At 34.6% G+C, this 72089-nt stretch overlaps 2 protein-coding genes across 6 annotated transcripts in view; one reads left to right on the plus strand and one right to left on the minus strand.

Annotated features, from left to right (window-relative positions):
- LOC108460322 (uncharacterized) overlaps positions 1 to 5709 on the minus strand; it is a 6074-nt gene extending 365 nt beyond the window's left edge. Inside the window, exons 1-5 of one of the 5 annotated variants that reach the window (XM_053027010.1) lie at positions 5691 to 5709; positions 5425 to 5524; positions 4712 to 4949; positions 1508 to 4605; positions 1 to 1399 (exon numbers count right to left, since the gene is read on the minus strand). The exon at positions 1 to 1399 is cut by the window's left edge and continues 365 nt beyond it. In XM_053027010.1, the coding sequence (XP_052882970.1) occupies positions 31 to 1399; positions 1508 to 4605; positions 4712 to 4735 (4491 nt within the window). In that variant the 5' untranslated portion in view covers positions 4736 to 4949; positions 5425 to 5524; positions 5691 to 5709 and the 3' untranslated portion in view covers positions 1 to 30. Of the gene's footprint in view, positions 1400 to 1507; positions 4606 to 4711; positions 4950 to 5424; positions 5577 to 5690 lie in introns of those variants that run through there. The other 4 variants (XM_053027011.1, XM_053027012.1, XM_017759768.2 and 1 more) reach the window with 4 other exon arrangements.
- A 14215-nt stretch (positions 5710 to 19924) lies between these two features.
- Positions 19925 to 44068, plus strand: LOC108460172 (ribulose-1,5 bisphosphate carboxylase/oxygenase large subunit N-methyltransferase, chloroplastic). Its single transcript, XM_053027013.1, is given in 15 exon segments — positions 19925 to 20215; positions 21133 to 21242; positions 23306 to 23369; positions 23467 to 23577; positions 23967 to 24026; positions 24347 to 24454; positions 25150 to 25216; positions 25546 to 25586; positions 25694 to 25774; positions 25968 to 26003; positions 40846 to 40929; positions 41660 to 41790; positions 42200 to 42288; positions 42413 to 42561; positions 43507 to 44068. Coding segments are annotated over 15 exon segments (1428 nt in total). The 5' UTR covers positions 19925 to 20098; the 3' UTR covers positions 43687 to 44068.
- The last annotated feature ends 28021 nt before the right edge of the window (positions 44069 to 72089 follow it).

Raw genomic sequence — 72089 nt, forward strand, 5'->3', positions numbered from 1 at the left:
ACAGTAGACTAATGGCATAAATAAACCTACTCAAAATCGTTTTCGCTTCGCTTGTGACATATCATCAAACCCATCATCATGCCAAACCTGACCACCGTGCCTGAAATTTCCTTCCTGCTCCTCCAAGTTTCTTGTCCTCCTAGGGGCATTCCCTGGCCGATTTTTGATCCGTCTATCAAACTCTCTTTCCCTCATATTCCCTCTTTCATGCAACTCTGGATCATCTTCAGGACAGAACCTGAAGGATCTAGGGCCACCCTCAGCATTAAGATGAAAATTTTCACTATCAGCAACACCGTAAGGAGACCTAAAAGAACGTACAGGTCCACGTCTATCGCCATACCTCCTCCTCTCATCAGGATTCCCATCAGTTCCAAGATCATGAAACCTGCCAGAGGGCATAGGCCCACCAAAGTAATCGTCACCTTCATTCCTTTCTCGAGGATCTACAAGATCCAACCTTCTACTGTTTCTAAGTAAAATTCGACCAGATGGGCTCCTATTAGAGATGCCAGATCTTGGATGACCATGATCTCGACTGGGATCCAGGTCTCTCAAATCATTAGAGGGTCGAGGCAAATATGGTGGAGATCCATGCCTTCTAACACCCATTTCTCCAGCAAAACAAGGACGATCAGGTGACCTTATTCTCTCCATCCTGTAAAGTGGTGGTGATCTTCGATGAGGTAATTCCAAAGGGCCTCCAAATCCATCAGGTGATCTTCTCCTAAGAGAAGACCATGGACCAGGAGAACGAGTTCGTTGTCTGGTAGGAGATTTTGAACGTGTTCGCGGGATACCCCTTCTCTGAACAGATGTAAATTCCCTGTTCCCCCTCACAAAAGGACCATCTAATCCCTCAAATGAAGGTTGGCAGCGTGCAAACATTGGGTCTGTATGGTCATCAGCAAAACCTCTCATATGCCTCAACCCAACTAATTCAGATCCATCTTCAGCAATGCATCGACTTGGACTAAGATTTCTTGGAACTCTGCGAACCATTGGAAGCCCACGTCCAGCAGGTCCATCTCTTCCACCAGGAGACCGCCTCCTTGGGGGTAACTGGGAGAAAATTGGTGGATCATCATTCAAGATCTTCCTCCCACCTCTTCCAGTACCAAAATAAGCACCATCTTGCCCATTATTATAGCTACTAAAGTTAGGATCTGCATCAGAAACAGCAGATGCATTTTTATGTCTCACAACACGAAATTCTGTAGGACCATTATAAAACTCTGAAGCAAAGTTACATTCTGAATCCTGATCACCACGTAGGGTGTCTATCCGACTGGAAATCCTACCTCTTCCACGCATAAAACTTATTCTATTATTCCTGGATGGCTGAACATGATGCCTCTCTCTGGGGAATCTATGTAAACTGTCAGCATAAGCTTCATCTCTGTGGGTAAACATTGTCAGGAAAAAAAGTTATTACAGACATATACTACTCATCGAATGTAATAAACAAACTGAAAAGAGGCAGGCAATGATAAATAACAATAATCACCTCCCTCGATGATGGAACTTATCTCCTTCCAGGGCAACATCAGGCAGTCTCTCTCTTCCTATTTGTGACTGCAATGTCCTGCCTGAAATAGATCTTGTTCTACCAGGAGATGATAGATTAGAAGCTCGAGATAAGTTTATTATTCGACTCCTATTACCTCCATTGTCAACATCCTTACCCGCATCATCACCACTTGAAAATGCTTCTCCCTTTGGTAAAACAGAATTGCCTTTTCCTTCTGAATCAGTTTTTTTAGCGTCATCTGTACCTTGAGAAATGGTCACTGAAGTTCCCTGGCTTGTATCCGAGAATTGGATAGATGCCTGCTCTCCCTCTTGCCCTTTAACAGTATCCTTCTTTTCTGATGCATCGAGCGATTTTCTTGGTATGGCTTTAATGTGTCTCTTTCCATCCATTTGACTAGAAGGCATCTCAACAGCTGAAGATTCTTGCAAACAGGCCTCTTTATTAGCTTCAGTAGCAGAATCCTTATTGACAGATGTGTCGATGCATTCATTAGTATTAATGTCGTTACTCGTTATTCCGGGGTCTTTGATTACAGTTTCTTTTTCTCTGAAAGAGGATGACGATGGATTGTTATCACCATCATTTCCATTTCCTGCCTCTTGCATCTCACATATCGGAACCTCTATCTCAGTGTTCACCACAGGTTCCCTGACCTCACCATCTTCAAAGTCCTCTTCTGCTCTACGATCATGTTCTATATCCATAGCTGTAGCTAGCTCTCTCTTGTCATCTGACTCGTAATCAGAACCATACGAATCTTCCTCTAAAACATCAGCTGATAAATTTATTTTTTCCTCGTCACTTGCAGAACCCTCAACTGATCCCCTAGAATCAGGAAGTTGTACATCCATGAATTTCAGCTTGCAATGATCAGAATCTTCAACCATTTTACTTTGGGAAGTAGAGTTATCTAGTTTACCAGCAATGTTTGATTCATTAACATCATGGTCTGCAGAAGAAATCATTTCAGAAGCAACCAGGCCCTCACCACTGGGCTCAGTTTCTTTAGCTTGCATAAAATGCTCGGCATGAGTTGTAACATCTGCAGAAGAAATCATTTGAGAAGCAACCTGGCCCTCACCACTGGGCTCAGTTTCTTTAGCTTGCATAAAATGTTCAGCATTAGTTGTAACACCCGCAGAAGAAATCATTTTAGAAGCAACCTGGGCCTCAACACTGGCCTCAGTTTCTTTAGCTTGCATAAAATGTTCTGCGTGAGTTGCAACACCACCATGTAATGACGAATCAGTAGAAGTAGGTACTGCTAGCATTTGTTCATCCGATTGATTCATTGGTCCCTCCATTCTCTCCGGCATTTCCTTGTTACTCTCACACGCTGGTTCAGGTTTTATGGATCTAGCATCAACTGATTTTAAAGTACTAATAGTTGAAGATTTTAATCTTTCCAAACTGCACTTTTCAATTATTTCAGACTTCACCCGTGTGATATTTAACGAGCCTGTAGGTTTTGCTTTAGTTACACCAGAATCACTTCTGACACTCTCATCAAGTGGTTCTGATTTTACAGGCTTATAGTTGAGCATGGTCGGCTTGCTGGCAGGTACTGGTTCCCCAGGTGAACTGACATTTGCAACAACATTGCCTGAATCAATTTTACCTGAAGAACCTGTCGGTTTTTCATTGGGGTTCAAATGTAGATAAGGTGTAGTGAGACCCAAACGAAGTGAATCCTCAGCGCTATACTGCTGGCTAGAAACTATAGATGACATTTTAATTTTGGCTCTGTTCTCAATTTCTTCAGGTATTTGCAGCTGTGTAGATATACTTGCAACAGTCATCCCAGCTGAGCAAATTACCGGCTTTATATCATACATTTGAGTAGCCATTTTACTTGCACCATCATCACTGGCAGGACCTTCCCAATAATCCATTGTCGTATTCAAATCCCAGTTCGTTCTGTCAGCTAGCATATTAGAACCCTTAGTATTAGGCTGGACGGCAGTACTTCTCAGTTGAGTAGTGCCTTCTCCTTTGCTTAAAGATAGATTCAAGGAAACATGTTCCGTCTTTTCCTGATTCCGAAAACCTTGCTCATTATTTCTGCTAGCCATAACTGAAGGATATTCCCTTAAACCTAGGGATAATCCAGGGCTCCCAGAAACTAAAGGTAACTTTGATCCAAACTTTCCATCTACACTTTTCTGGCTATATACATCTTTCCCTACACTAAAGGTGAGAGAATCATTGCCTACCAAGTCCAATTCAGATTTTGCCAACTTCCTCATGATATTGTCTGATGTCCCAGTTGCCACAAGCTTCCCTTTGCAGCTGATATCAGCCAAAGACCTAGACTGAACTGCAAAGCTTTGTTCTTCAAGTTTTACCCTAAGGAGATTAGTATTACCCTGCACCATGCTAACATTTGTATCATCTGAACTTCTCTTCTCTTTCTCATGTGCTGATATCTCACTTGCATCAGGAAAGCTCAAACCACTTCCTCCAACACTACTAGCATTAGGATTTTCCACAGCCCTACTAGCAATCGAACCAACTGCAACACTAACAGCACTGGAACTCATCACAACACCAGAAGGATAAGAACTTTCAGCAACACTACCAGCATTCAAACTACCCGCAAGACTAACAGAAGTAGAACTCATTGCAGCACTGGAAGCTTTAGAACTTGAGGCAATGCTACCAGCATTAAAACAAGCTGCAGCACTACCAGCAGTAGAACTCATTGCAACACCCAAAGCATTAGAACTTGAAGCAAAACTTCCAGCATTTAAACTAGCTGTAACACTATCAGCATTGATAACACTGGTTTTTGAACTCCCTAAAATTCCACTGTTGTTCAAACTCGCTACGACACCACTGGTGTTCGAACTGGCTAAAGCATCACTGGCATTTGAACTCACTAAAACACCACTGGGTGTTGAACGCACTGCAACAATACCATCATTCGAAACAGTTGAACCTTGAACTGGACTAGGAAATACTTTCTGCTCCAATTCGTTTTCAGTTGACAAAATAAAAGGAAACCTCCTTTTCTTTATGGGAATACCTGCAGTGTATTCACTAAACTGCCCAACACTGGGTTTAACCCCCATCTAACAACAAAACATAAATTAATCAATATTCAACACACAAAAAATGCCACACTTTAACTAAGCTTAGGTTCTAGTAATTGAAAAAAAAATGAACTTTAAAAATCACCTCTTCTTTTCCCGATACCGGCATGATCCCCAAATATTTGGCTTGGTGAACTGACCCTTCTTTCTTCTTTAATAGCTTTTAGATGAAAATTAACTTCCAAATTCCAATAAAACAATTCTTTTTAATCAGACCCTGAAATCACTCCCTATTCAAAATGTAAAATCCCCAATCAAAATCGGTAGATTTTGATCAACTCCCTAAAAAGCCTACAAGAAAATCAGTAAAAAATTGCCTGCAACTGCATCCAAAAATTGGTTTCAGATTGATTAAATAATTTATGAACTCTAAAACTAAATAAACTAACAACAAGAAATTAACCACAATTACTTTTGAAAAAATAAAGAAAAAACAAAAGTTAAAGAAAAAACAAAAGTTATACTGGACGTAATGCATAAAAATAAATAAGTGAACGTTTAAAGAAACTGTAACGACTAAAATTTTCTAAATCCAAACAAAAATTTGAAACAAACAGATAATTTCATGCAAAGAGAAAGAAAGATGAAAAATTAAATCAAGAACAGACGAATCTGATTAGGGCATAAAAATAACATAAATACGATCTAAAAATTGAAAAAGAAAATTAAAAAATTGTCAATTTCCAGGAAGAAGCTCATGAAATCAAAATCTAACAAGAAATATTGACCGAATAATAAAAAAATCAGGGAAAAAAGAAAAAAAAATCTACAAGATTAGAAGAAGAAAAAAAAAACTACCTGATCAGAAGAGGCGAGGAGGAGAAATCTGAAACTTGAACAAAATGAAATGGAATCCAACTATCCTAGGGTTTGAGCAATTGCTTTATTGCCTTCCGCTCTGCATTATTATATAGAGAAAAAATTAATTATTATTTAATTATATAATAATATTTAATATTTAATTGATTCGATAAGTCTTCGTCAAGATTCGAAACACGAGGTACAATCAATTATTGACACGTTGTAAGCTTTTATACAAGAAAAACAACGCGATGTGACTCTACCATAATTCCTCCACTTGTGTTTGCCGGCCAATCTTTACTTTTTTATCGTTGTCGTTATTTATGTAGTGGGATCGGGCCCGGTCGTGATGGAAATTTTTGCTAATGTTCCAAACCCATTGACAATGACCAATTTACCGACTGTCGAAATTATTTTTTAAAAAACAGAAATTGATTTTATATTTTTTAAAAAAATAAAAATTGAGAGTCGTCATTAATTTTTTAAGTGTGATCGAACTATTTAGAAATTTGGTCATTTTAATAAAATATTTTGATTTACTAAAATAATAATTTTGGTCTACGAAATTTGAGAAAACTGGTTCGAGAGTCTGTTACGTACAATGAATGATTAGCTCTCTCGTAACATCCAAAATTGGTACCTAATTGATTAATTAATGTCTTAATGTCGAAAGTTGAAAAGATTTTAAAATAAATTTTAAAATGCGATCCCTTTTTATGAATGCTTGGATAATTCGAGGTGGATATTAAGATTCTTTTGTTTCAAAGAGATAAAATGTCACATCCAGTACGTAGGACACGACATTTCAAACCTTCGATGTCAAAATTATTTTATGATTTCCAAAACTCATGCATTGAAATTTTAAAAAAGGATATTTGGTTATTCAGTCAAACGATAAATCGAAACCCAACACGTAGGGCGCGATTTCTCAAAATTTCCAAACATGAAACATTGCTTTATTTGCAAAAAATCTTATCTCGAGGTAATAAGATGTCATATCCAGTGAGTTAGGGCACAACATCTCAAATCTTAGAGAGTAAGCATTTTATTTAAAACTCGTATTGTGATTTAAAAGAATATACCGTTATTTAGGTTAAACGAGAAAAATCGAAACCCAGTAAGTTAGGGCACAATTTCCCGAATTTTTGAATACGAAATATTGCTTTCATTAGAGAATTTTCTTTTTATGAAATAATAGCAAATATGAAATTTAAAACGATGTGTATTTATTTTGTTTGGAATAAGGTAAAACAATCTACATTAAATACATGCATTTGAGCTTTAATGCACGATGTGATTTAAATGGAACGAGGAAAAATGATGATATAAAACTTGGCATAATAATTTGCGAATAAAATATTACCACAATGAATCACAATGACATGAAAATATGAGTAAACGAACTATAAAGTACCTAATGGCAATAACCATACAACACATTATTTGGGCATCAATATTAATGATAAAAATGAAACAAAATAATATATAAAACAACTTGAAGTAACTAGTATGAAACAAATTAAAATGAATAATGTATAAAACAATTTAAAACAAATAATATACAAAGCAAATTAAAATAAAAATAAAAAAATAAATAACAAGATAATTTTAGATGAGTAATATATATAAAAACACGTTTAAAATAGATATTACAAAAGCAATTTAAAATAAATAGTATGAAACAATTTAAAATCATCAATATACAAAACAATAAAATGATACATAAAACAAATTAAATAAATAATTTATAAAGCAATTTAAAATAAATAGTAAAAGGTTTAAAATAATAACAAATGAAAAATAAATTTGAAACAAGTAATATATGAATATATATATATATAAGAAACAAGTAATATATAAAAAAATATATATAAGAAATTTAATATAAGCAATATAAGAAGTCTCAAGATAAATAATAAAAGATTTACAATAAACGATAAGAAAAATAGTTAACCTATAAAATAATATCATTACATATAAAATTTAAAATAGACAGTGTATATATATATAATAGTTTAAAATAAAAGATATAAATAAAAAAATTCAAAATAAGTAACATATATAATAGTTTAGAGCAAATGATACATATAACATATTTAAAATTGATAATAATTTAAAATATATTATACGTAAAAGGATTAGAATAAGTAATAATAAAATAAATAATAAATAATGAATATAAAAAAGAATGGCATTAACAGTTTTTTTCTTTATTTTAAAAGTAAATAAATTAATTAATTAATGACTAAATAAAAATAAATTAATTAAATTAATTAAAGGACTTAACTGCTATCCAAATCAAATTTAAGAGACAAATCAAAATATAAAAGAATAAACAAAGGACCCAATCGAAAGGCGTGAACAACACGAAGGGACCAACTGGGGAAATATCCCTGTCCTCTGAAACGCACCGTTTGAACGCGGGCTAAAATGCAATAGAAGTAAAATCACAGGGGCAAAATTAAAGAAAAAAGAAATGGAAGAGGACTCTGTTGAACTAAGCCTCAAAAGCGGAAGGACTGAGGGCTCAAATATACCTTCAGTCCCAGAACACGCGGATCCTAAGCAGTTCACGGGTCGGGTCGGGTCGGGTCTAAGCTTCATTAAAACGACACCGTTTTAAGGTCATTGAAACGGCCTAAAACGACGCCGTTTTAGTCATGTTATAAAACCCCAATTTTTTTTTAAAAATCATCATTTCTTCCTGCTTTCAGAAAAAAAGAAAAGGGGGGAGAAATTCTCTTTGGTCGTCCCACCTCCGGCGATCGGACCACCGTCCGTCCGTCGCTGGCGACCACCGTTCACGACGGCCGGAGGTGTAAAAATAACCCATTTTAATCTTTCGACTCTCCCTATCTCAGATCTGAGTCTCAAACGCCAAAAAAGCCCACGACCGTTGAAAAAGAATGAGAAAACTAATCAGTTTCCTTCTCTCCGATCGCTCAAAAGGTAAGAAAAATGTTATTTTTTTTATACAACTATATATGTATATACACTATACTCAGTATGTAAAGCATGAAAATATACCCTTGAATCTGTCTTTTGCTATTTCGATTTATATATATTGCCTTCGTCTCTTTTTTTTTCGAATATTGAAACCAAAATCCCCCCTAAAATACAATCGGTTTCCCCCCCTGTGTTTACAATCTGTTTTGTGTGTCTTTATAGCCAAATACATGTTAGTATTGTATCACTATTCGGCCTTGCTTCTGCTGTTGCATTTTCACTATGTTTGCCTTGTTTTTGGATTATTTTGCAAGTCTGTTAGGAGTCAACGGGGGTAGGCTTCCGTTTTGGTGCAAGGACCGGGTAGGAGCAGACCCTCGGGCGACGTGTGCACTGAGGGCGCACATGGTGGCTGACATGGGAGGCACATGGGAGGCGCAGCGCAAGGGTTAGGGCTAGGGTTTGATTTTCTGAAAATGTTTAAAGTTTTGGGCCATCTGGGTTTTGTTATTTTTGGGTCAACTTGTAAAATTTTAGGCTTAATGGACTTTGTTTAATGGACTGTTATTTGGTTTTATTGTTTGGTTTAGGACTGTTCAGCCCGGGCCAAAATTGGGCTCTATACCACCTTAACCATTTATGTCCCTCCCCAGCTCGAGACGGCAACTGGGTGGCTCTGCTTCATTTTTTTAATCCCATTACATATGTCACGACTTTTCTTTTTACTTTTTTTAAGAGTAAACTATTAAAATAGTTAATTTTATTTACCTCGAGTTATATTTTAGTTATTTATGTTTGAAATATTATGTTTTAGTCATTTACGTTATTGTGTTATAACATTTTAGTTATTGAACCGTTAATTATCGTCAATAGTGTAGCTATTCAACGATTGGTACGATGGATTAGTACCCATTGATAAGTAGAAAAATATACATCAGATCCAAGTCGATCTAGTGATCAATGTCAAAGGTTGGAAATTAAAGAAGAAAATTGTTTAAATTTTGGTTCATAGATTCGTGATGTTCAAAATTGTATTATGATGATAATAAAAAAAAAACTAAATTGTAGAAGAGACAGTAAATGTGAGCTTTTGATTGGTGTAGGTAGCACGAATAGATAAGGTTATACAATAGCAATTTTAACAACCCGATGACTTAAATGAAAACTTTTGAATAGCTCAGGGTCCAATTTATAACTTTTTAAAGTTGAATGATCAAACTTAAACTTACTAATAGTTTAGTAACATTGGGTGTAGTTTAGCCTTTATATTTTCATCATTCATGATAAATCAAAATAAAGCAATGTTGGAAAATAATTTAGAAAACATGAAAAAGTAGCACAACAAATGTTTAATTTTTTTCTAAAATTCGAACTTGTCGTGATATCTAATGCAATAAATTAGATCAAATAAAGTACTTACATGTCAAAGTCTTAAGAAGATGCTCAAATACAAAGTCTTCTAGGAAGATCTTCGTGCTTTTCAATCAACTCAAACAAAAGTCTAATCTCTTTAAACTTTCTACTAATTAATTTACTCTACTATCCTCAAACTCATTATGCTTAGAGAGTGGATTCTAATTTGAAAAAATCAAACACAAGACAAATTCGAGATTCTACCAGGGAGGTATGCACAACCTTTATATAAAATCAGACCAACTCCAAAACCCATTAGATCTCAAATTACAACTATTGAATTTCTGCAATTATAATTCCTCTCTAATCTGGAACTCAAACTCAAGAAAACTAGAATTATAAAAGTTATGGTGTTGAATTGAAGCTCATTAAACCATATCCCGCTTTCATGTCCCCCGAACTGGCCACACTAAATTTTAACTTATTTCTTAAACCCCTAATCGTATGGGAATATGCTATGACTTACGATTAGGTGTTTAAGAAAATGGTTTAGTATTTAGCAAGAATAGGGTGAGTATTCGATCAGGTCAAGTCAAATCGAGTAAAAAATTTTGAGTTAGTTGAGTTAACAAATCATATTTTAGCAACTGACCTTAATTTAATTTTTTTCAAATCAGGTCAAAAAATTTTGAGTCGAGTCAAGTTAGCAAATCCTATTATTTATACTCAATGTTGCGTTTACATGGACCGATTATTTAACTAGTAGACGAAGAACAAGATTATTTAACTACATAAACAATATAATGGTTTTGCCTTTTAACTTAATAGGTAAACATTTATCAAAACGATATAGTTTTGCCTTTTAACTTAATGTTTTTTTACTTTTAACTTCAGGAAAGGTAAACATTTATCAATACGATATAGTTTTGCCTTTTTTTATTTGGATTTTGGGGTAACTCGAATTGTGTAATTCATATTCGAGTTAAACCGAAAACTTGATTTTTTTCGAGTTGATCCGAATAACTCAATTAACTCAAATAACTCAAACTATTTAATTCAAAATTTGTAACTTTTTATTGAATTTTTCGAATCGAATCGAATTTTACTGACCTCTTAAGCAAAGGATGAAGGATGACAAGACAAAGTATGGGTTAAGCATTCAAAAACTGAACCATGTGTATAGTTTAAATGCTTGGAGAAATCAACAACCATGGGATGTGACATTATTAATATTACATAATAAACTCAACATACATGGATCTCAAGTTTATTATATTAGAGTTTCAGCGTTCAATACTTAAGGTTCAAGAGTGTAACACCCCGTACCCGAGACCGTTGCCGGAGTCGAACACGAGGTGCTAACAAACTTTATTCATTTATTTGCACAGTTCATTTTAAAATTTTCAGACAAGCTGGCTAACTGCGTCATTGTCACCTTAAAAATCATATCTCGAGTTCCAAAACTCGAAAACCGTTTCCGTAAATTTTTCTTGAAACTAGACTCATATGTCCATCTACAAATTTTTTTCTAGAATTTTTGGTCGAGCCAATTAGTACAGTTTATTAGTTAAAGTCTCCCCTGTTTCAGGGTTTGACTACTCTGACCTTCATGCATTACAACTTAGATATCTCCCTGTGCAGAGCCTCAATACTTATGCTGTTTGTTTATAATGAAACTAGACTCAAAAAGGAATCTATACATATAAAGCATGAATTCTAATTATCTCTGGTTAATTTATGGTAAATTTCCAAAGTCAGAACAGGGGATCCAGTAATCGCTCTGGCCCTGTTTCACGAAAACTTAAACATCTTACAAAATACGGCTCATATGGTCATATGGTCGTTTCGCTTCCTCCATATGAAAATAGACTCATCAAGGTTCAATTACATAATTTATTCATTATTTAATTACTTTTCTACTATTTTTAGTGATTTTTCAAACTCACATCACTGCTGCTGTCAGCATCTATTTTAAGGCAGATTTTACCTATTTCATAGTTTCCATGGTTCAACTAGCCTTTTGACATATATAGCACCAAATATGATCGTGATTAACCATTCAATGGCTAATTATTGCCAAGCATTTCCACACCTCTCACTAACCATATATATACAAAATGATTATAACGCTATGCTCAAAATATATAATCCATTTTCGCATGGCCAACCGAATATATATACAATACCAAAAAGGTACTTAATTAACAACGTAGGTCAATCCTATACATGCCGTTATCAAAGTTTAACTAAAAGAGTACCAAAAGGGCTTAGATAGTGTGGATGACTTCGACTTTGACAATCCCGAGTCCGATAGCTGACGAGCAAAAATCTATAAAACAGAGAATTAAAGCAGAGAATAAGCATTTCGATGCTTAGTAAGTTTTAAGCAATGAAATCATTTAAAGGAATGGCATAATAATATCAAGTTTATTTGTTCATCCCTTGGCCGAATAGAAACATAGCCGAGATATCACTTTTATCATTAATATCACAAAAGTGAAACCAATTTATCCGGCTAACTCCAATCCACAACCGAATGCTCTCGTCTCAAATGTCCATGTCCATGTCCATTTCATGCATATGCACACACATTTCATAACTATGACATTGAACTCTCATATTCGGAACTCATACATCATAACCAGATCATAGACGTTTGGATAATTTAAATAACGTGCTAAGCATTCCCATCGAATTTCAAAGTCATAATTGAAGGATATTCACATTCTCAACAAGGGTAAATTACTTACCTAGTTGTCTTACAGTAAGTAGCGCATGTGATTAAAATTATTCCGGCATGTATTATATGATTTCTCGTAAGAACACTTACGGGTTTTCACCTTCAAATATTATCTTTGGTGCAACATCCTTGAATAAAGTCCGACTCTTAGCTTGGCTCAAAAGCCCTTCGAGACCAAGCTCGGATTAGACCAGCGCTCGCAGCCCTTGAACTAAGTCCGGTTATGACACTGGCTCTAAAAAGCCCTTCGAAACTAAGTTCGGTTATTAGCACTGGCTCAAAAGCCCTTTGAGACCAAGCTCGGATTTAGACCCCGTTTAGCATTCATACATATATGCATATATATATATCATATCACATTTGGATATCATTCCTGATACTCGAATACAATTACAGCATGTTTACTAACCATCCATCGTTCGATTCATTAATCCCACACAAATAACATAATCCCTTTTCGTTAATCCACAAGATTTCTATAACCATTCGGCTACAAGTAAATACCTTACTTATTTATTTTATCATGTAATTCAAGTAGAATCGTCAAGTCATGAGTTAATTATTATGCTCATAGACAAATAATTGCCTTATTAAATCGTAGGCTAAATTTCATTACTCAAAGACTTACCTCGGATGTTGTCGAACGATTTCAACGGCTATTTGATCACTTTTTCCTTTCCCTTATCCAACTTTGATCCTCTAAGCTCTTGAGCTAAGTCAAACAAATTTACTTCTCAATCAAACACATACATATGGCAACCATATACATTTCAAAAACCAATTCATTCGTATCATTTGTCCATATATTAGCTTTTAGCATATTTGGTCATTAGAGCGACCTATTTAACTTTCAAGCATTCATTTCTAATTTTAATTAAACAATGCCGAATGCCATTAACTACTAATGCCACACACACATATGCATAAAATTCATCCATACATAACTTATAGCTTATTCGGTCATTCATCTCTCAAACCTATCAAAGCTTCATATCAAACTTCCCTGGCCGAATACACATATAAGCACATTTAGCATTTTTATTTACTTCATGATACATTCGGCCTTGGCATAATTTCATTAAAAATCCCTATTAGCCACTTCACCAATCAATTATATCATCTACTTAATATTTCATACTTATCATGCTAGCTGAATATTATTTATTCAAGTTTAACATCTTCATATTCGGCATTAGCATCAAATATGATAGCCAATTCTTCCCACTTTGAATCTATGCATCCATTTAATCATAGTTTGTTCAAGCACTCATACAACAAGATTCATCCAATTTAACAAGAAACAAAAACTTTATTCCTCCATAGCTACAATGGCCGAAAGATCTAGACATCTCAATACCGAAATTTCTAACATGGGTTGCCTAAAGAATTTGGTAGGGAGTTCAAATTTATCTAACATTTCAAGTAACTTAAATGCTAGTAGTATCAAGGCATCAACTAAAATTTTGAAGCCTCTTAGTCGAATCCTAACTCTCCAACAACCCCAATTTCATCCATGAGATAAATAGAAGTAGGCTAACCCTTCAAAGGATGTGTAAACCTCCAAAAGCAACTTGAACATACCTTAATATAAAGAACCACCTTGGCCGAACTTCCCCTCTTCTTCTTCCTTCAATTCACTGCAATGGAGGAGCAACCTAGCTAATTTTTTGTTTCTCCTCCTACTAACCACTATTATTTTATTACCCATGTTCTTTATTTTATTATTTCTAACATAAAACACTAACATAAAATGTTTATAATACATTTTAACCCATAGCATGGCCGGCCACTACTTGTCATAGGTGGAAATTTGACATGCAAACCCATTATTTTCATAACATGCACTAATAGATCCTTATAGATTAACCCAGCACATTTCAAAAGTGTCACACATAAGTCCTATTAACTAAATTCACATGCAATTGACCAAATCGAAGCTCAAAACTTTCACACACTCATATTCACATATTTTAGACAATAAATATTATACTTAAATACTTCGGTGACTCGGTTTAGCGGTCCCGAAACCACTTTCCGACTAGGGTCAATTTAGGGCTGTCAGAAAGAGTCTTTGTTAGACCTACAAAAGTAGCTGCATTCGGTATCACATCCATAAACGTCAAAGTTAGTGTATGTGACTAAAGTTTGGGTTCAGGAAGCTTGATTAAATCAGAAAAGTGACTAAACTCAACAACAATCAGTTTCAAGGTCATTAGCACTTATTAGGGTTATGGTTTCAAGAATCTTTGGCACATCTAAAGAGTAATTTAAAGTCAACACCCATGAATGTCAACTTCAATGTTTACTACACTATTAAAATGACAACTCACTTAATTTGACATCCATGGATGTTGAGTTTAATGTTCCTTTTTGTGGATGACATCCAATGTTGCCAACATTTTTGCTGCAAATGACTATAAATACAACCAACCTAGCATAGGTCACATTCAGCATTACCAAAAAACTTTATACCCTTTTAAAAAAAAATTGGTGTTCAATAAATATTGGTTTTGTTTGTAATCCATGAATTACTCTTTAGTGGTTCACGTTTATTGTTAGGTTTTTCCGCATGTACCATTTGTAGGGAATGGGAAAAGGTTATTTCTTTATTTACCAGTTCCTTATGTGTTATTATTCTAACATTTGTCAACTTGGTAGATTCCTTCACTGCTGACATCGATACAATATATGTTGAATCAATGATATACAAAATATATATCCATCTGGTTCTAATTTATCTTGTGATAGGTGTCGAGGTACTCCTGCCGAAAAACCTACACCATGTTTGGTTAGGGGGAATGGAATAGGGCTATATTGAAATAGAGATGTAATGGAATAGAGTTGTACTAAAATAGAGTTGTAATCAATAATTCAATTATTTGGTTGAATGTAATAGAATAGAACTATAATAGCATTTTTGTATTTGGTTGAATGGAATAGATATTGTAATAGCATAAGGAAAAAAGCTTGAATGACGAGTCTCTTTAGCAGAAATTTTTTAGGTAGATGATTATTATTATTAAATTTTAATAGGATTATTATTAAATATAATCTAATAAAATAATATATAATTTAATAGCATTCTTAAAATAATTATTATTAAAATATGAATTAATAAAAATAGAAATATATAATATTATAAAAATAATGTATAACCTACTTTATTATTTTTTAAACTACTATGCATATTTAAAGTGCTAGAATATCATTAGTGAAATAAATAATTTAATTATCCACTAAACTAAAAAGCAAAAGATTAGAAGTAACAAATAACTTGAGAATTATATTTTACATCTAAGCATAATGTTCATACATAAACAAAAAGTTACATGATCTCGTTAGCTTATATGCCATTATCTATATGTTAAATTTTATAGCATCAAAAATAAAAAGTTGCATTATCTCATTAGCTTATATATCATAATCTATATGTTAAATTTTACAACATCAAAAAGTTACAACAGTTTGTGACATTCTATCATGTCATTATAATCCAAATATTAAATATATAAAAGAACTTTGAGAAATAACACATTGGTAATAAATTCTAAAGCAAAAGAACTTTCAGAAAGTTCTCAGTATAACAATGGCAAAAATATCCATGTCTTTTATGAAAAAAAAGTGATTCTAACTTCCAACATAAATTAAAATCAGAATCCCTTACAAAATAAACGAAAAATAAAAAAAATCAACTACTAGTTTTAAAAAACAAAACCAAGTTTTTTTAATTCATTCTCCTAATTAGCTCGTTGATGTAATCCTCGAAGTTGTGGGCATCTCCACCTTTAACGTAATGGTTTATCTTCTTCTTCAGACCGGCATCTTCACCTTCGACGTAATGGTTCATTTTCTTCTTGAAATAAGGTTAAATGGCCAAAAGAAGTTGTTGGCTTCCTTGAAATAAGGTCTCACTGTCATTATCTCATAGATGAGATCTTTAACACAAATGATGTTGAACTTTCCTAGTGCCTAAAAATAACAATTCGCGATAAAAGCATGCTTAGTGTCTTCGTTTTTGTTAAAATACATTATCGAAACATCCGCTCTCCCCTTAAGAGTCCTCTTGCATCCAACTTGGTCCCGAACTTCAGATAATAATAAAGTTTAAAGATACTACCTTCAGTGGGGATGGAGAAAAAAATTACGTTGATTACACCGAAAAGCCCTTTTATTTTTCCATATAATTATGACATCAATATTATGTATGGTGTTTATAAGCCACCGCATCTGGGAATCCAAAAATCTTAAACTCGTGACCGCATAACGACTGTCAATTGACCTCTTAGTTATACTCCAACCCGTGATCGCATAACGATTGTCGACTTAGACCTTTACATATACTTCAACCAATGACCGTAAAAAGTATTGTCACCTCGAAACCCGACTTTTATTGGATGAGATTCTAAGGTAATGGTCCCATCCTGACATGACATGTAACACCCCAAAATAAGGCCTAGAAGTTTCGAGGGTATTTTAGCCTATATGTGCTCGAAATTTCGTAAGGTTGATATTCAAAAATATTTTCGACAAATTTTAAATACCTTCAATTGTGAAAATGAGATTGATTTGTAAATGAGTCAAAACTGTGAGCTTTTAAGAGGCAAATAGACCAAATTTTAAAATTGAACCTAAAACCCCCATTCCCAACTCATTTTCAGGATAGCTTTTCTCCTTCCCCATAGTGTTGCCATCCCTCACTCTCCCAAAGCTTAACTCTTAAATTTTGATTCTTAAACCATATTCTTTTGATTTACATTATCCCCAAGTCAATTACCTTCATAAATCCTCAAGGTTTGTAGATTAAAACTTGGTTCTAATGTGTTTTTCAACACGTTTTAACTTGGTTAAAAGGTTTCTAAAATTATTTTGAAGTTTTGCTAAGGATTTCTTAGGTTTTAATGAGTTTTTATTAGAATGGCCAAAACTTGCCGAAAAATTTCGATACCTTAAAAGTGTAATTTTGTGTAGTTTAAAGGTTGGGAATTAGTTGTAGATGAATGAAACTCTTTTTGTACGAAAAGATTAAATGTAGACTGAGTTATTCGAATTTTAAGTCTGTCATGCTAAAAGTTTCGATTAGAAGAGAATATAGTTTAGGCTTATGTTTTTGACTGTTTAGGGTGAGTTATTGACTAATTATTGATTAAATATTGGTGTGGTTTGTCTTGTTGAAGTGAACGAGTAGAGACAAAGGAAAAGAAAAGCTTGTCTAAGCTTTCAACTTTCCAGCGAAAGCGTATTTTTGGTGAATGTTTTAGAATAGTTGTTCGTAGATGATTCATTGTGTAATTGGGAATTTAGAGGTAGCCTAAACCCCTACTCTGAATCCTGAGTGTAAGTGTTCTCACACTTATGTTATAATGCGATAAATGTGTGTTGTGCAATTGAGAAAATATGAACATGTATGAGATACTATAATTTGTGTTGTAAGTTGGTGATGACTAATATAAAAGTGAATATATGAGTATGTAATTCATGCCATGAGATAATAAATAAGTGGGTACATTTCATAATACGTGACAGTGGTTATAACGTGTTGATGACATGTATATGCAGTGAACATGTATAGAAATTGGTATGTAAATATGTGTTGATAGTGTGGATATTTTGGCCTTGTGAACCTTGAGACCTTTGGATAGAGTTGGCATGCCATAGGATTGTGAGTACTCACCTTTGTGTTGTGATATTTTAGGCATTGAGGCCTGTGATAGTTTTAAGAAAGATAAGGGAATGTGAGCCAAACTCTATTCAACTGGATATGTGTGTTTGGTGTGTTGGAGTGTGCTAGCTACATGCTTCACTTATGGAATATGTTTCACTTTATGAGTCTATGTGGTGTGTTAGAGATCTGTGGATCTGATGAGTGGTGATAGAGTGCACTTCATGTTTCATGATCCCCAAGAGCCAAACTATCATTAAATGTATCTAATATGTGTTATAATATATATGTGCTTGAATAATCCTATGAACAGTAAGTAAAGGCATGCATGAAAAAAGGTTAAACATGTGAAATATGATATAGAACTAGAGATGTTATGAATATGTTATATGACTATTTGTTGTTGCATAATGACTTGTTTGTGTAGAAGTTGTTCTAAGCATTCATTGAGCTTGTTAAGCTCACCTACTCCATTTTAACCTTTGCAGAGTAGTTGCGTTTCTAGTGTGAGCGATGTGGCTTTCGAGGAATTGATCCAAGCCACTCTTTTAGTTGCTATAGTAGGTGCAATTGGTTTATTTGTTATGTGGTACTTTAAAGCAATGTGGTGGACTTTATATCGATTTTGTTAAGTCATTTTTAGGCTATTTGCTTATTGTTTATGTTTGGAAGCATGTGGACTTGAACATGGTATTCGGGCAATTATTTTAGACATTTTGATGCTTATTTGCTAGGTGAATGAAACATGATGTTTAAGGATTAAGTTGAATGGTTTAAATGCTTGCATATACTGAATTTTTGTAACCTGGAACAGAGGTCGATATTAGGGCTTTAAAAATGACACCTCTATATTTTTTGAAAGTACAGGAAGACAGAATAAAGAATTGATATCGATACCTTAGCCCGAATATTGATACTCAGGGTAAGTTTATCGATACCTTGTGAAAGGTACTGATATTTTTCGATGTTCTAAAATTTGGCGAGAAATAGAATGCAAGTTTGGTATCGATTTTCTATGTGGTATCGATACCACTTAAGGAAAATATCAATACACCTGAAATAGTATCAATACCTACATAACAATTTTGAAAATTTTGCAATTTGTCCCATTTGCATGTTTGATTGTTAGTTTTAATACCCTTAGTGTATGTATGGCATGTTTTAACAATAAGAAGTAGTTGTACGACATTAATTCATATGTATGATTAAATAAAGATGACGATTGGTTATTGATGAAATTGTTTGCTAGGTAAATGATGCATGGCACTGGTGTAATGTCCTAGTATTCAGGCTTGGTGACCAGGTTGGATATAGGGTGTTACATGACATATAAAATGTGTATATCTTTGAGTGTTATCGCATCCTTAGCAATTTAAATTTACCTTTAAGCTTTCACAGTGTCTCCCTCAAATCCCAAAATAAAAAAAAACCTTAAACTCAAAACCCAAAGCCTAAAAACTAACCAAATCCTAAAAGCCCTAAACCTAACAAACCTTAAAAAATCTTAAAGGAAAAACCGGCCAAGTAGTGGGAAAGTAAAACGTATCCAGTTGGGGGCGTTATCCTACCAACTAAGAGGAAAATGTGTCCAGCTGGGCACGCTTTCTTGCTAATTGTGCATAATTGATGCGTTTTCACGTACTATCTCTAAAATTGATCTGTTTCTTTAATTAAGAAAAACCTATTTTACCAAATATTTCTTTTATGACATATTTCCCTCTTTTAATAATGTGATAGGCCTCGTGGTGGCTTTCAAAAAAAGAAAAAAAAAGAAAAATACATATTTGAGTGGAAAAACCGTATTTCTCCATAAAAATATCCCTCGATAGGGTATCCACGATTCAAACAGAACACCAAACGATAGCGTATCATATACACCTATAAGTCATTCCCAATCCTCGGCTTGCCTTATTCATGCCTCCAGGCTTCCTTGCACCCCGCGGACCTTAAAACACGACGTGTTGACAACGACGATGCTCCACTGCGGTTCTCGGATCTCAAAGCTTTTGCGGTCTCCGGTAACTCCACCGTTCAACTTTCCTCGTCGTTTGCTCATCAAATTTGAATTCTCTTCCTTATTTCAAGCTAAGGTTCTTCATCTTTCTTTCTCTGTTTATATTTTTCTGTTCTGTTGACGAGAAAATATAGCAAAATTTTTAGATTTTTGCTCCTTAGATAGGGAAATTAATAGAAAATTATTAAGTTAGTAATATTCATTGAAGCTCATAGTTTGCAAGATACTCGGATTCGGCTTGAGAAAAACTCTAATTTGGCATGGTCATTATCGAGTTGAGCTTGGGCAGCTCGAGATGTTGAGCGGGTTAATTTAGGCTATCCTAATGCTTGACTTGAGTGGCTCTCGGGCTTATCGAGATTATTGAAATTTTTTTATCCAAACTTGAAGCTGAAATTTAGTACAAATAATTGAGATTGAAGTCTAGGGTAGAAATTGTGCTCATTCGTTACTTAGTAAATCAGTCTAATCGAGCAAGCTGGAGTAGTTTGCTTTTTATATAGAGCTCAAATATTAAAAGTCAAACTCAATCGCGCTTGAACCAAGATTTGGGTCTCTAATTTCTAGTCGAGCTTGAGCTTCTTAGAGTTTGAGCTAGGTTCGACGTAATTACTCATGTAGCCGTAGTATCGTTGTTTTATATGTTAGTTTGGGATTTAGAGAAAAAAAATCTATAACTAGAAGCTTACATTATACTCATGTGTCCTATGTTATTTTGACTCAGGTGTGAATATTGGATATGGGTATATATCCACGTGGGTATGGTTAGATTTTTCTAGGATTTCAATGTATTTGGAGGATCCTTGGTGGTTATATCTTCATATCCATGTGTTGGACATGAGTGCCAGACATGGGATCTTCTAGAAAAAAAGAGTTTGAGCAACATAGCATGGATCCATTTGTTGTATATTGTCAAGAATTAGAACAGATACTTTGCCTTTTACTTTTTCCTCTAATTTTTATTAAACAATTGTGTTGATATCAAAATCATAGGGCTTAAATACTTCTGATGAAGAAAGTGATGAATTTTTGCCTTGGTTGGAGCGAAAGGCTCGGACTAAGATTTCTTCAATGCTCTAGATTGGGAAATCTGCATATGGCAGGTATTTTCAGTTTTTTTATTTAGCTTCTAACTTGGGAGTTATCTTATTTTAATTTCAAGAGAAACTCTTATTTTAGATTTTGATTTTATGTTGCTGTTCAATATGGTTAAAATTGTGTTCTGGTTGATATTCAAGAAACTTTAGGATCGTGCTTCATCATATATCATGTAGGTGGATTGTTTGCAAGGACAAAGAAACTGAATTTCTATGTATGGCGTTCATATCAGTATATTGAAGTAGATCAAAACTGGGAAATAGTATGGGAACACTTGCTATTCTTGTTTAATGCAGGGATGGTGTGCAGATAGTTGTGATCCATGTTATTTTGAAGCAATAAAGTATCAAGTTGGGCAATTGTTGAAATTCATGAAATCCTTTATTATTTATCATGTAGGTAGACTTTTTCCAAGAAATAAGAAATTGAATTATGTAAAATTTATCAGCGTATGGAAATAGATCAAAACTGGAAAATCCTATGGGCACACTAGTTATTCTTGTTTAATGCAGGATGGTGGTGCCGTTTGTTATGATACATGTTTTTTTCGGGTGATAAAGTATCAACTAGCGTTATTAAATATTGCTTTGACACTTGTATTGAAAGAAAGTGAAGCTCTCATTGTTTCAAGTTTCATCTTTGTTGATTGGTAGACAATATTTTGTTCTCTTTAATAGCATGGGCAAAAGCATGGACCTTAATTGTATTAGATAACTGCAAATGTGGGATTATCATCTGGTTGCATTTATTGGCATACAGTGGTGGGATTCCCTTGACTATTTTAGCGAGTATTTTTTGCATTGATTGTCCTGAAATTGCTTGCTTTTGCAGCATTATAACTTTGTTTCAAAGAAGTAAACAGGCAGTCGGATGGCTAGAATCCTTTGAGAATAAGGAATGGATAAGTTTAAATGCTCTCCAAAATGGCAATTGGACATAAGCAATTTGAGTGAAAATGTATGTGCATAATCTTCAGAGCATTGATCAGTTCCGGACCTGCAATGCTAGGGCATTAGATTAACTTACTTTTGCCTTTCTTTCAACAAATAAGAAAATTTTCTTAGGTCTTTTGGCTCTGCTAATTGGAATATTCCAATTGGAAATATGGAAAATGGTTCTGCAAACTTTTGAAAAAGAATTGCATTATTTATCAGTTGATTTTCCAGGCAATGTGCGTATTCAGTCACAGTATTCATGCTGGAGATTCAATTAAATTTTTAGATTATATTTGGGAACAAATGGAAGTGTAAGATTGGGCTACATTGGCTATTGTAGGAATAAACCAGTCAAACTGAACAGGTGATTGTGTGTGGAGTGGTTTATTGAGTGGGTAAAGAATGCATAATGTCTCTTTCCATGCCTAAATTGCTGTACATGGGTGATGATTAGGAGCTGAGAAAAAAGAAGAAGCAATTCCTGGATGCATTTCTCAGCTAATTTATCATTTTGGGAGGAGTCAACTCTTTGCTTTTTCAACTCAAAGTTCATAGGTTGATTGATTTTGTTGAGATTTTTCTGTATCTGAGCTTCTAAGAGTTGCAATGACGATATCAAGATGTGTTTCAAATCTTATATCATGCTATGTTCTCAGCATATTGTTTGATCATATATCTCCTAGACAAAAGGGTCTGGACTCTGGGGGACACTTCTCTCTGGTTTTTCCCAAACATGGGCTGTCACTTTATTTACTTTACAAGAATTTAGCATTGGAAGATTCCTTCCATGTCAATGAGCTTCAGCGCCCTGCCTATTTAGTGTCCTTCGTAAAGGCATCTCTACCATGTTGGTTGTGGCTTCCTTTTCCTATATTCATTTCTTGCCACCTTCTTTTCTAGAACATTTAAGGGAATCATTGATCTCATTAGTTCCATGGTAAAGATACCTAGAGAACGTTCACACACTTTTTTCCATTTCTAGCAGGGAGTAAACAAGGTTGTATAAATGGGAAGGTCTTTATTTATTTAACACTATTGATACATCTCCAAATAGAAAACATTGATTGCCTTGCTTTCTAGTTATCTATCTTATTAAGCTTTCAAGTATTCTTTTTTTAAATCCCTCATTGCAGGTCACTTTTTGCTTCTGAAAACATTCGAACTGGGGATTGCATACTGAAAGTTCCATATAGTGTGGTATATGATTTACAATGCTTGATGTTCAACTGTTGTATGGCGCCTTAAACAATAATGAGGATCTCAAGTTGTAACTAATTTTCTTTGAATCTTTCAGGAAATAACACCAGACAATCTTCTTCCAAAGATTAGAGCTATACTAAGTGATAAAATTGGGACTGTTTCAAAGCTAGCTATTATCCTTTTAGTTGAACGGAAAATGGGTCAGGTAACAAGAATTTCCTCCTCTTAATATCTTTTTGAAAGATCAAATTCCTACAGAAGCTAGCTATTATCCTTTTAGTTGAACGGAAAATGGGCCAGGTAACAAGAATTTCCTCCTCTTAATATCTTTTTGAAAGATCAAATTCCTACACAAGCTAGCTATTATCCTTTTAGTTGAACGGAAAATGGGCCAGGTAACAAGAATTTCCTCCTCTTAATATCTTTTTGAAAGATCAAATTGCTATAGGTTATTGTTTGTGAATTGCTTCTGCATTGTTTTGCATTTAATAGGAATTTGAGGTTTGTTTTTGGAATCTCTATCTTTAGTTTTGATGTTTCATTTCAAAGAAACTTCCAGAACTAAATGATTTAATTTTTTATCTTTTGCTACAGAGTTCTGGATGGGCTCCTTACATCTGTTGCCTTCCTCAGCATGGGGAAATTCATAGCACGGTAAATGTTTCTTTATCTGTTAGTTTTGAAGTTTTTTGATCCCTTGTGGATATTTGAAATTTGGCACAGCAAATTATTGTGGTTACTGGTAACCTTGTCAAGCAAAACTTTTTGAAAGTTAAACCTGTGGGTGAAACCTTAAAATTTTCACTAGATGTCATTATGCTTAGAATCATTTAACTTCTCTATGTTGTTACTTTGTTATATGGGATACGTTCTTATTTCAATACCATTGTATAGTCTGTTGTATAGATAGCATTAAGCATATGCTGCTGTTGTTTGAAAAATATGCTAATTGGTATTTCTTTGTGTTACTATAGATTTTCTGGAGTGAATACGAGTTGAATATGATTTGCCAAAGTTCAGTGTATCAAGAAACAGTTAATCAAAAGGCTAAAATAGAAAAAGATTTTGCTGCAGTTGTGCCTGTAAGTAGCAGTTGCTTTCACTGGTTTATATGATATACAAACAGAATAAAAGATGCATCCTTGTCTTGGTTCACAATGAAGTATAATGCATGTGTCGCGCAATAATTTTCTTGATTCAGGTCCTATTTACTTCTGGGGATAAAACAACAGAAATCTTTGAATTTTTATTGAAATTGCATTTTTTTGTTCTTTTAATTTTGTCCAATTGAGTTTAAACTGCTAAAGCTAAGATTAGTCAAGGATAATAGTTTTACATCATGTTAATTTGTTTCTAATTAAGGATAATAGCTTTACATCATGTGTTATTTGTCTTCCTATAGCGTTAACATTGTTGGCTTGGTTTTAATCTTGAATATAATCAGGAAAAAGGAAGAACTGTTGGGCATAAAAAGTGGGGTAAGGGAAAGAAGAATGGTTTGGCTCTTTAGCTGTAGAAAAAGGAATAGGGTTGTGTTGTCATATGTTTCGTACATCAAACTAGATGGATATAATTTTCATTATTCACTTTCAGTATGCCTCGGTGGTGAAACCAGTGGACATGCGAGACTCAAAATCTTGTTCTAAAGAGCCTGGAGGGGATCCTATAGGGCCCTATCCTAGTTTTCTTTTGCTTCATATTTTTCTCATTGGGTCCAGATGATGGCTTTGGTTTCCTTGTTAGATGTGATTATGACAAGGTTTTTCATATAATTCAGGCCCTTCAGCAATTCCCTGATCTTGAAAGCATCACACTTCAGGATTTCATGTGTGCATATTTCTCAGGTCGGCCCTTGTTTGCTAATGTGTGTCTATTATTGATGGTCCATTCTTTCTCTATTGTGTTAAAACCATTTCCATTTTTTTTTAAAGAGAGCTATGCGAATAAGAAGGTTCTTTAGTTTTTTCAAAATTCTTTTCAGTGATTTTTATTATCTTTCCATTGAGCCATGACGTATTTGATGCTGATTAGATCATGAAAGTTAATTAAATTTGGTAAACCATAACAGATTTTTATTAAGAGATGCGCGGTAACTAGGATTTCCTTCATGATGTAGCGGTATGTAGTCCTTGTATTAGTTTTTTTTCTTACTAGTTTGTTGTCAATGTGGCAGTAACATCTCGAGCCTGGGAAAGCACAAAGGGCCTATCTCTGGTATTGCTTCTTAATACCATTGTTTTGGAGAGTTTTGAGCAATTACTTCTAGTGTTGTCTTATTTTAGTACAACAGCTCTTTGAATTATTATTAAATCATTATGTAGATTCCATTTACAGATTTTATGAATCATGACGGGGGTTCAAAATCAATTGTATTATTCGATGATGATAAAATGTTTTCAGAGGTATGTTGACCTTGCATTAGTGAGAGAAATGTATAGATATTGACAGAGGTTATGATGCTCTAAAGATGAACCTTATTGGTTTTACTTCTATACATGCAATGTTATCTGTACATACAAATTTGTTTAAAATTTTTAATTGTGATTTGAGAATTGTGTATTTAGATTTATTTCGTTTTTTAAATGACTTGAGCAGGTTATTGCTGATCGTAACTATGCTCCTGGTGAAGAGGTTAGGACCACTTTAGTGGAATGGCTTCCCTTATCTTTTCTTTGAGATAATTTTGTATTTGTTCCTTTGTTAGTTTTTGGCTATCTTGTTCAAACTCTTCTATTTGCTTAAAGTACCCATGTTTGATACTTATTCAGACATGGGTATAGAGATATGACCTTCTAAGCAGGGGTGTAGCTAGAGCGGGGCAGACAGTGGCCTTGGCCCCCACCCCCTCAGCTAAGACGTATAATATCTATTTTAGTCCCCTTTACTTATGAGGTATTTCATTTAAGCCCTTTTTAAACAAACCTTTTTTAGCTTTGGCCTCCCCAAAATTCTAAAATTTTATTTTGGCACCCTCAATAATGAATTGCTAGCTTCACCCCTGCTTCTAAGGATCCTCCAAATACATGGAATAACTTGAAAAACTCAAACACACCCATGGGGACATTTACTTGTATCCTACACTTAGGACTTGAGTACAAGTAATGTAGGCTTTAAGACTTTATTACAAACATATAACACCAACAAGATTCTATTTGTTGTGCATTTGCTAAATTTTATCACTTGAGGCTTATTTATTCCTTGACTACACTTTTGTTTGACTGCCTTGATTATTGTATCTCTTCTTTTCTCTCTTTCTCCTTGAAGTTGTTTGGTGATAATCTAACCATGAATTCAACTTTGACATTTCAATTAATTTGCTATTCAAATGCAAAAATTATGATCTTAAGTAGTAATAGCATCTAGATGCTAATAATTACTCTATAGTTTTAGATAATTGTAGAAATAAGAGTATTTCAAAGAGAATTCCGAAATTAGAAAGAAATTTAGAGATAAAACTAATTCTCTCTTATGTTGTGTGAGGAACAATTATACAAAATTTATATCCATGGTAAGAGCCTAAGTAAGGAAAACTGGTAATGAATAAATCCCTAAAATCAATCTACACTATCAAATTTGTACAAACTGTTAATAATTAAGGATTGGTTGTCAAATGTTTAAATTGGTCAACACTCCCCCTCAAGTTGGTGCATAGCTATCACACATTCCCAACTTGCAAACCAAATTACAATATATTATGTTGCCAAGTCTTTTGGTGAACACATCAGCTAATGTTTGGTAGAAGCTACATGAGTTAAGCTCAAGACACCAGTAGTCAACTTTTCTTTGATGAAGTGTAGATCAATCTCTATATATTTTGTTTGATCATGTTGTACCGAGTTTTGGGCTATACTGATGGCAGTTCTGTTGTCATAATTTTCCTTTTTCTAACTTTAATTCTTCCATTACCTTTTGTAACCTTAGTAGCTCACATAAACCTAGAGCCATTTCGTTGTACTTTGGTTCAACACTTGATAGGGTAACAACACTATTTTTTGCTTCTCTAACTGACCACATTTTCTCTCACAAGTGTGCAATATCCAGGGGTAGATCTTTTATCACTTTGAGATCCAGTCCAATCCGCATTTGCAAAAGCTTCTATAAAGGTAAGCTTGTTTGGAGAAGAGAAGGTCTTTTCTAGGAGCAAACTTTAGATATCTTAAAATATGAAAAACAACATCATGCATGAACTAGCTCGCCAAACTAACCGCATATGCTATGTTTAGTCTAATATTTGAGACAGTTCCGTCAATTACTCTATGATATCTTTCTTTATCCTTCGGTTCTCCAATCCCTGCTTATAGCTTATGATTGCTCTCAATTAGTGACTTTGTTGATTTGCGTGCCATCATGCTTGTTTCAGTCAAGGGATCTGATACATATTTCCTTTGAGAAGCGAAGATTCCTTTTCTTGATCTGACAACTCCAATTTCTAAGAAATATTGCAGCTTTTCGAGATCCTTGATTTCAAATTATTGGGCCAAGAACTTCTTTAGTCGAGCAATTTCTTCAGTCGAGCAATTTCTTCTTTGTCGTCTTCAATCATAATTAGTCTTCTCCATATATTATAAAAAGTGGGATGTTACCTTTGTGATGTACAAATGTCTTATAAAGAGGGTATGATTAGCATTATTTTGTTGATGGCCAAAAGAGAACATGCCTCTACTAAATCTGTCAAACCATGCTATGGGTGATTTGCTTCAATTTTTACAAGGCCTTCTTTTATTTGCACACTTTCCCTTGTGTTTTATCAACATCGAGTCTAAGGAGATCTCCATATACAACTCTTTTAGGTCTTCATGTACAAAAGCATTTTTCATATCAATCTGCAATAGATCACAATCAATGTTGGCCACACATGATAACAAGATTTTAATGGTGTTCATCTTAGCAACAGGGACATATGTCTCCTGGTAGTTCACTCCATAAGTCTCAATGAACCCTTTAGCTACCAATTTGGCTTTAAACCTCTCAATCGAGTCATTGGCCTTGTGTTTCATGATGAAATCCCATTTGCAACTAACTAATTTCTTTTCTAACGGAGGAATGGCTCACTATAAGAGGAGGATTCTTTGCTGGAGTAGATTGCATGATGGCTTCTTTCGTCTTATTTCCACTTGAGGTTCTCTTTAAATCCAATCTATCCAAATGTCCAACAAATTTCATTGTCTCCTCTTAAACAGTAGTCTCCTTCTTAGCCTAGTCAGTATTTTCTTTTAGGATACGATTTTCAAAGGGCACCTCTTTATTTCATTATTCTCTCCTTGAAGAGGTGATTGAGTTGCACAAGTTGGTTCATTTTCTTCTAAATGGTGGATGATAACATTTGTAACCCTTCTGTGTTGGAGAGTACCTAATAAACACACATTTAAAGGCTCTAGGATCTATCTTCCTACCTTGTCGGTTATGAACAAAGTAGGCACACCCAAACACCTTTGAAGGAACCATTTTAGGAGTTTTAGAAGAGTCTTGAAGTTGAAAGTTTTGAGAGCCATTCTATTGTTGAGATAGGCAGCCATGAGGATTGCATCCCTTCATTTAAGTTTTGGAAGATTCATAGTGAACATCTGTGATTTAGCAACTTTTAGTAAATATCTATTATTCCTTTTGGTTATTCCATTTTGTACACTTGTACTAGGACAGCAAGTTTGATGAATTATCCAATAATTCTCCAAATAATCATCAAAGAAGTGTTGTGTGCCATTATCAGTTTTCAAGATTTTTTTCTTAGCAACAAATTGTGTAAGAACCCTTTTTATGAAAAGATTGAAAGCACAGAAATACATGATTTTTTGATTTCATCAAATATACCTATATCATTCTAGTGCAATAATCAATAAAAATAACAAGCCATCGATTGCCAGATAATAAGGTAGTTTTAGTAGGACTTGGAACATCAGAATGAATGGTCAAAAAAGGAGCAATAATTTTATTATTACGTAAAGCATAGGAATTGTTTAACATACTTGTAAGCCTCACAAAACAATGAATCAAACTGGGTCTTTGAGAATAAACTAGGATACAAAATTTTCTAGTATAGAAAATGATAGATGCCCTAACTATTGACACTATTGTAATTTTTTGTGGTTGACATACTTGTTTTATCCAAAACATGCTCGATATGGAATAGAAACATTACACCCTCCAACATATGTAAGCCATCATGCAATTTATCACTGTCAATTTTCTTGTTTCAAGGTTTTGAAAGACACGGTGATTGAGAAAAAAAATCAATTATACAATTTAGGGCCATTTGTTATGGCACTTACAGATAAAGGATTAACTAGAAGTTAAGGAATATGAAGTACAAATGATAGTTTAATATTGGGTCCACAGTTTATAGAACTTATTCTAGATATAGGGGTAAAAAAAACCATTGGCTATTCTAACACTATCATTTGTTTGATATGGGAGTAATTAAAGAGACCTTCAGAGGAGCCTATCATGTGTCTATTTGCTTTAGAATCAATGATCCATGAGTTAGTGTTAACATATGCATTGAAGGCATTACTTCACTTCACAAAGTTGCATGTTGTATTGGAGGAGATGCTTGAGGTATTGGATTTCATCATAAGAAAAAGTCTTAGTAGTGGCTATCTTTTTGGATGATTTTATGGTCTCAAACAAATTTGCTTGAGCCCATGTGGACTTGACTTGTTTTCCCCCTCAGCCTTAGTGGCTTGGCCATGTAACTTTCAACAAATTTTCTTGGTATGCTGTAAGTTCCCACAAAAGTCACAATGCAAATGATCTTTATCCAAGTTACTGGCTGTTGAATACTTTTTAGATTTGTTAACACTCAACCCTACCTTTTCAATTATTGTTGTATAGAGCATAGCATTTCTTTTTCTTTCTTCCTTTTGAACATAAGACTATGCCTCCTCAAGAGAAGGAACAACAATTCTTCCAAGAACCTGACCTTACCTTTTCAATTTTTGTTGTTCAACTTGGCTAGAAAGTCAGATCCATTCTTTATCAACCAATTTTTGGAATTTAACTACATCTCCAGTATGGTCTACCTGGAAGTTTTGATAATAATCTAGATCCTAGGACAAGTCACTTGGTTTAGAAAAATACTGAGAAGCTATCATATCACCTTATTTGGTGCTATAAACAAGGTTCCTGATTTCATAGATTTAAGCATCATTCCAACTCATGAGTATGTAAGAGTGTCCGCCTGTCATATTTTTGTCGCAGTATCAAGCAATAAATATGGTCTAGAAATTTGTGATTCCATAAAATTGATGAGCGTTTTCTAGGGTGAGTAAAACTTATTTGATTTGAAAAAATAAAAAAAAAAATTCAAAATTTGAGTTAATCTAATCGAGTTATTCGAGTCAACTCGAGTAAGTAATTCAAATTTTGGGTTTGAGTTGAATTTTACAATTCGAATAACTTGAATAATAGATTGGTGTAAATACCTCTTTAGTCCCTATCAATTTTGAAAATGAGCAAATTAGGTTCTTTATCAACAAAATTACAAAAAATACTTGTAAAATTCTACAATTTATATTTTTAGAAAATATAAAAATTGAAAAAATTCTAAAGAATATATAAAGAAAATTAATTTTTTAAAATAATGATTTTAGGACCTAAATAAGTTAATTAATGATTCAAGTTTATCATACTAAAATATTTTATTTTTGTTGAGAATTTTTATTTATTTGACAATATTGAAAAGCTAATCTTTAGGGATTATAGCTGATTTTAGAGATTCTAATGAGATATTCTTTCCTTATATGATTTGTACAAATTTAGGAAGAAGAATTATTCTTATTTCTTCTAATCGACTCTGACCTTTTAAAGAATAGCAGGAAAAATAAAAAGAAATAATCTTTAGAAATTAGCCTATCCTAAAAATTAGTAATTTGATTATGGCTAATAGTACAAGGAAATTCCTAGAACTAAGGTAGAAAATGCTTAATTTAAGGAATTCCAACACTCCCCTCAAGTGGATTGTAGATGTTAATCAAACCCGACTTGCCCATAATTTCTTCGAACATTTTTCGCTCAAGCTTTTGGTTAACACGTCGCTACTTGTTGTCTTGTAGGTAGATATGAAACACAAACTTCCCTTTGTTAATTTTCTCCGTAATAAAGTGGCGATCAATTTCCACATGCTTGGTATGGTCATGGTGTATGTGGTTATGAGCTATGCTAGCTGCTGCTGGTTGTCACAAGATAATGTTATAGGTTTTGTATAGGATAATTTTAGTTCTCCCATTAGCCGTTGTAACCACATTCCTTCACATATACCGTGGGACACTCGATATTCAGATTCAAGACTGCTGCGTGCCACAACAGATTGCTTTTACTCCTCCATGTCACGAGATTACCCCAAACATAGTCTGCGATAAATCGCCAGGGGCCTTTGTCATTAATCGCCTTGCCTTGATCTGCATCGGTGTAGACTTCTATGCTTCGATTTACATCTTTCTTGAAATGCAACCCTTACCAGAGTCCCTTTAAGTATCTCAATATCCTGTAAGTGATTCCAAATGTTTCTCCCTAGGAGCATGCATAAATTGACTTATAACACTTACTCCAAAAGCTATGTCCGGACGAGTGTGAGAAAGATAGATAAGTTTTCCCACTAACCGTTGATATCTCCTCCTGTCTACCTCTTCTCCATCCTTATCGGTTCCTAATTTAAGGTTGGGTTCTATAGAGTCTCGGTTTGGTTTGCAACCCAACACATCCAACTTCGAAAGTAGATCAAGAACGTACTTTCTTTGAGAGATTGAAATACCGCCTTTGACCTTGCTATCTCCATTCCTAGAAAATATCGAAGATTCCCCAAGTCTTTAAGTTGAAACTCAAGACTTAAGAACTCTTTAGTCTTTCAATTTCAATAGAATCATCCCTGTTAATATTATGTCATCTACATAGACAATGAGAATACAACACTTCCCATTATCCAAGTGTTTGTAGAATAAGGTGTGATCGACTTGACCTTGAGTATAATGTCTACTAGTCATGGCTTTGGCAAAACGATTAAACCAAGCCCTAGGGGATTGCTTTAGTCCATACAAGGACTTCTTCAACTTGCATACTTGGCCCTTGCTTCCTTGAATCCAGCGGAAAATCCATGTAGATTTCTTCGTTTAATTCTCCATTGAGAAAAGCGTTCTTTACATCCAATTGGATCAAAGGCCATTCTAAGTTGACAACAATTGAGAGAAGCACTCGAATAGTATTCAATTTTGCCACCGGTGCAAAGGTTTCCTCATAGTCCAACCCATATGTTTGAGTGAAACCCCGCCACAAGTCTAGCCTTGTATCGATCAATGCTCCCATCTGGTTTAAATTTTGTGGTGAAAATCCACTTACAACCCACGGTCTTCTTCCCGATGAGGTAGTTTAGATATTTCCCAAGTTCCATTGTCTTCAAGAGCCCTTATTTCTTCCAACACGCTTGCCTCCATTTGGTTGACTTAAGAGCCTCTTCTATGTTTTTGGAGTTTCTATAGAGTCAACATTAGAAACAAAGGCATTGTAGGATTTAGACAAGTTTCCATAGGATACAAACCGAAAAATGGGATGTTGAGTGCAGCTCCTAGTGCCCTTTCTTCTGCAATTGGAAGATAGATGGAAGATGAAGGAGGTGAAACTTCTTCCTCAAGACAGTCATCGGGCAAAGATGGCATTAGCACTTCTTGTTTGTCTCGAACGGTGATGTCTCCAGAGTATACACGAAGCCCCCGAGTTTTTCTTGTTGTTTTTCGAATGAGTAGGCTGTTTTCTTCATTAGTATGGTTAATCACCCTTGTTTCTTGTTCTTTGAGCAGTGGAGATAGGAAAACAGGTTCAAACAGAATAACAATGGCTGTAGGATTTTCAGAGGTTTTGTAATGGTGGTAGGGTGATAGAGCCTTGAGGTATAATGAGAAGATTGCTCAAGGTCTCATCTTCACTAAGTATCTCCCCGAAGATGAGAGGTTGAAAATATGGCTCATTTTCAAGAAAGTAACATCAAGGGGGACAAACATCCGGTGTAAGGTTGGAGAGTAGCACTTGTACCCTTTTTGTGTAGGTGAGTAAGCAATAAAGACACAAGTGTGGGCTCTAGGATCAAGTTTAGATCGGTTAGGTTGATGGTTGTGGACAAATGCTTTGCAACCAAATGTTCTGGTTGGGAGATTAGGAAAAGCGAAACAAGGAAAATTTTTTGAAGAGTATGTAAAGGTGTTTGAAAGTTTAATACCTTAAATGGGAGTCGGTTTATAAGATAACAAGCAGTGAGGACAGCTTCTCCCCATAAATACTTTGGTACACCTATAGTAAACATAAGAGCACGAGCCACGGCTACAAGGTGTCTATTTTTCCTCTCGAAACCCCGTTTTGTTGAGGGTGTCGGACAAGAACTTTGATGTATGATTCCTTGCTCAGAAAGATAAGGACTTAGGATAGAATTAAAGTACTCTCTCCCATTATCAGTTCTAAGGGTGTGAATATTTGAATTGAATTGGGTTCAAATCATTGAATGAAAATTTTTGAAGACTCTAGAGACTTCGGATTTTTCTTTAAGGAGATAGATCCAACAAACTCTAGTGTGGTCATCAATGAAAGTTATGAACCACCTAGCCCCTGTGATGTTTTTTACTCATTGGCTCCCCATAGTTCACTTGTGGATTAAAGAGAAAGGTTGAGATTGAACATAAGGTTTCAAAGGATAAGGGACACGAGTGTGTTTAGGCAGTTGGCAAACTTCACAGTTCAATGAACTTATTTTCTTATTTAGAAATAGTAGAGGAAACAATTTCTTCAAGTACATGAAATTTGGGTGTCCTAGTCTACGGTGCCATAGCATGATAGAATCTTCTTTTGATGTAGATAAGGCCATCCCTTCTTGTGAACTGTTTTTGTTCCAAACATATAAGCCATCATCAACTTTAGCAGTGCCAATCATCTTCCCGATTCTTGTTCTGAACCACACAACTGTCATGTGGTCGGATGCACCGAGTCTAGTATCTAGGAAGTTGTGATAGGTTCGTGTGTAGTATTTAAAGCGAAGAGTGAATAGCTAGTGACCCACTGGCTGTAGGAGTCCCGAGTAGTTTATGAAGAGCCTCAAGTTGAGTTTTGGTTAGCCGAAGTTTATGAAGAGTCTCATAGGAATTTTCGGTGTCACCCATGGGAGTAGGGTTTCTAATAGAAAAAAGAACAAGAAAAGAGAAGAAAGAGCAGGATCTCTTGAATTCGATGCTCTTGATACCATGTACAAATTTAGGAAGAAAATTATTCTTATTTCTTCTAATCTAACTACTGACCTTTTAAAGAATAGTAGGAAAATAAAAGGAAATAATCTCTAGAAATTAGCCTATCCTAAAAATTAGTAATTTGATTATGGCTAATAGTACAAGGAAATTCCTAGAACTAAGGTAGAAAATGCTTAATTTAAGGAATTCCAACATGATTCAGTGCTTCATATATATATTTGTACATATTTTTAAGAAATACATAGTTTTGAGTGAGTTTTCCTCAATATATTAGAGTATTCATCTCTAATTTCATCATGGTATCAAATTTTTGATCCGATTTTTTGAGATAATATAATCTTTAATCTAACTTCCAGCACGAATCTTTAATTTGTTGTCATATGTCTGTTTCCTTCTCTCCATAATGCATACTCTTATGTAGGAGGAGAGTTTGTGCTCTATAATCCACGTATTGAGAAAGTTGATCTCATTTCTAACCAAGATGGTTCATTGGGTGGTAAGTTTGACAAGGATTACTTAATGTGTGACTATTGTGGTAAGCCTTGGCACGTTAAAGATTCGTGCTGGAAGTTACATGGTCGCCCTGTTCGAGGTTGTGGTGGAAAGAGAGGGGGTAAATTTGTAAGACTCTGTGACAACAGAGGACAAGTCCATTTTTGCATGGAGTTTACCTCAGATGAGATTCAACATCTCCGATGTCTCGTCTCAAATGGACTTGACCTCAGGTTTTAAGTCTAATCATGCGAAATTAGGTACTATTTTAAATGCTCCATCCACTTCTGAATATTGGATTATTGATTCCGATGCGAATAGACATATGATAGGGTCAAACAAAAGCTTATTTAACTATACTACTTGTCCATCTAAAGATAGTGTGCGAATAGTTGATGGCTCCCTTATCTCCATCTCTGGATCAGGTTCTGTTTGTACTCCCAATATCACTTTATCCTCTGTCCTTCATGTCCCTAAATTCCCGATTAATCTTTTATCTGTTAGTACTGTCACTAAAGCCTTAAATTGTAAACTTGAATTCTTTCTCGATTATTGTGTCTTTCAGGACCTCCAGATAGGGAAGACAATTGACAGTGATAGATTGTGTGATAACTTATATCTTCCAGATCAATTGATCAGTATGTCTCAAGCCTTATTTGGAAAGAATAAAGATGTCAACCAGGAGATAATTCAATGGCATAGGCTGTTAGGACATCCATAATTTATTTTTCTTGCCAATATGTTTCCTACTTTGTTTTCATGAACTAAGTTGGATTTTTTAGTTTGTAATGCATGTAAGTTTGCTAAGCATACAAGAAACAATTATCCTTTACGTAATAATAGAAGTACTGTTCCTTTTGAGATTATTCATTTTGATGTTTGGAGCCCTACTTGCCTTTTTTATCTGGAGGTTGCTAGATCACTTATGTTCACTATGAACTTTCCATAGCCTTACTAGGGGGATGCGATTTTAGTTGCTGCTTATCTCATTAATCAGATGTCTCTTCGAGTCATTGATTTTAAAAGTCCTATAGAAATCTTATAGGGTAAGACGGATTATTAGGTTTCACCAAAGGTCTTTGGTTGTGTTTGTTTCGTCCATCTTCGAAATAGGAGCAAACTAGATCCTCGAGCAGTTAAATATGTTTTCATTGGATACTCTCCCACACAGAAGAGTTACAAATGTTTTTAATTCGCCATCTAGAAAGTATTATGTAAGTATAGATATAACATTTAGTAAGGATGAATCTTACTTTTCTTCATCTCAACCATCTCTTCAGGGGGAAGTTATTGAAAATGAAGATATGACACCTTACTTTATTACTCTTTCGAGGGAAAATTTAGTTCCATAAGAGATTTCGGTGCAAGAAAAGACTAGTCGACGGTTGTTGGATAGACCTGATTTAAGGACATACATTAGAGAAGGCAAAAAGGAAGATGCCATCATACAATCTATTTTGTGGCTTGACTCTTCACTGTTAGGTGAGTCTTCTTTACCTGAATTTGCAACTGATTTAGAATTACTAATAGCCCAACAAAAAAATGTTAGAACTTGCACTTTACATCCTATTTCTGACTTTGTTTTTTAAGATTATTTATCCTCATCTTATAGAGTTTTTGCTTTGTCCTTGTTATCTAGTTTTGTTCCACAAAATTGGAGGGAAACTATCACTGATCCAAGATGGAAGAAGGCTATGATTGAAGAAATGCAGGCTTTAGCAAAAATGAGACATGTAAACTGATTAATCCTTTTATGGGGCAGAAAATGGTTGGCTGCAAATGAGTGGCTGATGGTTTAATTGAAAGACCTAAAGCTAGATTAGTAGCGCAATGATTCACTCAGACATATAGAGTGGATTATCAAGAAACATTTGCTCCGGTTGATAAATTAAACACGATTAGGATTCTTTTATCATGTGCAACAAATCTCAATTGGGACTTACAATAGTTTGATGTAAAAAATGCTTTCTTATAGGGAGACTTGGAAGAAGTGTATATGAAATTTTCTTCAAAATTCGAGGATAAATATATTCAATGGAAGGTGTGTAGATTGAAAAAAGACCCTATTTGGAATAAAGCAATCTCCCAAAGCATGATTTGATAGATTTAGTAAAAGAAAAAGTGATTCTGATCATACCCTCTATATAAAACATCACAAGGGTAAGGTTACTCTTCTTATAGTTTATGTTGATGACATAATTATGACAGGAGATGAGAGGGAAGAAATGACTTGACTTAAGAAATAATTGGCTCAGGAATTCAAAATCAAAGACTTGGGAAAGTTACAATATTTCCTTGAAATAGAAGTGGCCAGATCGAAAGAGGGAATCTTTATTTCCCAAAGTAAGGATGTCCTAGATCTTCTGACAAAGACTGACATGTTGGGTTGCAAACCAACAGAATCACCTATTGAGAGTAATCACAAGTTACAAGTAAGGATCGATGAAATGGTGGATAAAAGGAGATATTAAAGACTCGTTGGACAATTGATTTATCTTGCTCATACTTGACCTGATATAGCTTATGCAGTTAGTTTGGTAAGCCATTTTATGCAGGATCCTTGCGAAGCCCATATGTAGACAGTATTGCGAATTTTGTGCTATTTGAAATCTGAACCGGGCAAAGGCATTCTCTTTTCCAAGAATAGTCATCTCAAGATAGAAGTATTTACAGATGCAGATTGGGCTGACTCTCTTGATTAGGGGAGAGCGTTCGATCGAATCGAATGAAAAAATTTCGAGTTAATTAAGTTGACGAATCCAATTTTATCATCTTAACTCGATTTGAGATTTTCTCGAATCAAGTCGAGTGAAATGGATTTCGAATCGAATATTTTTGTTCGAATTAAATTAAAAAATAATTTTGGTGTTTTTTATTTTTGTGTAATCTTTTTTTAAAATATTTTTTTTGAAGTTTTTAAACATGATCATATAAAGAAAAATTAAGGTGAACAAATAAAAGCAACTAATAAATAAGAATGAGAGGATTTTGATTTTTAGGGTTAAAGAGGGAGAAATAAAAGATTTTTGGGAGTTAAAAGGGGGAGGGAAAGTAAAAATTTTTGGATGTAAAGGGGATAAAAAAATTGTGGTGGGATTAGATTTTTCGGGTAAAAAGGGAGGGCAAGTAGAAAAAATAAAAGATTGAAGAGTTGGTGGGGTAAAAGGGGGGCTGAGGGTAGTTTGATATTTGATTTGTTCGAATTTGAAAATTCAATTCGAATTCAGAATTCAAAAAAAAAAATCGAGTTGACTCGATTAATTCGATTAACTAGATTCGAATAATTTGAAATTTGATTTTTTTTCGATTTTTTTGAGTTGAATCGAATTTTGCTCACAATAGGTTATTATACTCTTGTGGGAGGAAACTTAGTCACTTGGAGGAGTAAGAAACAAAGTGTTGTGACTCGATCAAGTGCAGAGGTTGAATATAGTGCCATGACTTAAGGTGTTTATGAGCTTTTATGGCTGCAAAAGGTACTGGAAGAGCTAAAGTTGTTGAACGAAAATGAATCAACCTTGTACTGTGACAACAAAGCGGCCATCAACATAGCTCAAAATCCAGTGCAGCACAATAGGACCAAGTACATCTAAATAGATCGCCATTTTATCAAGGAAAAAGTAGCCAGTGGTGTTTTAAGTCTATCTTATCAAGCATTTGAAAAACAGTTGGCTGATGTTTTTACTAAATGACTCAGCTATAATACTTACCATAATCTTCTTTGCAAGTTGGACATGCGAGACATCTATGCACCAACTTGAGGGGTAGTGTTGAGAATCTTTAATTTATTTGACAACATTGAATAACTAGTCTTTAGGGATTATAACTGATTTTTGGAGGTTGTAATTAGAGATATTTTTTCCTTATATGATTCAATGCTTCATGTATATATATATGTACATATTTCTAAGAAATACATAATTTTGAGTGGGTTTTTCCTTAATATATTAGAGTATTTATCTCTAATTTCATCATTTTATTATTATTATTTTGCTTTGAAAAAGTTTTCAAATATATATGGTTTCAAATTTTTGTGCTTTAACACGAAATGAGTTATATTGTAACAAAATTTTAATTTGACATGGTTGATTTTTTAATTTAATTTGAACATTTTCACTCGATTCGACTTAGCTCAAATTTTATTTCACTCGACTCGATTCGTAAAAAATTGAAATCGAGTTAGGATGATAAAATAGGACTTGTTAACTCGATTAACTTACAATTGTTTCACTTGATTTTATTCAATTCTATCGTACGCTCACCACTAGCCATGGCATCACAAGAGAATTTTTTGAGTTCCACTAATTATAGGTGGGTTATTCACCGTGGGCTTTCTTAAATCACCACTAATATACCCCTACCTTCCTCTAGCTTTGGTGAACAACAGAGATGATCATGGCCATGCGAAATAGCTGTTCACATTGATCTTTATGAGAGTAATTTGCGAAGAGGGGTTGTCAAAGCTAGCAAATATCATTTCCTTAATTCTCCTCTAAATAGTAATTGGGAGAAAAGAGAAAAAATAACCAACCCCTCAAAAAAATTGTCTTCAAACAAAAACTCACAGAACTCAAACATGGCTCCAATGAAAAAACTCAAACCAGCATCAATGGACCCAATAACAGCAAGGGAAGCTGGAAATAACCCAAAGAAGTCGATGATGATGATCGGAGAAACGACTTCTAGGGAGGTATACTTCATGTGCCGGAACATTAACAAAAGGGAAGGCTTCTAGCGCCGCATGAGGCTGTTGCGCAGAGACAGAGGCTGTGTGATTTTTGCGTTTGATTGGAAATGAGGCTGTGGCTCTCCTATGGATGGCAATGAGAATAACAAATGGGCCTAAGGGGATAAGTACCTAATTTTTATTTCTAAGGCTAAGAGAACATGGAATATTCACTATTAGACCTCTAAATCTGGAATTATAGCTTTGGTACCATGTAGAAATCAGAGTATTTGAAAGAGAATTTCAAAATTAGGAAAAAATTTGGAGATAAAACTGATTCTCTCTTATGTTGTGTGAGGAACGGTTACAATGAATTTATATGAGCTGTAAGAGCCTAAGGGAAACTGATAATTAATAAATCCCTAAAATAGAGCCTAAAATCCTAATCTGTACAATCTGTCAATAATCAAGGATTGGCATTCAAATATTTAATTTGGTCAACAATAACTTTACTTGTGAGTGTGGTTTTGGTGTTATATTCATACAGCTAGATAGTGGACACAATCATTGTGATTTAGCCAGTATACAAGCAAGCATCTAGGCTATGTTGCTCCAACTCTTCATTTTTCTTGAATCATCCGTGACCAGCATTCGTGTCCAACTCATTTGCACATAAACATGTAAATATGGTCCTCCAAGAACAAAGAACTTTTAAAAAAATTAAGCATGACACATACATGTATGTGGCACTCACACCCGAGTCTAAGAACATAGCATCTAGAGACTATGGCATTATATGAATGCAGATTGTAGACTAAAAGTGCCATTTGAATCCATACACTTTCTTAAAGAAAATGTAGTAGTTTTAACATCAGATTCAGACTTGAAAGACCCCCATTAAGTTTGAACACGGGACGTTTCATTTACTTTTGATAATTAAGCCTTAAAACTTAGTCTTTTGATGTACGGTTTGAACGTTAACACAATCAATGGTTTCCCTCTGCACTTACTGGAAATTTTTTAGCATTATTCTATTGTTTTACTTTAAGCTTGTGGTATGGTGCTGCAGAATCTGAAGTTCACTTAATTGCTTGTTTAGGTACTGATAAATTACGGAAAATTTCCAAATGCCATGCTACTGCTAGACTTTGGTTTCACACTTCCATATAATATTCATGACCAGGTTAGTTTTGAAAGTTGATTTGAAGTACTTATCTTCTTTGGTATAACTATACGAGCTTGACTTATATGCCTTTGTTACTCTCACTCTTCATTTCTTGAAGTACCTATGTCCGGCACTTATGTTTGACCCATATCTAGGTAAGGGTATGGGGATATAGCTCTCAAACTACTTGAAAAAAACATGAAAAAGGTTCAATATATTTGTTCCAGACACATACTCATTTTCGACATTTACATCCGAGTCCAAGTAATATAATTATATGTTGTCGATTGTTCTGCAATTATATGTTTCCTTTATATGTGATTAGCACAACTACATTGTGGTTGAAATGACAAAATGTAAATATAAGAAAAAATGTGAGAAGAAATAGATGAAAAGAAGATATGCAAGTATAGAAATGTTGTGAAGTACAATTGGCTGTGATTGTAGAAAATTTAAATTTAATTAATGTACAATATTTAAATTGTCATATTACATTTTTATATTTCTACTATGATATAATTTGGGTTGTGTCATTTCCTCAAGTGAGTTGGCATCTCTTGATTCAGTGACACTATACTTGGTAAGCCCTTCTATTCATATTCATATTATAGATTTTAGTATCTTTCTTGGCATTTGTAATTCATCATCTTAGTGTGAAGTAAAAAACATGTGCATATGCAATTTACATAAATGACTAAATGTTATTTTAATGTTTAATCCTCTTAAAAAGAATGATGCTGACTCTCAGGTACAAATCCAGTTGAGCATCCCACATGATGATAATCTTCGTGAAATGAAATTGGAACTTCTGCAACATCTTACACCAAAAATTAAAGATGCAGTTGGTTTTAATTGTCCAGAAGATACTTTCATAATCAAGTTGGTATTGATGCTTAATTCTTTAATCTTATATCTCTAATGACAATCTAACAATGTTGACAGATGTTAGATGTTATGCTGACTGCTATTTATTTCGAATGTTGCTCTGACACTTCATTTTTCTCTAAATATGACTGACACATATTTGAACATAGGTACGAGGATACGATCCTCTTAGAACCCTCCAAATGTATGGAAAAACTTAAAACAATCAAGCATACCCATATTCGACACTCATAGCCAAGTCCAAGTAACTTAGCCATTTTCTAAATGTCATTCTCTGCTAACTTTATATTTAGCTCTTGAATTGGATGCTCTACTGTTACCGTCTTAAAATTTCTGTGGAAGTTCATATGACTCCTGAATCATGTTGCTGATTTCTGTTTGTAATGATCGGTTAATTACACAGGGAAGTTAGATCTCCTCGAGGAAAGGGGAAGGGTCTTCCACAGGCACTACGTGCATTTGCTCGTCTTTTATGTTGTAACTCTTCCCAAGGTTTTATTTAGATAATTCTTTCCTTCCATGTGTGTGATTTGACTATTCTTCAAGTGATTTAGTTTTATAGTTTTAGTCTTTTAGACCTTGCAGTCCTAATATTCACTTTGAACTTAATCATCAGAACTTAGTGACTTGGCCTTGGAAGCTGCACAAATTGATGGCCGGTTAGCTCGGCGTCCACTAAAGGATAGCCGGAGAGAGTTCAAGGCACATAAGATGTTATCATCTCACATCACTCAGTTAATGCACAAATATGATACAGCCATTAAGGTAATCTACTTGCCACTTTTTATGCCTCAAATATATGAGGGGTGGGGGGAACTTAGAGAAGATTGAATATACCTGTGTTGGACACCGTATTTGACACTCAGCTCGAATCCAAGTAGCATAGGTTATGACCAAAAGGGGAATACAAAAAGATGATAGAAGATTATGTCATGTATAACTTGTATGGATGAAAAGGAAGAAAGAAACTCTTGTCTAAAACTGACATAAAATGCAATATTATATCTTTTTGAAAATAGCATATTCTTATGAACTATGTTACATTGACTCTTTATCTTGCTTAAGATGTTTGTGCCCAACACATATTAGGATATCATTATGGGGGTATGACCTTCCAAATATATGGAAAACTTAAAAGAATTAAATATTCTTGTGTTTGACTCGTGCTCATCATATGTAGCACTTGCCCTCAGTCCAGTAGTATAGGTTATGAACAAAAGGCTAATACATCAAGATGATAAAATATTATTGCATGTTGTACTTGTAAAGATGGAAAGGAAGAAAGAAGCTCTTCCTCAAAAAATGACATAAAATGCAATCTTCATATAATATTGAAAACAGTATGTTGTTAGAACTATTACATGGGCTCTTCATTTTTCTTAAAAGTATCAATATTCAATATTTATGTTAGACACGTAGTTGGACATGGACATGGATGTAAGGGAATAATCCTCTGAATATATGTAAAAACCTAGAAAATAATTGAGCAGACCTGTGTCTGACTGAAGATAGTAAAATATTACTAAATATCTAACTTGTACAGATGAAAGGAAATGAACAAATTCTTTTTGGAAAACTGACATAAAATGTGGTACTCGTATCTTTGTAAGGACATTCTTGTACAGAGTGTTAAAACAATTGCATGAAGCAATGTATGCTTATCTATTTACAAAAGCTTTTCACTTCAAGCTTCTGGACATGTATTTGCAGTCTCTTCCTCTCAATTCCCCCTCAATGAGTAACACTTTCACTCTTCGGAGGCAAATGGCTCATGATCTCCTAACCGGTGAACTTCGTGTCCTGAAATCTGCATCCATGTGGTTGAATAATTACTGTGCAGCTCTAAAATCAACAAGCAACTGTTGGAGTCAATGGAAAAATCGTATCTGAAAAAGGCAAGAATTCTTTTTTTTTTTTTTTTTTTTTGTGAACAACTTCATTGTTAATCACTATGCTTAAAGTTTATCCAGCTTTTTTGGGGTATAGTGAACTGTAAACAGTTGGCAATATATAAGCAAGCTTTTGGAGTCATTCTTTTGCCCACGATCCACTGTCCAAGTCAATGATGGAAAGCAGAATCTGGAAGTCAAGAATTTTGCTTTTTCTTTTTCTTTTAATTATCACAAAACTGAAACCAAAAGTTAAGAATTTTTCTCCTTTTGTTTTTTTTTAATTGCTTTGATGGGTAATCTTTATGCCTAACTGTAATTTGTAATTTCTTGGGAGATATTTTTGTTTTTTAATAAGAGGTACGGGATGTTAAGGGGTTAAATCCGAGACTAGTGTCAACTTAAGACTTGCGCACGAAGTATTTTGCTACTCCATCGGTGATTGAGTGAATAAAGTTTCGGAGAGATGATACGGGCTAGAAAGCAGGCAGCAGGAAATAGAAGATTAAGAAAAGAAGTTAGTTATAAACAGTTAACCTCATTTATAGTTATAAACAGTTAACCTCATTTAAGTAAACGGGGAGTTTTGATTCTAAGGTTAAAACAATAAAAAGGGGCATAGAGCATTAGTGAAACGATGCGTTTGGTTATAACAGAATATACCACGTTGTTCTCTTGTTATTTTTCTCTTATTAAGCACGAGTTGTATGGGGAAGGCAGTTATGAATATACTGAGAAAATTTAGATTCCTCTTTTCTTTCTCCGTTCTTCCTCTTCTCTCCCAATCTTCTTTTACTTAAATTTTGATAATGCAACAAAGGTATCAGAGCTTCTACTATTCCCCCTAATAGCCGGTGAAGGAGTTCTAATGCGATTACAGAAAGAGGTTGGTGGGTTACAGCAAGAAGTTTCCAAGTTGCATGAGGAGATAATTCGTTTGGAGGCTAAGATGGAGACTCAGTTTTAGGAGTTTAAGGAGGAGTTTCGTGGGGACTTACAGGCGTTGCTGGGCTAGTATTTTGGACCTCCACTAAGTGGACCTCCAGCTAACGGGGTCACGGACAAGGGAAAAGGCATCTTAGGTGCTCTACCTAGGTTCTTGCCTAAAGACACAGAGTTTCCATAGGCTCTAGTGAATCTAAAGCTGACAGATGCGAGTAGTCTGCACCAGAGGAATCAGTCCTATATGGGTGGCGCGTCAGGGAAGACCAGTAGGCTTGAATGTCGTAGATTCAATGGCAGCAATTTTAGAGGATGGTGGACTAAATTGGAACAGTACTTTAAACCTGAGGGTACACTAAAATCTAACAAGATTCGCACTGCTATGCTGAATTTGGAGGGGCGGGCACTGAAATGGCATCAATTCTATTCCCAACGAAATGGTGGTCTTCAAATGTTATCCTGGCCAGCGTATATGAAGAGCATGCAGGGTTGTTTTAGATTTGGGCAATTTGGAAATCCTATGAAGGAGTTAGTGGATTTGAAGCAACAAGGCATCGTTGAACAGTACCAGGATATGTTTGTTGGTTTCTTGAATCCTATGCTCTTAGTATTTTCTTTAGTAATTTAAAAGCTGATATTGGCCATTATCTGGATCTGTTTGAGCCTTCTACCTTGATGGAGGCTTTTCAGCTAGCTAAGAAGATTGATGTGCTCTTATCCTACCCGGAAAGGAAGTCCACACCATCGATGACCAACTCACTTAGATCTCTACCTACCCCTTCTGTTATATTGGGGTATTTTTCGACTCCTACAAGGGCTGTTCTGGGTTCCCAGTCTGTTAATAGTGTACCAGGCAACAAGTCAGGACCTCGGTCTATTTCACCAGCATTGATGGCTGAACGGAAGCAGAAAGGATTGTGTTTTTGGTGCGGGGCATAAGTGTGTTAAATCCCAACTGTACCAGTTCTTGTTGGAACCATTGTCGGATAGCGAAGCGGAGGAATTCCAAGAATGCTCGGACAAGCTGGAAGAGAGTGGTTTTAAAGAGGAGTCAGCTAAATCCCTTATGATCTCGTTGCATGCGTTTACTGGTTTACAAAGGCATAACACTATGAGGGTAGTTGCTCGAGTGGAGTCTACTTTGGCCATCATCTTGGTCGATTCAAGCAGCACACACAACTTCATTGGTACCAGACTGATTAGTATGTTATCGTTACCTGTGATACATCAAGAATAGTTGAAGGTTTTAGTGGCAAATGGTAGTTGTCTGTTCATTAGGGAATTGTGCAAAAGGGTGTCATGGGAGGTTTAAAACTACCAGTTTGAAACAGACTTTATGGTCCTACCTTTGAAGGGCTGTGATATGGTATTGGGGGTTCTACGGCTTTTGACTTTAGGAGATATTGTGTGGAATTTTAGTTCATTAACGATGCAATTCGTGGCTAAGGGTAATCCATGCATTATTTATGACATTGTTCCTGGCTTATTGGCAACGACCAGTAGTGAATCGAATCCAAAATGCTTTGTAGCTGTTGGAAAATTGTTGGGACCTTATGCAACAGTGTTAAGCTTTTCGGACCAAATGACGCTTGCAGTTAGGGGGTTACTGAGCTAGATGATCAACTTCGAGGGTTGCTTGCCGAATTTGATGACATTCCAAATATCAAAGGGGTTACCACCACCTCATTTGCATGACCATAGAATACCTTTGAAGGATGAATCGGTTGTGATCAAAATGCGGCTCTATAAGTATCCAGCTGTTCAAAAGAGTGAGATGGAAAAATTGATTTGGGAAATGCTCTAAGCTGGCATAATCAGAGATAGCAATAGCTTTTTTGCTTCTCCTATAGTGATGGTAAAAAAGAGAGATAGAAGTTGGAGACCTTGTGTTGATTATATGCAGTTAAACCAGCATACAATTAAGGACAAGTTCCCTATTCCTATAATTGAAGAGTTATTAGATGAGCTAGGAGAAGCTACGGTGTTTTTCAAATTGGATTTGAAGTCCGAATATCATCAAATTCGGATGTGGGAGCCTGATGTGCATAAAACAACATTTCGAACACATGAGGGGCATTATGAGTTTCTCGTGATGCCTTTTGGCTCACTAATGCCGCCTCTAGCTTCAAGCTATCATGAATTCTATTTTCAAGCCATTATTGAGGAAGTTTGTGTTGGTGTTTTTCGATGACATCTTGGTGTACTTACGATCTTGGTCTGAGCATTACCAACATTTGAGGGTTGTTCTTCTCATCTTAAGGGAACAACAGTTGTATGCTAAAAAGTCTAAATGCTGTTTTGGCACCTCTCAAAGTGAGTATTTGGGACGTGTTACAAGAAGAAACATCCTTCATGGACGAAACTAAGGTCGAGTGCATCTCTTCGTGGCCAATTCCTCAATCAGTGAAAGAGTTGATAAGCTTCCTTGGCCTCTTCGGTTATTACAGAAGATTTATAATAAATTATGGACTTCTAGCTCGGCCCCATACGAAATTGTTAAAAAAAATTCCTGAGAGTGGTTGAATCAAGCAACTATAGCTTTTCAAACCTTAAAACAGCCTTATGTGCAGCACAAGTCCTAGTGCTCTTTAATTTCCAGCTCGAATTTATGGTGGATACAGATGCAAATGCATTTGGCATTGGAGTAGTGCTGTAGCAGCAGGGGAGACCAGTGGCTTTCTTTAGTAAAGCTTTAGGAGTAAGACCTCAGGCCCTTTCGATTTATGAAAAAGAAATGCTTGCAGTGTTATTGGTTGTTAGAAAATGGCAAGCCTACTTGGTGGGGACACTTCAAAATTCGAACCGATCACCAAAGCTTATGATTTTTATCTGAGCAACTGGCTGTTACTCCATTTCAGCAGCGGTGGGTAGCTAAAATGCTAGGCTATGATTTTGAGATCTCCAATAGGAAGGGAATCAATAACAAGTTAGTTGATGCCCTCTTTCGACAACCTCAGCTAGCGCAAGGGCAGTATTATCAACTGCCAGTTAGCTCGGTCATTTCAAGTCTTTTGGAACGGGTACAACAGTCTTATACAACATATGATAAGCTACAAAAACGTATACAAGATATCCAACAGCCTCAGTCTCACAATCAAAGTATTATTGGGTTAGTCGATTTCTGCACCAGACGGGAAAAATTATGGTGGGGAAAAATCTACAATTGCGACAAGATTTGTTTTATCATTTTCATGCTAGTGCAGTTGGATGTTAAAAAATGGGGTAGGGAGTTGTGGTTTGTCAAAAGTGCAAAAGTGAACTAGTGGCATATCTTGGACTCCTTCAGCCACTACCGATACCTGACAGAGCTTGGTTAGTTGTTAGCTTGGATTTCATTGAAGCGTTGCTCAATTCAAACAAGAAAAACTCTACCGATGCTTGGCAGAGCTTGGTCAGTTGTTAGCTTGGATTTCATTGAAGGGTTGCCTAATTCAAACATGACAAACTTTATTTTAGTTGTGGTGGATCATTTAACTAAGTACAATTATTTTTTGGCTTTATCTCATTCGTATACAGCTAAGGATGTAGCACAGGAGTACCTGACTCATATTTACAAACTACATGGCATGCCCGACTCGATTATATAGAATAGAGACAATTTTTGTCAGTCGTTTTTGGCAAGAATTATTTCGACGAGTGAGTACCAGACTCTTTTTATCCATAGCCTACCACCCTCAAACGGATGGGCAGACGGAGGTATTAAACCGATGCCTTGAGAATTATTTGATGTGTATGACTAGTGAAACACCTGCTCACTGGTTCTATTGGCTACCTCTTGCTGAGTGGTGGTATAATTCATCCTTGCACTCCTCCTTTCAGCTTACTCCATATGAAGCCTTATATGGTCAGTTGCCACCTACACACATGCTCTATCTAGCAGGAACTTCTTCAGTAGCAGTGGTCGATAGAAGTTTACAAACTCGAGAGGCGACGAGAAAACAATTGCAGTTCTATCTAAAGAGAGTTCAGACACGCATGAAGCTTTTCACTGACAAATATCATTCGGAGAGAACTTTCCAAATAGGGGATTTAGTTCATTTGAGGCTGCAACCCTATAGGTAGTAGAGAGTTAGAAGAATCCTTATCAGAAACTATCTCCAAAATTCTATGGGCCTTTTCCTGTGATCAAGAAGGTGGGAGAGGTGGCATACACTCTTCAGTTACCGCCGGGATCTCATATTCATCCCACTTTTCATGTCTCTCAGCTGAATAAACATGTAGGTGCATCATCTACTCAGGTTCAATTGCCACTGGTAGATATTCACGGGGTATTGCCAAAAGAACTAGTCCGGATTGTGGACAGAAGAATAGTCAAGAAAGGCAACCAAGCTGTTACTGAAGTCTTAGTTGAATGGGCTGACTCTTTTCCTGAAGATGCGACATGGAAATCTCTCGATTTGTTTCAAACTAAATTTCCTCATTTTCATCCTTGAGGATAAGGATTTTTCTTGGAAATGAAATATTGATACGGGCTAGAAAGCAGGCAGCAGGAAATAGAAGATTAAGAAAAGAAGTTAGTTATAAATAGCTAACCTCATTTAAGTAAACAGGGAGTTTTGATCTTAAGTAAAACGGAGAGTTTTGATTCTAAGGTTAAAGTAATAAAACGGGGCGTAGAGCATTAGTGAAACGATGTGTTTGGTTATAACAAAATTTGCCACGCTGTTCTCTTGTTATTTTTCTCTTATTAAGCACGAGTTGTATGGGGAAGGCAGTTATGAATATACTGAGAAAATCTAGAATTCTCTCTTTTCCTTTCTCCGTTCTTCCTTTTTTCTTCCAATCTTCTTCTACTTAAATTTTGATAACGCAACAAGAGATTTAAGCCAAAGTCACAAGACAAGGGTAGTAAAAGAGTGAATTAGGTGTTTATGGCTTTGTTAGCTCATCATTGCAATAATCATCCAACTGCATTTAAAATCTAGCATGTTTAGGGTAGTAAAAGTCTAAATTGGCTGTTTAGGATTTTTTTACCTCAACGTTGCATCCAAGTGTATGATCGGCAATCATTTTTTTTTTGCCGATAATAGGATTACATTAACAAATTAAGATTTTGTTTACCAGTTTCTTAAACTATAAAAAAAAAGTTATGAAAAGATGGGTTTATAAAAAAAAAAGTGTATCAAGCTTTCACAAGTTAAAAAATGGTAGAAAATCATTTATATATCCTTCTTTACACCAAATAAACAAATCACTGAAAGGTAGAACCGTTTAAATTGATTTCTAGGAGAGATCAGACAACAAAGAATGATGATTTCAAGCTCTACTATGGTTACTGGTATGTATTCCCTAGCCCTAGAGAAACATGATCGATGGAGAAAATTGTCAATGCAACTATCGTAAAACTTCCAAGCCTTTTTTTAGGCTCATGCATGATTGACGATACACGAAGTTAGTAGAAAACATGCCCTTTTGAAGATGTTTTAGAGATAAATAATTGACCAAAAGTAAAGCAAACCATCCATCCATACTTATCCATCCTCTTCAATCAACCTATTTTTTAAACATGCTTACATGTATAGTTGATGATTCGACTAGAACTTCTAAGAAAAGTAAATTTAATTCCACCTTTTCATCAATAAATCAAGCTCTAACATTTATCACTTGGACCAAATATATATAGCTCCCCCATTAGTAAGCCGGTTATGGATTTTTACAGTTTTTCTTTATCAAATCTTTTATCAGATTTCTATGATTTTTTTATATTTTCTAAAAATTTAAGATTATATATTTAAAAATCAAGTGATGATGTGATATAATCTCAAAGTATTACATTATCACTCATAACAATGTGACAAAAACACTATCTGATAAAATCCAAGTTCAGAGACTAATTTAAATAAAAAAATCTAAAAAAGAAATTGTAAATGTAAAAAAAAATAGAATGTCGATAATGACAAGAAAAGAGAGAAAAAAGAATACATAGTTTTACGTGGAAACCCTTTTTGGAAAAAATCATTGGCAGATGAGAAGAAAATTCACTATGTCAAATTCGAATAATTACAAGGAATATAGATTGTGTATATTTATAGGTTTAGAAAACCTTATTCTAATCAACATCTAATAGAAGTAATGCAGCAAGGTTGATACTGTACCCCCTATCTTGCCACTTGTATTTTGTTTTAATAAGAATTTAAGTCATAACTCTAACAGTAAAAAATTGTCAAACTCAAACACTTTATCACGACAAAATATAGTGTTGGATTTCATTTGATAAGCTTGGAAATAAACCATATTTGAACTTGAAAATTCAATGAAATCAAGACACTACTCAAATATAAGTGAAATTTGATCATGAAAGTTAAATAAGTTAGAACATTTGAATTTGTCTAACTAAAATTCAAAAGTAACTCAACTTAAAATTATTTAATTTAAATTAGGAGGTATCGACTCGTAATCATTTAGAATTAATTGATTCAACTTAGAATAACTCAACTTAAAATAAGCATAACTTTATTTGAAAAATAGTAATTTAATAAAATAAATATATGTGTTAAATAAATAATAACAAAATATAAGATAAAAAAATAGGGAGTATGTATTCTTTTATTCATCAATCATATATTTCTAATACTTCTTCAAAGTCACTGAATGTAGTATTTGATTCATTTCTTTGTTTTTCTTTTCCACACTTCACATGCTTGAGAGAACCATGAACAGTTTATACATGACAGATATGCAAAAGAGAATTACATTGGAGTTATATTTCCTGTATGAGCCATGCAAAAAGAGCTATAATCTTACTTTGAATAATTCCCCTCCAAAATATGAGTGTGGTAAAAAATCCAAACCTCTGTTATAATCTATGTAGGGGCAAGTTGATATGTAATGTGAATGCAGCTGTTACAAATATAAAGGGTTGACGAGCTGGCAGTAGTTTTACGTGACTTGAATGGTTCTTTTGTTCGATGCTGCTTGAGATTTTGGGTAGGATGCAAGACACCTTATATTGTTGAAGCATTATCCATGCAAGAGGCTTTATCTTGAATGAAGTCAATGAAATTGGGTGTCATTACTATGGAGTCGGATTGCTCAAGAATTATTAGTGCTTTGAAGGTTTCGACTATGGATCTTTCTGAGTTTGATTTGATTATTTAAGATTCTATTGAGTTAAAATCTCATATTAAGTTGACTCGTAAGAAAGTTAATAAGGCAGTTCATAAGCTTGATAAGGTATCTTTACTGTATGCTAACTACTACGATTGTGACGTTGTTCTGAATTGCATTGCAGAAGTTGTTATTTCGAGCACTCATGTTACTAAAACTACTAATATTGAAGAGCTTAGGAACTAATTTATTGAGTGAACCTGTTGGGCAATTCTATTCATTAACTATAACGTTGGTATTTGCTTTAATAATGTCTTTGCTTATCTTTCAAAATAAAAATAATAATGGCAACTAGTAAGCATTTTATTGAAGCTAGTGAAAAGATGAATGTTTTATTATTAAAAAACAAACAAACATTCAATAAGAATAAATAAATAAATAAATAAAAGTTCCTAACTAAAAATTTGTTCAACGAATATGATACACGTTGTAAGTGAAAAAAGTTTTCATTTTTTTCAAGCATGTGTCTAGTCGAAATTATCGTGGGTAAAACCAAAATTATAATGGTGAAAATGATAGCATTACATACGTGTCATGATTATTTTTCTTTAATTAGTTTAATTTAATTAAGATATCAATATTAAAAATTATTTTCACTAATTAAAAATCAAATAATTAAATGATAATATTAAATGGTTATTTTATCTCTAAATTAATTAAATTAATAAGAGATAAGTAATAAATAAAAGAGTTTAAATGTTTCTATAACAATGAAATGGAGAAGTTAAATTCTACAAGAATTCTCTTTTATTCAAGTAATTGTCACTATAAAAAGGGGTCACTTGAAGCCATTCTATACATACACGAGTTCAAAAAGCCCAGAAGATCTCTATAGAAATCTCTAAAGAACTTGAAGAAAATTTGAAGAACACTAAATCAGTTCTAAAGAAAAGTTGCCTTTTGATCCTGTTCAACGGTGGAGAAGAAGTCAAAAGCCATTTATGAAGAAAGCCACCTTTTGATCCAAATCAACTAAAAAAGGGATGTCCAAACCTGTTTCAAGAGCAAATCAACACGACAGTTGAAACAATCCATATCCAACCAACATCAATTTAGACGACTCTTGGATCGAAGCCAAAACAGAGAGAAGAATCAAATAAGTTTCCTTTGTATTCACGAAATTTATAGAGATTGTAACTTTTCTTTCAAAGTTATCAATAAATTTGACTTTAAATTTCAAGTCAACTTCCGAATTAAAATTTGTGTGTACAAATTTCTATAACACCCGGTGGGACAATCTCTGCTTTTCATATCTTCTTTTGAGAAGTCAAAGTTAAAAGTTATGACAGCTTTAAAGAAGATCATCATCAGCAATCCTGCTCAAGCTAATCTTGTAGCCTGTTCAGCTTATCATCAAGCACTAATATTCTTACCCATCCTCATGGAACTAGGAAGAAGACGAAAGCTCTTCTTGAGTTATTCAAGAAAACTTCTTTAATGTTTAGTGACACTCCATTTTTTGATGCTTGTTCACCAGATTTAAAAAAAGTTTCTCCTCGAGGACTAAGTGTAGCTTGTCTGTAACACCCTAGGTTTGGCGGGTTTAAGATTCAGACATATAGTAGTAAAATAGTCTATCTGACGATGTGTGATCTGCCTAATTACTTATTTTAGCGTATACGTGTAGGCATATGGTAACTGTCATATAAGTAAGCGAGGATTCTATTTCAGGATATTCTGCTCTTTAAGAGAAAAGATTGTGTTAAGCAAAAAAAAAAAAAATGGGTACTTATGATATGAGTTAACGCCAAAGGTATAGCACACCTTATTCATTAGAAGTTCTGTGCTAGTTAGATTGTTAGATAACTTAATTAGGAGCCAAATGGATAGACTAGTATGATATTTGAAAATATGGGGTACTTATTTATGATTCTCTTAGAATCTGTGAGCCATTAAGATGGACAAGTTCTGAAAATGTGTGACACTTGTTAAGTTCCGCTAAGTAAGATGAGTCATATTTATATATGTGAAAAGGGTTCTGATAGAGGTTCTTATTCTTCTTCTTCCTTAAGTGGTGCTCTCTAATTCTTTTTCTTAAGTCTAATTTCATCACTTCCTCATTAAGTTAGAAGCTATGGTTCTTTGATAATGAGTGGTTATTTCTTCTCCGAGTAAGTATTACAGGTTTACATGTTAAGTTCTAATTGAGTAAGTCTATATGTGGTATTTGAACAGTAAGTTGTAAGAGAAAGGTTTTGCATGAAGTTGTCAGCGATTGAAATGATAAGTAAAATTGTATGTATAAGAATTGTAATAGTGAGTTTATGTTCTCTAACAATTGTTGCTACTTATTCGGGAAGGATGTTTGAGTCTAGAGCTTAGAACTGCTGTAGGTGAGAAACATGTGAGTCTTTGTTCTGAATCGTTTATATGAATTGTTCAAGCAAGAAGCATTTATGTAAAAATAAATGGGATGATGATGATGTCTATAGAAATGGGTAAGAGTAAAAGTAGTGTAAACATGTGAGATGTGCTACGATTATATGTATGAGGTTTTGTTAAATAGAATGGTGTTTGGTAAGCATGCAGGAAAGGTATGATATATGAGATGTATGAACCATAAAAAGGTGATCATCTGGGTAAGTGAATGTCGAGCAAAATTTTCTCTATGATGCCTCTGGTAGGTCAATTATAATGATAACCAGACTGGCAGATCACGATATGAAAACAAGTGTAAGACCATGAGGTAGAGACCTATGGCATCTTAATATGATTTGGAAGCACTCATGGTGTAGCCTTTAGGAAGATGAATATCGGATTGAAATATCATGATACATGAATGTGTGTGTAAGTGCATGTAACACCCCAACTCGGCTTAGATGCTATGATCGAAAATTGAAAGTTACATTGACAACTTTCGAAAATCATTTACTTGTTAAAGACAACTAGGTTCCGGTTGCTATTACGAAAACCCTAGAATTTAATTTATGAGTGATTTTGTTTTAGAAAAATGCTTAATAAAACATGATTATTTGAAAAAAATGATATTTAGTCGTAATATCATTTTAAGTTATTTAAAAACAAGGAATTTGCAATTTAATTATTTCTTAAATGGGTTTGGGTAAAAATATTTTGCAAGTGGACTTTCAAAAATACTTAGAAAATCATGAGTTATTATTTTATTTAAAACCAAATAAAAATCATAGATAATTTAAATAAACTCAATAATTTAAAATGTTTGTGTTAGAATTAAGTGACCCAAATTCTTATTTAAATAAAATACGATGGAAAATAAAATAAAAGTAAAATCTATATAGAACTAAACTTCTTTTATTTTATTTTAGAATAAGGTTTTAAACCTTATTAAACTCCATCTATTTTATATTGATTAGGATAAGGTGTTTCAATCCTACTAGAATATGGCTTTGCAAGCCTATAAATAGACATAGTCTATTCCTCTTGTATTTGAGTAAAATTTTTCGACATAGTGAATTTTCTTCTCCTCTGCCCGTGGTTTTTTCCGAAAGGGTTTCCACGTAAAATTTATGTGTTCTTTATTTTTATTTATTTTATTCTATTTTATTTTTTCACAAATTGGTATCGAGCTTAGAGTTATTCATCTCGATCACGGTAATGGCGTCTTTGAAGTATGAAATTCATTGTTGGACGCAACACCAGATTTGCGTTGTGGCAAATTAAGATGCAAGCGTTCTTGCAGATGGATCTAGAGGATGCCCCGCTAGGATAGATAAGATGCCTTCGACATTAACAGATGAAGAGAAGAAGCGTAAGGATCGAAAGGCATTAACACAATTACATCGCATTTGTCCAACGAAATTTTGCAGGATGTGATGAAAGAGAAAAGCGCATTGCATTATGGAAGAGGCTAGAACAAATATGTATGTCGAAAACTCTAACAAGCAAGTTGCATATGAAGCGGCGTCTTTATGCTCATCGTTTGGAGGAAGGTGCGTCGTACACGAACACTTAATGGTGTTTAAAGAAATTCTCTCAAACTTGGAGGCCATGGAGGTTCAAGTATGATAAGGAAGATCTAGGGTTGATTCTACTTTGTTCGTTGCCCGTCTTATTCAACCTTTAGAGACACGATTTTATATAGCCATGAGTCTCTCACAGTTGATGAGGTTTATGATTCTTTAACCTCGTATGATAAGATGAAGCATCTTGTGGTTAAACCCAACTCTCGGGAGAGGGTCTCATTGTTCGTGGGAGACAAGACCGGAATGTTGATGATGATCGTGGTAGAACACGAGAACGGAATCCTCGTGGTAAATCTAAGGGTAGATCGAAATCTTCAAACAGAGGTAAAACTTGTAACTTCGCAAGAAGAAAGGGCACATTAAATCTGAGTGCTATAAGCTACAAAATAAGATTAAAAGGAGGCTGCGAATCAAAGGAAAACAACCGTAAAATTCGGTGAAGGCGATGTTGTAGAAGACTACGGCGATGGTGAACTTCTAGTTGCTTCATCAATGATTCTAAAGTAAGCGAGGAGTGGATACTTGATTCAGCTGCACCTTCCACATGAGTCCCAATCGGGATTGGTTTACAACTTATGAAACGATGTCTGAAGGTGTTGTTTTGATGGGAAATAATGCTTTATGTAAAATCGCGGTGTTGGAACAATTAAAGTTAAGATGTTTGATGGAGTTGTCGAACACTTAGTTACGTGCGGCATGTTCCAGAATTGAAAAGAAATTTAATTTCGTTGAGTACTCTTGATTCAAAAGGGTACAGATACACAGCTGAAAGTGGGGTTTTAAAGATTTCCAAAGGGTCCCTTGTTGTGATGAAAGGGCAAAGAAAGATTGCCAAGTTATATGTTTCTGAGGTTCTATCATATTGGTGATGCAATTATCGCTTCCTCTTCCTTGTCAGATGATGATATTACTAAACTTTGGCATATGCGCCTAGGGCATATGAGTGAGAATGGCATGGCAGAATTAAGCAAAAGAGGACTTCTTAATGGGCAAGGAATTTGCAAACTGAATTTCTGTGAGCACTTGTGTTTTGGGAAGCAAAAGAGAGTTCGATTCACTAGAGGAATCCATAACACGAAGGAAACGTTGGAGTATATCCATTCTGATCTGTGGGGGCCGTCCAGAGTGCCTTCGAGAGGTGGAGCTAATTATATGCTAACCTTTATTGATGATTTTTCCAGAAAAGTTTGGGCGTTCTTCCTGAAGCAGAAAAGCGATGTGTTTTCCACATTTAAGTCTTGGAAAATTATGATTGAAAAACAGACGGGAAAACAGATAAAATACCTCCGTACAGACAATGGCTTAGAGTTCTGTTCTGATGAGTTTAATAGATTGTGCAAGTCAGAAGGGATCATGAGACACTTGACAGTTCGTCATACTCCACAGCAAAACGGCGTTGCAGAACGAATGAACAGAACGATCATGGAGAAGGTTCGATGTATGTTGTCAAATGCCAACTTACCGAAGTCATTTTGGGCGTAAGCGACCTCTCTCGCATGTTTTTGATCAACCGATCTCCATCCGCTGCCATTGAGAAAAGACTCCACAAGAGGTATGGTCGGTAATCCCGCTAATTATTCGATTTAAAGATTTTGGGTGTCTGCGTATGCTCATGTTGATAATGGAAAATTGGAACCGAGATCCATTAAATGCGTTTTCTTGGTTATAAAGTGGTGTAAAAGGCTATAAGTTATGGTGTCCGAAAATAGAAAAGTTGTGATTAGCAGAGATGTTGTTTTTGATGAAACGCTATGCTACCTAACTTATCTCTTAAAGACTCTTCCAATAAAGAAAACCAAAAGCGGTGGAGCGTCGATTAATCCGAATCAACTCCTCAAGCCGATACAAAAATTGAGAATAGAGTTGCTTCTTCACCGCAATACTCTATCGCCAAAAACAGGACAAGAAGAGAAATTAAACCTCCAAAGAAGTATGCCGAGGTTGATCTAGTTGCTTATGCTTTAAATGTGGTGAAGATATAGATGCGAATCAAGAGCCATTTAATTATTCGAGGCGATTAGTGTGAAGACTCGAAAAGTGGATGTTTGCTATGCAAGAGGAGATGGAATCACTCCACAAAAGCGAACATGGGATCTTGTAAAACTTCCTAAAGGTAAAAAGGTCATTCGTTGTAAATGGGTGTTTAAAAGAAAGAAGGGACTCAGGAGTTGAAGAACCCGGATATAAAGCAAGGCTTGTTGCAAAGGGTTACATCAAATTCCGAGTGGACTTCATGATGTGTTCTCTCCGGTTGTTAAGCATAGTTCGATTCGAGCTTTGCTTGGTATTGTGGCCATGCATGATTTGGAGCTTGAGCGGTTAGATGTAAAACGCATTTTGCATGGAGAACTTGAGGAAGATATTTACATGCAACAACCGGAGGGTTTTATAGTCTCGAAAAAGAGGACTATGTTTGCTTGTGAAAAAGTCCCTTTACGGTTTGAAACAATCACCAAGACAGTGGTACAAGAGGTTTGATTCCTTTATGACTTCTCATGATTTCAAAAGAAGTAGTTTTGACAGTTGTGTCTACTTTAAGAAAAAAAGTGATGGTTCTTTTGTGTATCTACTTCTTTATGTTGATGACATGTTGATAGCGAAGAAAAGATAAAAGAGAGATAAGAAAGGTTAAAGCCTAACTAAGTGAAGAATTTGAGATGAAAGATTTAGGACCAGCAAAGAAGATACTTGGTATGGAGATTCTCGAGATAGAAAAGCAAGTAAATTGTACCTAAGTCGGAAGGGGTACATTGAGAAAGTTCTTTGCAGTGTTCAATATGCAGAGTGCTAAGCTGTTAGTACTCCTTTAGCGACCCATTTCAGACTTTCATCGGCGTTATCTCCTCAATCGATAATGAGATTGAGTACATGTCACATGTTCCATACTCTAGTGCAGAGGATCTCTCATGTATGCTATGGTTTGTTCACGCCCGATTTATCATATGCGATCGGTGCAGTTAGCGAGATACATGGCGAATCTCGGTAAAGAACACTGGAAAGCGATTCAATGGATTTTAAGATACTTACGAGGCACTACTAATGTTTGCTTACAGTTTGGAAGAACTAAAGATGGAGCTATAGGGTATGTTGATGCTGATTTTGCTGGAGACCTTGATAGAAGAAGATCTCTCACGAGTTACGTCTTTACAATCGGAGGTTGTGCAATTAGTTGGAAAGCCACTTTGCAAACTACGATCGCTTTGTCTACCATCAAGTGAGTACATGGCGATTCTTGAGGCTTGTAAAGAAGCTATTTGGTTGAAGGACTATTTAGTGAACTCAATGAAGACCTTCAAATCAACACAGATTTTGTGACAATCGAGTGCCATCTTTCTTACAAAAGATCAAATGTTTCATGAGAGAACAAAACACATTGATATTCGGTATCATTTTGTTCGTGATATTATTGCTCGTGGTGATATTGTTGTGAGCAAAATTAGCACTCATGAAAATCCTGCAGATATGATGACTAAGTCACTTCCTATAACCAAGTTTGAGCATTGCTTAGACTTGGTTGGTGTTCATTGTTGAAGTTAAACCCTTAAGGGGTTTTGGAAGAGGTGAAGAACTTGTTTATTGAAAGTTCGCGATGAAGAACTTGTTCATTGAGAATTTGTGTCAAGGTGGAGATTGTTAGAATTAAGTGACCCAAATTCTTATTTAAATAAAATACGATGGAAAATAAAATAAAAGTAAAATCCATATAGAACTAAACTTCTTTTATTTTATTTTAGAATAAGGTTTTAAACCTTATTAAACTCCATCTATTTTATATTGATTAGGATAAGGTGTTTCAATCCTACTAGAATATGGCTTTGCAAGCCTATAAATAGACATAGTCTATTCCTCTTGTATTTGAGTAAAAATTTTTCGACATAGTGAATTTTCTTCTCCTCCGCTCGTGGTTTTTTTTTTCCGAAAGGGTTTCCACGTAAAATTTATGTGTTCTTTATTTTTATTTATTTTATTCTATTTTATTTTTTCACAGTTTGAAATCCCATCAGTTTGCATGTATGATAGTTTTAAAGTTGTAAAATAAAGAAATACCCAAATAAAAGTGTTCAATGTCCAAAGTCCAAAAATAACATCCCAATAGTTTATAAACTCGTTATTAAAAACCATCCGAGAAGCTCCACCGAATACCGAATCCAAGATTTAAGTCGAGTATTACCTGAAAGGTTATATAACTAAAGGAGTGAGCTTTTAAAGCCAATTGTGTCTTTTAACAAATACGTAACAATAAGCATACAACCATTATACAAGATAGTCAATTCACTTTATGCACATGATCATGGCAATGCGATTTTTATAAACAGTTATGCAGATTTATTTTAAAACATCCTACCCATAATCGCTACACTCCAAAATCGAGTTCCCAGAATTTGTCCATCCAAACACTCCAAATTATGGACAAGCCACCAGTAATGTGGTCAAGTAACTAGTAATGCAAATAAACTACCACTAGTGCAGACAGGCTGCCAGTATTGCAGATAAACTACCAGTAATTTAGTCAAGCCACCAGTGATGCAAATTAACTGCCAGTAATGTAGACAAGGCTACCAGTACTTTATCGTTACACATGTCCCACCCCATGCATGTGATATGACCACATTAAACATATTTTTCACTTGTTACAGAATAACACTTTAGGCATGTAATTCATGCTCATCGAATCATTTAACACTTTAGTATCACATAAGCATGTTTTGACATGCAAATCACATTTTATCACGATGTACCGAAACATAATATTTTAATAGTCACAAATAGTCATATATGCCATAATACCACATATCACGAGGATGAAAACAACATGCTTTTCAAATTAGAAATAAATATAACCATACAACATTGTAACATCCCTAACCCGTATCCATCATCAGATTAAGGTTACGGAGTATTACCGATCAACTAGAAACCTTTAAGCATCATATCATTCAATAAATTTAAATATATCATAATCCATTCAAACACACGCATATTATCCTTAAATCGAGCCCTCGAGGCCCTAAAAATAGCTTAGGAGCAATTTGGGACTAATTTGAAACAAAATAAAAAGTTTAAGAAAAACATACAAAAATTAAAAATAGAGGTCACACGACCATGTGGCCAGGACGTGAAGAAGTGTGGAACCTCCTAGGCCGTGTAACTTTAGAACAATGGACACACGGCTGTGTCCCAACCCGTGTCCTCACCCGTGTAACTCTCTGAATAGGGTCACACGGTCGTGTCACACGCCCGTGTGCCAAGCCATGTCACACGCCCGTGTGCCAGGCCGTGTAACTCTCTAAGTTGTCCCACACGCCCGAGTGTCAAGCCGTGTAACTCACACAGTTGCATACTAAAGAAGTTTCAGATGACACACGACTGTGTGCTCAGACAGCTGAGTCACATGTCTATGTCTTAAGCCGTGTGAACCCAAAATTCACTTAGAATCAAACCATCTCAAACCATTCCATGCATAAATTTTCAATCCATTCATGCACACTTTAAATGGACCTATATATCACCTAAACACACATTAAAATGCCATTTGAAGACCCTATTTCAACTAATCAATATGCCATTTAAAGGCACCGCAGTATACGAAAACATATCATGCCAAAACAAGTAAATTTTACCATATTTCAAACATTATAACCTAGTTCAACTACTTACCAAAACATGCCACATGTTGACCATTACCAAGCCATTCAAACATACCATAAAAGCCTTATTTACAAGCCTTAACAAGTGACCAAAAATGACAACATTTGGTAAACATTAAAGTGCACCAACTAAACATAATTCTCAAGACCTAAACATAACAAAGCACCGTTACACAACATCCTATACATGCCATTATAAACCTTAGCCAAAACATTCAAAAACTACCAAATTGTTTTCTGGATAGTGTGATAGGTCTCTGACGCGCGTTCAACCAAATCGAGCTTTTGATAATTTATAAAAAAAGGGAAACAATTACGTAAGCAATGAATGCTTAGTAAGATTGTATAAACCAAAGCACAACTTACCATTTCATTTGCAAAATATAAACATAAGTATAAATTTAACCAACATAACCATAAGCTTGGCACAAGCCTATATAACATCATTAAATTCACAAGTTAGTGAACTTGTTCACATTTATATGAGATCAACCATAAGTAATGTAGTTTATCACGTATAAACATAGCATTTTGCACCATTAATGTTATCGTAATGTCATAATTCATTGCATTTACATACTTACCATTCCTTTTCCTTTTCTTGCATGCTGAACCAGTCAGAATTACATCGAATACTCGGGAAGCTTACACGAAGTGTGCCTTTACATAATATCGTAACCTTTCTTTTACATCATTGTTCACATGAGTTGTGAAATGAGCCCGCTCACACTAGCTGTGGGTCGAAATGTAGCTACATAATGCTGTTTACACGAGATGTGGAGTATCCACAAAAAATACATGACCTCAGCCATCGATAGGACATTCAAGATTAGCACCCGAAACATGAAATCCCTAATGACGTGTCATTTGTATCCTAAGAATTTCTAAGGTTAAATCGGAACTTAATATCCATCAATTCATCATCGTATTGTCACATTTATATACCAATACTTTTACATTAAACATAGCATAGTAAACATTCAATTTAAATAACATTAACACAATTACCGTTCATACGAACTTACCTCAATAATTAGAGCATAGTAGATTAAACGAATTAGTCCAAAGCTTTAACTTTTTCTTGATCTAAGTTATAACGTGGTTTATCTTAATCTAAATTGATAATTTAAATTAATTAAATACTTCTAGTATTCAATTTCATCCACATTTCATATTTATGCAAAATTACTAATTTGCCCTTAACATTTTAACTTTTCACAATTTAGTCCTTAAGCTTATAACTTAAAATCTAACCATTATAATCTAAATCCATGTTAACCATAGATGCAAGGGACCTTTATAAAACCCATATTTATCATCATTTTACAATAATACCCTAAAATTTACACCTTGAACAATTTAATCCTTAGTTCCAAAATTCATCAAAAATCACTTAACAAAACTTGTTTATTTTTCAACAAAGATTCATAATCTATCATTTAGCATAAAAAGCATTCAAAACATTCATGGAAAGTCCCACGACCTTTAACAATTTTAAAAATTAACCTCGGGCTAGCTAGATTAAGCTAAAATGATCTCAAAAACATAAAAATCATTAAAAACGGGGCTTGAAAACTCACCATGCAATTAAACTAAGCTTGAATAAACCAAGAACTCATCTATGGAGTTTTTTTCTCTTCAAAATCGATTTTAGGTGAAAAATAAAATATGATACATTGTTTAATTTCTTTTAGTTTTTAAGTTTTTTTTACCTATTTACCATATTAACCTTTAAAATTAACAAAATTTTAATAAAAGCATGCCATGCACATCCACTAACCCATTAAATGGTTTATTTACCATTCAAGTCCTTTAGTTTAAGGTTTCATAGCCATTTGGCCTTTTTAACTAATAGAACTCAGCTTTTTACCTTTTACGATTTAGTCCTTTTTACTTAATTAATTATGCAAACATTAAAATTTCTTAATAAAATTATAATACGACAATATATTCTCGTAGACATCAAATAAATAATAAAATAATAATTCACTTATCGGAATTATAGTCTCGAAACCACTATTTTTGATATCACTAAAAACAGGTTGTTACTGCGTAGATGTTCATTAATCATAATCAATATTCACCAAGGCATATTTTGGATTAAAGCTCATTATGTTCTCCTGAAATTACAAAATGTTATATTTATGTTTCAGGTAAGGTGGGATTTTTTGCGCCAAGAAGGATGATGTTGGGAGTAGGCCAAGGATGTGACGAAGAGGGTTATTATGCATACAATGGAAAAGTGACGTAGTCTAGGATTACACCCTGGGAGTCTGTCTTTAATAAACTCTTATAATATATATCGAATCTGTAACAAGTCCAATGTAATAAGTTATTTTAAATACTTTCCTTTGTTTTTAGACATTAAGTTTCCAATAAAAATAATAAATAAAGTTTTTAAAGAAATGAATAATTGTCAACTATTTTGATAATTTGTTAAATATTGTGATGTAACACCCGAGATCTGGATCTAGCAAATTGGGTTAGGTTAAGGGTGTTACATAGCCGATTATCATTCAAAGGGAAAAACATCCAGTCATGGGATCACGTCATCCCAACATCTCATTTGAAGCCAAATTTTAGAGTGATGAATGTCATGAAAACTAGCACAACAACCTTAAAAGAACAAGTACCATCCCTGGCAATGGCAATGGCAATGGAGAGTATTATTACAAACCTCAAACAAAGGGATGAATAGATGGAGTTCATGATGAAAAGCTAATTGATCTTTCTAGGAAAAAGTCGATCAATGAAGAGGTTCAACTGAGAATTTACCAGATGAGCTTGGTGAACAATCCAATATACAAGTAGCCATACAAGTAGCCAAAGATCATCAACCTACAATCAATAAAGTTATCACTACCAATCAACTCAAGGAGCTCATCAAAGAAGTTGCCAAAGATCAAGTTGATTATGTAACTCAACCTTCATATACTTATACCAAGTCGTACTCTTACAAGATTGATCACCGCAAAATGCCAACAAATTCCAACAGTATGATGGCAAAGGGAACCTACACCAACATGTTTCTCATTTTGTGGAGACTTATAATAACTCCAAAACTTATGGTGATCTAATGGTGAAGCAATTTGTCCAGTCACTTAAAGGAAATACCTTTGAGTGGTACACTAACCTGGAGCTTGAAACAATCAATAGCTAGGAATAACTCAAACATGAATTTCTCAACATATTCTATTGCACTCGTGGCATTTTTAGCGTGATCAAGTTTACTGGTGCATTATGGTGGAAATATGAACCAATCATTGACTATACTACTACTAGAGGTGTTTAAGTCTGAATTGCAAAAAAAAAAAATTGTCAAAATCTTTAACCCTTGATATGCACATCCAAGGAATAAACTATGGATTGCGCTATATTTTTCAAGATATTAAGCCAAAGAGCTTTAAAGAGTTAGCCACTTGAACTCATGATATGGAGCTGAATATGACAACTGTTGGAAATATAGAACCCCCATTCCAAGGGCCAAAAAGGGGAAAAGTGAACAAGAAACTAGAAAAGGGGGCAAGACTATTCCTAGCAAGGGAGAAAGTGAGCAATCTATGGCTGTAAACTATAATCCTCTCAAAATTCCTTTGAAATCCAAAAAATCTTCTTCATATCAAGACAAAAACAAAAGGAAAATTACTCTAAGAGAGGGGTAAGAAAAGAAGTATCCCTCTCTTTATTTTGACATCACAAGTATATAGGAAGAACTTTTTAAAAGAAGGCTATTCAGTTACCAAAAATTAATCTACCAAAAGAAGCAGATAAAGTTGATGATTTAAATTACTACAAGTGCCATTGCTTGATTAGTCACCCTCTTAAGGAGTGTTTTATGTTGAAAGACAAAATTTTGTAGCTTTACGAAGAAGAAAAAGATAAAAGTTTGAGGAAGAAACAGTGTCATCACACTTGACGTCAGTCAAAATGGTTCCTCAAATAAATTTGGTGATAAAGTTTGGCTCTTTTGATCCCATCATTTTGACCCTAGATATGTGTTTGACGGATAATCCATAATAGAATGAGGGCAAGCATCTTCCTCAAAATGATAATCAATTTGTTAGTTGGACATTTTCACAAATTAAAAAACTCGAAAGAAATGCTCTCCAAAACCTTTGGAATTTTTTATGTCAACTAAGGCATTCTCCTAATCAACCAAGTCAACAAATCATAGAGTGCCTCAAAGAAAGAAAGTCCCGTTAAGAATGCGAACTCAAGAAAGCTAATAACACTGAATGAATTTCCACCTTCATTTAAAGATGGAGATTTCACTCAAGTGACTTGCAATTATATTGGTGATGGTAGAGATTTTTAAAATGAAGACAACTATGACACCATAGGATTAGAAATGGGTGATCACACTGGTGCATTAAATATTAGCTTTACTGACAAAGACTTGTTGTTAGGACCCACTTCTCACAATAGTTGATGATGGCTCTACTATCAACATAATCCCTTTGAAGATAATGAAAGTTTTGGGAGTCCCTTTCAATGAGTTGATGCAAAGTCAATTGATGATTGAAGGATTCAACACCAAAGGGGTAAAGGGATCTTGGTAAACTCAGACTCCAACTATTCATTAGAGGCATGAAATCAAGCCTACAGTTCCATGTGATCGAAGCTAATAAGACATACAACATATTGTTAGGACTACTGTGAATTCATCAAAATGGTGTTGTTTCCTCAACTCTTCATTAGTGCTTCAAGTATAGTAGTAATGATCAAGTCAAAATATTTGTTCCAGATATAAAGTCAATTTCTACAGTTGAAGCTCATTTCGCCGATGCTAAGTTTTAGTTAGAGAGTTCATTTACAAAAGAAACAATAGGCATCCTAATCAAGGACTCCAAACAAAAGGTGAAGGTCATTGCTCTTACGCTTAGTGCAAATGATGAAATAAATTCAAGGTTTAAAGACTTCGATTAATAACTTGAAAGAATTAAAAGTCATTGAACCTCCACTTGAAGGATGTGAAAGGTTTGTTACATATACTCGTAAGCATGAAAGTCTTCTCTCGTACCGAGACAAAGGTTTTGATTCGAATGCATATAAAATTCACCCCAATGATGGTTACAAGCAACAAGAGGTGGTGAAATTGGCACGCAAGATGGTTGAGCCAAAAAAAGAGACTCAATTGAGTTTTGTCAAAATTCTTTAAGCATGGAAAAAAAATCATATCGTGTTGGAAATTCTAAAACAGGGCTTGGATATATTTCATTGAAATTGAATATTCATAGAGAAAATTCAGGGCACATAATTGTAGAAGAAGTTCCAAAAGAGCAAAAAGATTCTACAATGCCTCCAAGATCTTTAGTATTTGACCATTTAAGAGAATACACAATAACGCATTTAGTGTTAAACTGCCTAAGTCTCCAATCTCCTTAAAGTCAAATTTTGAGTGAATTGAAAGAGAAAGCATTGAAACACATGTTACTAAGACAAGTTTTGTCCATTTAAGGTTTAGGAGTTCAAGTTCTGGAAAGGTTGGTCGCATTAGGGAAAAAAAAGCTCCCGCTCGAAAAATATTAACGCATTTTCATAGCGAAATTACCTCGTGGATGAAAAGGCAGTCCTAATTGAAGATAACTACTAGTGAAGTCTTAAAAGCCAAATAATACATGGTAGTCATAACTAATACATCCATGAAGGAAGAGTGTTAAAATATAATGCCCTTACATCTTATTGTCTATCTGTTAAAGAGATCAATGAAGAGTCTCGAGAAGAGAAAACCCAATAAGCTTCTTCGTCATTTGAAGAAGGAAATCAAGCCACTATTAATGAGTTGAAACAAGTTAGCATTGGTATTGCTAAGGATCCACACCCAACCTTTATCAGTGCAGGCTTGTCCCTTGATCTATTGTAATTTGGTATGCCAAATTAGGCTTTTCGTTAAACTCAATAAGCTTGTTCTCGAGTAATGTTAACGTTTTTTTTGATAGTTTAGTTTAATTTTAAATTTCTCATTTTAATAAATGTTAATACATATTTGCACTTATTTTGATACCCAAATTGGCCAAATATGCCATTGGGGGCCCTAACGACTGATTAAGTGTTGTAGGAACGCAATGGTGGCCTGATATCGAGCGAAAACATCCCCAAGGGGCTCATCAATAGTGGTATCATGACATTCCCTTTCGGTATCATGATATCCAGCCACAAGGAAATTCCCCATTTAGAGATTGTCAATGTTATCCAGACATGGGTATCATGATATCACTGTCGAGAGTGGACAAAAAAATGATGCCAGAGGTAGTCCTTGTCCAGTCGAAGTGCCAATCAGAAATACACATTCAATGGCATTTTATGCAGTACTTTTGGGTCAAATAGTTGCCAAAAGAAGCCAATTTTGGCTGAGGAAAGATAAGATAAGCATTAGGCAAACTTTAGTGTAGCTTTCTCTTAGTTTTTTCTTTTAGGTTTTTCTGTGAATTTTTGGGTTTTACATTTTCCTACTTCTTCTATAGCTATAGTGTTAATTTTTCTGTATTTTCTTCTTGTTCTTTTCATTTTTTAAGTTAATTTAGTTACTACTGTAGCTAGGGTCTATTTGCACTTTTAGTACTCCTCTTTCACTTGTAATGACATTTCACTCTTTTGGTTAATGTTATTTCAATTTCTTTTAGTTTAATCTATTAAAAAATTAAACTTTAATGTTTCTTGTTCATCATTTTGCTACTGAATGCTCAACTTTACTTTTCCTTTAAGTTTTCTAAGTTAAAAATCCCAAATTTTATTTTCTTGTTAAGTTTGATGTTAAAGGTTACCATGTTTTCTTCTTTTATGTTTGTTAGCTTAATTTTTATCATGAGTAACTAAACCTTAAGGGGGTTGGTTGATGGAGATTTGGGTAAACTAATTTTTGGGATGAGGGACTAAATTGTAATAAATTGGACTAAATTGAATAAACCTAAAAACTTAGGATTAACACCTCTAAAGGTAAATCTAGGTAAGTGGGACTGAGAGGTAATCTTGTTGATCATCTATTCATTAGTCCCGGATTAGCAGGTGAGACCAAGAGATAAATAGAACTAATTTGTCTAACTTGAAAAAATTGAAACCGAGAGGTAAAGTAGAGGCATTTTAGGAACCATATCAAAGTCAACCAACCACCGTTTACCTTGATTGGATAATTTTCTAGTGTTACATATGTTATGATTTGGTAATTATATAGGAGTTCAAAACTCTCAATTGATGAATTGTCGTACGATGTTATCTAGTGATTAGTTGTTTAGACTCTTTGTTTTGCATACTTGTAGGTAGAATTGACTTAATCGTCGACTCCTATGAGTTTGATCCTCGGAGTACTCTATATCCGTTGTACAATTATATTACAACTAACCTATCAAACTTGCAGACATCGCACTTAGTATTTGATTATTTGATTGTTGTTTTTAGTGTTGATTTTCCTCGTGGTTTGCGAGGATGGTGAAGGGCAGTCAAGTTGTTGGCATCGTTGTCAGGGAGTCAATTCTAGATTAAGTGGTTTTAGTGTTGTTGCATGCCTTTAGTGAGATAAGTGACCAAAGTTAGATTTATAGATACAAAATTTTGTTGCTTCAATTTGGAATGCGTATTGCTTTAATGAGATTGATTTTGTGATTTGTTTATTTGATTTATTCTTTTATTATTTATAGAGTGTTAGGTTTTCTTGTGTAAGAAAATATCTCTAATTTTTCCAGAATGACGTCATTGTTAGATATTATGTTGTATGACCAGAGTTGATTAAGGTTGGGGATAATGACACCCCATCCGGGTATTTTGCATTTCGAGATCAACTCGTCTCTTATCTCGTGAGTTATATCTAATCTCTAATTTTGTGGAAATGAGGGTGAAGATTCAATAGGTTGCCTTCACAAGTTTGATCACATATGCTACACCATGGATTATGAGGGGATTTTTAACAACACTATTTGATTGTTATTGATACCATTTGCTCTTGGAGTAAAAGTAAGAGAGTGGTTGGATATGTTGCGTCCCGACAGTATCACCATATGGGATGAATTTTTACAACTATTCTTGAAGCAGAATATTTCTATGAACACGGTGCTGGCCACTTATGAGGAACTATTCAATTGCACACAAACAAGCACAAAGATACTAGGAAAATCCTGAGAAAGATTCAAGATAACATTACGAGGCTTAATTGGCAAGGGAATCGAGAGTGCAACTCAACTACAATATTTCTATGCTAGACTAGATGAGGATAGTAGGGCATAGTTTGACATCATCTCTATAGGGAATATATGGACTAGAACAGGACAAGAAATCATTGTCTTACTTGGAAATGTCAGTAGTAACGATTTTGCTTGGGGGTGCATCCATTCTCTTAATTTTGTCTTAAGATTTCGGGGGAATTTGGAAGCCAAAAGATAGAATCTATTCGAGAGTTATCTACATCTTTGATGCTTGTTTCCAACAAACAAGGAATACCTGCTGAGTAGGAAGAGTGTGAAGTGGAGCAAGTTTTAGATGTAGAGAGCATTGAGACTGTTGAAACAAAACCATCTAGTGAGTATAGGGAATTCTTGACTAAAAAAGAAGATAAGTCATGCCATGAGGAAGATGATTGGGACTATCATGATGATATGGTGGTTCAGCTTGAGTAGAAAATAGTTCATCAAGTAGACTAGTAGAGGCATTACAAGGAACCATTGGGATCTCTTAAGGATGCTTTCGAGAAAATGATACTGTCCATAGTTAAACCACCTTAGCTCAAATTGAAGCCCTTTCTAGAAGATTTGAAGTATGGGTATTTGGGAAAAATAATACCTTGTTGGTTATTATCTCTGTACGACTCAGTGAGGAAAGAGAAACAACCCTACTCTATGTACTGAAAGCACATAAAAAGGCCATTGGGTAGACTATTACTAACATTAAAAGTATAAGCCCATTTCTTTTTCAACACAAGATTCTCTTAGAAGAAGGACAGAAATTGATGGTTGATGCTCAACGACGATTTAATCCTGCCATGAAGGAGGTGGTGAAAATAGAGTTAGCAAAGTGGTTAGATGTTAGTATTCTGTATGCCATCTTGGATATTGAGTTGGTAGGTCTGACCCATTATGTCCTGAAGAAAGGAGGAATGACAGTGGTTTCAAATAAGAAGGATGAACTCATCCCCACTTAGATAGTGACAAGGTGGCCTATTTATATTGATTATCGTAAGCTCAATGAAGCCACTTGAAAAGATCACTTTCCACTTCCATTTTGATTCACCTTGATGATCAAGAGAAGACCACTTTTACAGTCCCCTTCGGTACGTACTCCTTTAGGAGGATGAAGTTTGGACTATGTAGCGCCCCTGCCACTTTCATGCGTTGTATGACTTCAATCTTTGTTGATATGATTGAAGAGGGATTGGATGTTTTCACAGATTATTTCTCATTTGTGGAGACTCTTTCACTGAATGTTTAGACAATCTTGAACGTGTTTGGAGATGAAACATCTCGAATTAGGATCTAGTTAGAACAGTGATTTCAAGACCACAAATGTAAAGTAAAAATAATTAATTTATGATTATTATCAGGTCTATGATATAATTGCATGCTTATGTGAAAATTTCATTAAGAAATTTTATGGAAAAAGTGTCAAATTTGACATTTAGGACTAAATTGCAAAAGTTGCAAAATGTGAGTTGTAAAAGCTTTAAGCATGAAATTTCCATGGATTGTTAATTAGAGGTCCTTAAATAGTAATTTTTCCAATTTCTATTTTTATGGACAAAAATGGGCATGAATAGGAAAAATTTGAAAGAAAGGCCTTAAGGGCATTTTTATTATTTGGTTAATAAAAGAATAAAAAGGGAAAAATAAGTAAAAAATTATGTTCATCTTCCTCCTCCTTAGCCAAAATTCTCAAAGAACCATAGCTAGGGTTTTGTTCATCCTTTCAAGCTCGATTGTAAGTACACCTTAGCCCCTTTTTTAATGTTTTTTTAATGTTTTTGAGATCTTTGAAGCATGATCTAGCTATTTCTACCATTATTTTGAGATAGGGTTCATGTTAAAAAACTTACCCATATGTGACATGCATGTATTTTGGTGTAATGGAGAAATATGAAAGTTTGATGCATGATAAACATCTTTTACTAAGTGGTTTTTCATGAAAACACCTAAAAAACCTTTTTGTAAAAGTTGTAAAATAGGTGGTTAAAAATTTGATTTGAAAGAAAATGTGGGCTGATATGAGTATGATATAAGTTAGGCTAGGCTTGGGTATCAAATAAGATGAACACATTTCATTTTATGAGCCTAGGGGCTAAGTTGTAATTATGTAAAAGTTTAGGGGCAAAATTATAATTTTGCCAAAGTATGATTTATGGAATATTTTGAATAATATGATAATTAAATAAGCAAAATTTGCTATTATAGATTAAGAAAAATAGAGTCTGGACCTAAACCGAGGAAAGAACAAGGTTGTGGACGAAATTGAATAGTAGCCCTATGAAGGACACGACCTCAGGACATGGGTGTGTGCCCAGGCCGTGTGGAGTCTGCACTTAATTTTTTAGAATTTAATTCACCACACGAATTAAGCACATTGGCGTGTGACTTGGCCATGTGACCTAAATTGTGTTGATGACATCATAAAGAGAGAGTTACACAGGCTGAGAACACCGGCGTGTCCCAAGCCACACGGGTGTGTGTGACCACACGGCTTACCCACACGGGCGTGTGACCTTGTTTCATGAAAGTTTTGTAAGTTTTTCTAAAATATTCTAAAGTTCTCGGTTTAGTCCTGAACTACACCCAATGTATGTTTTGGGC

This window comes from Gossypium arboreum, chromosome 4 (assembly GCF_025698485.1).
Source record: "Gossypium arboreum isolate Shixiya-1 chromosome 4, ASM2569848v2, whole genome shotgun sequence".
Lineage (NCBI taxonomy): Eukaryota > Viridiplantae > Streptophyta > Magnoliopsida > Malvales > Malvaceae > Gossypium > Gossypium arboreum.